Raw genomic sequence first — 72,089 nt, forward strand, 5'->3', positions numbered from 1 at the left:
AAAATCTTTTTTTAAAAAGATTTTAAACCCATAGTGTCATTATAAAAGAGCAAAAGAGAGATTCAATGATACTAATGATGTAGGTAGCTAGAAATTCAATGTGTGATTCAAATTCGCTTAAGCATTTTATTGCTTTTTATGTATAACGAAGTTTGATCAATTTCATATTTTATTTTTTATTTCATTGGTGTATACAACATAGCATTTTAGATAGACCCATTATTTTACATATTTGGGTTTTGGGTTTTTTTTTTTATTAACTGCAATCCTATATTAAGGGTGTTTTTTATTTTTATTTTTAAAAAATAATCCTATACCTTGGTTGACAGTTATAGTTATCTTCTAATTAGTTCTTATGCTTAGTATTGTTGTTACAGTTTCATTCTATGCTCTTAATAAATCTACGACATATTTTGTGATGTGATAACAAAGTAAGCATTATTGATAAATATTGAAAGTTTCAACAAAAATTATTAAGTACGGCTCTGATGGCACTAATAATGCTATAAGATTATTATTTAATAGCTTTAATATATCTATACAAGAGCTGTAAATCATATTCTTATATTGTGTCATCTTCATACATCCGATGTTTTCATTATTATTTTTAATCAAATTTGAAATATTCACGTGGTGATCCGTATTTCTTACCCAATTTTTTCTTCAAACTTTTTAAAATAAAACCTAGGGTACAGACCCCAAACCATATTCCACTCCCTTTTTATTGGGCTTCCCAAAGGTCCTCTCTCTCTCTCTCTCTCTCTCTATCTCTCACCTCCACGAGTTCCCCCTATTACCATCGCTTATATGCCACAAAACGACACTCTCCCTGTCTTTCAATTGATTCAAATCCCATTCTTTTCCATCCATAAGGTCCTCTCTCTCTCTCTCTCAATCAACATTCACTTCACCACCCACTCTATTCACATGCACATGTACACGTGTGGTGGACAACAAAAACTTCTTTAAAATGGATGCACCTCAAAAATCTAGAAAAAGTTTATGCAAGGTTGCCTTAAAATGTATACACCTCAAAAATGCATCTAGGTTGTCTTAGAAATAATGCATTTTGGAATACATTATCTAGACCGTCCATTTTCAAGATTTTCTTATGTTTAGATCGACTTGATCTTAACCATTTTTTAAGTTCTAAAATTTTATAAGTAGATATGAAAACTGATTTTGAGATAATCCTAAGCATTTTTTTTCACTAAAATTACATGTTATGATAAAATTTGGAGGTGCGTCTTAATTGGATTGTTTAAGGTTAAAACCTTATATAAACCACACCCTTTCAAAAAGGGTGCCGTTTCTATAAGGTTGCAACTTTAAACAATCTAATTAAAGCGCACCTCTAAATTGTATTATAATATGTAATTTTGGTAAAAAAAATTCTTAAGATTATCTCAAAATCCATTTTCATATCTAATTATAAAATTTTAAGCTCAAAAAATGGTTAAAATCAAGTAGATCTATAAATATATGAAAATCTTGAAAACGGATGGTCTAGATAATGTATTGCAATATGCATTATTTCTGTGACTCATAATCTTTTTCTTTTCATATTCATACATCTTGACATATCAATTGGAGGTCTTTTCAACGTTTAAAGTACCTTTATCGATGGATTTTTGAGGTGCATCTATAATTCTACATTTTGAGGTTGCAGCCTTATGTAAGCTTTCACCTTTTAAAAAAGGTTTAAAAGTTTTATGTGATTGTTTACAAAGAGATCATTCATCTTTTGTACATAGAGGTCACGATCATTTTTGTCCCTTAAACTTCAAAACAAACGATCGTAAGAGTGTCATTATATATACACAAACTTCCAAAAAAAAAAAGTTCTCAGACTTTGTAACTCACCCAAGCCATCAAATTTTACATCTAATGAGTGAGAATGATTGTGATCTATATGTATAAAAGATAAATAGCCCCTTTGAAGAGAATCTCATATTTTGTTATACTTGTCCTTTACCTATTAGGCTAAGTAGTGTTTAAAAAATCTGATATGTATGAATCATCCACCCACATATCATTGTTGAATTTCTGGATTGGTGATCCGAATCGGTATGGATTAGTCTGCGTCGTAATTATAGAAAATATTAAAATTTCTCAAAATTAAAATAAGAATTTATGCGATGGGATTTAAGGGGAATATTAAAATAAATATAAAAAAAAAAAGAAGAAAGAAGAAGAAAAAAAAAAAAAGCTTAAAATCTAAAATACAATTGGGGGCTTTTTTGGGTGACAGAGATAGACCTATACTTTTTTGGAACTAATTTGCTCCCGACTTATTTATGTGTTAGATCGGTGATTCTTGATCCGAATTGCAATGTTTTAAAACACCGGCTTAACTATGTTGGGAGCCATTCACTATATGCCCATCGGAGTTGGGTCTAACTCTCGTAAGGGCACGGTCCTTCTTTACTTTTATGGGCCGGACCAAGGGCCCCTCCCATATGCCATGTCCACTTACTAGGAGACCTTGTTTCTAATATATGCTTATTAACTCATCAGCGTTGTTAGCGTAGTCCCGCTGGAGCACATTATACAAAACTTAGTCCTGTGGAAGAGCTACTTTGGAGAATTTTTGGATACAGGATTCTGTGATTCTATATGAGTATATGAGTATCCACGGCCCACTATATGAGTATTTGTTAAAGAAATCAATTTAGTTTATTTCCAATTTAAATTTATTATTTATTGGCTGTTCATGATTTCAGTTCAGTTTATAAGAACAACGTCTACATCTTATGTTCTGGCAGGAGCATTCAGTACTCTAACTCAATTTTGTATGAGAGGTATTTTGGCTAAATTTGTTGTCGGAAATTTTGGAATCCACCAACTGAACACTAGATGTATATTCTTTTAAGAAAAATTGAATATTAAGATAAAGGAAATGACCTTGCGAAACCCTCCCACACCCATGTGTGTAGAACCCCAAAGGATCACCATTAAATTTGACAGAGATCTCGAAAAATCGAATCCCATACCATGTGATAGCCTTTATAGAGATCTATGCCAAATTTAATGGTGATCTTTTGGAGTCCTACACACATGGGTATGGGAGGGTTTCATAGAATCATTACTCTTAAGATTAAATTATAAAAAATTTGAACAATCGCTATTTAATATCATGGCAATGTTTTTTTTGGGCACATAAACAATCCATATGATTTCTCTTTTATGTTATCCGATCCAAAAAAAATAAAAAAAATATATTTAAATTTATTTAAATATTATGTTAAATATAAACATGTATTGTTTAAATATAAAACTAAAATTATATAGTTATATTTATTTAAGTATTATTAAAAATATTATACATTAAATATTATTTAAATAAAAATGTCGGACTATTTATCTTTTGTACATAGAGATCATAATCATTCTTGTCCAGTAAATTTTCAAAATTGATAATTGTAAGAGTATCATTGAATAGACACAAAATTAAAAAAATAAATTATCGGACTTCATGACTCACCTCATACCATCCAATTTGACATCTTATGAATGAGAATGATTGTGACCTCTATATATAAAAGATAGATGGTTTATTTATAGACAAACTTTTAAATAAAAATATTATTCGAATCCGGCCCACATGGACCCGGAGTCGACCCCCTAGGTCTCCTTTTTTTATCCATACCCGGACCTAGGTCGGCTCCTATGTTGGGTCGGGGTCCATTGCCACCCATAGTTATATCTCCAAAATTTAGGTTTCCAAATATACTCATCCAGCTATGCTTTACCCGAGAGGGAGCAAATAGACAATATGCTCCACTTGAGGGAGAAATCATTTGGGTTAAAGAAAGGAGCAAGTTATCTGCACACTAAAGATACCATGCTAACTATGTATTTTTTTTTGGAGTTCATATATCATGATCTCAATGGAGCTTGATTGCTTAGGTGAAGAAGCTAATTAGGAGGATCTTTTAATTTGAAAGTTTGGGGATCACTTGACACATGATATGATTATGTCCTCCAAAAATAAAATTAAAAAACAAAAATTTGAATTTTTAAACATCTGGATCTAACGGTCCTCGTTCAATCTTAAAATGTTATTTTTTTGAGATGTTCACTTTTTACTTTTTTTTTTAGTTGCCATTGAATCAGAGAGGTTGCAGCCCCTACTCTAGAAAGCCTAAATATACTCCTTGAGTGGGTTTTGACTTTTAACAAAGGCAGTGAATGGAGGAGCAAAGGGGTACAGAAACTTTTTGGCTCCATTCCTTTCCCTTTGAAGAGATTTTAATGATTCAACCGTTTATTCTTATCTTGTTTATTCCTTGTATATATTCATTATCTTTCTTTATATTATTCGATTCGGAGTGGAGCTCTTCATCGATATTCCATATGCTTTTTCCGTACACAAGCTCTTATTTATTTATTAAATTATCTATTATTTTGAAGGATTATGTTAAAATACTCATACATGTACTCAATATTTTCATAATGTACTCAATATTTTTAGCACTCGATACATTAATTAGTGGTAAAACTGAAATTTTTGATAGAAAGAAAATATATCGTTTATTAACTATAGTAGAGGATGACATCAATAAATATTACTTATTTTTTATAGAAATATATATTGTACCTCTCATAATGATAAAAAATGTCCTTATTCAAAAAAATTTGTAATATAAAACAAAGGCATATGAACGTCCAAAAAAATTGAGTATTTTAAGAGAACACTCATATATATGAGTTCCCTAACATAACCTTGGTTTTAATTGTTTTAAGTTTCTGAAGTGATATTTAGCATTTTTTTTTGCTCCCTCTGGCAAAAGTCATGCTAAGGGTATTTTTTGTTGGATTCGGTGCCATTCAAAATCAACCATAAATATAAATCCATAAATATTATGACTCTTGTATGTCTTGGTTTTAATATATATTTAACATCTATAGGAAGTTTTTTATTTAGTGTAGGTTCCTAACCTAATATATATGGGATAAAAGGACAAACAATTTGTATGCCCTATTTGAATCGGAAAGGTGCTTACTCTAATCCCTCTTAAGATCCCCTTGGTTCTCTTCATTTGAAATTAGTATTTTTTGTTTTTTTTTCTCTTCTCCTTATATCTAAATGGAAGAAACTTCTTAAAGCTAAGGGCTTATCTCTATTCCTACCATTCTTAAATAAGAGCCTACTTTTATCCTTCCTTCTATTCCTATTCTTTAAGACAAAGGGAATCTAGAAGGGGGGGGGGGGGGGGGGGGGGGGCTTCTATGCATGAGATGCAAGGTCTCTCGGGGTGAATGAGATACAAAGTCTTCTGGGGTGAACCATATAAATCTTGATGTTCGTTTTCTTGTTATTTCTTTTCTGTTTTATTTTTCTTATTTGTTACACGTTTTATTTTTCTTGTACTTTATTTGTCAAAAATCAACCCATCGGGTTTAGAGTTTCCGCACACAACATTCTTACAATCTGTAAATTTGGGGATGTAATGTCTAGAACCTAGAGATGAGCTTAACTAAAAGAAAGGGAATGATTTCATGCAACGGTTGTGTAGCTGTATAATGCAACCACACATCTAGAAAACCATGTTTTTAGCATTTGTATGACCACAAATTTTGCACACACATTCTCTTCATCTTCATAATCAATCCTACCAAAAAAATTCAATTTGCGCCCTAAATATAGTCAAAATTAGTACCCTCCAACAATGAATCTCAACCGCCCATTTGGTGAATTTCAAGATATAGGCCTTAACAAATTCAAGATCACTTTTTTCTTTTGTAGCATTGTTAATCTAATGATGCTAACGCTATATAAAAATTTTGGGAATAAAATTTTTTTTTTCTGAGGCTTACATCTAACCATCTCACTAAAATAGATGGCTTATATTAATTGAGCTAAAAAACACTTTCTAAGGAGTTTTTTTTAAAAAAAAAATTTCTTTAAAACAAAAAGAGTATATATTTAAGAATATGTGTAAAAAAATGTCTCTAACATGATTTTTGAAGATGGTTGCATTATACGACTAGACAACCGTCACATGAAATCATTCCTCCTAACAAAAAAAGATGGTTGTTTGACTTGTTTCAAATCACACACTCATGTGGCTGGAAAGCATGAGGTCTCGAGATTAAACATGGACCGTATAATTATTGGAAAAAAAGATCTAAGTGTTATAGAACTCAAAATTCAATTTTTCGTTTTTTATTTTTCACTCTGGTGAGTCTTGGATCTCAAATTTTTGGACCAAAAGTCTTCCTAAGTAGGTATGCTCTTTTGGCCAAAGGAGTTACCGTACAGTCTACTCACTTGGGAGCATACTTTGTGCATTGCTGTTTGTAGTGCGATACTTGTGTCGAGTGGCCAATATGATCGGTGGAAGCGTACGTTCTTTTGCAGATTTGGACGTTTAAGTCCGCAGGCTCTTTTTGCTGAAAGGGGAGCACCTCATGCTCTTGAGTGAGCATGCTGTATAATTATAGCCTCAGGCAAGAGAGCTATTTAGGAAGAACTAATACGAACCTTTAGGGGTGTATTTTTGAATAGGAAAAACAATTTTTTTTGGTTTGGCGAGAAAAATAAAGCAATTTGATGCTTCGGCCGATTTGGAGAAAAATTTCGGACTTTTTTTTTTAAAAAAAAAATTTAATATAAATAAATTAGATATTTATATATAAAATATATAAAAATAATAAAAATTTTAAAATAAAAAAATAAAAATAAAAAATAAAAAATACATTAATATAAGTATTTCTTTGCTAACCGAAACAGCCTGAAACAACTGGAATTTAACCGAAACGGCAGCACCATACTTCTCTTCAATTGGGCGCCTTTCTGATTTTTCTCTTTTCACGTTTCTCATAAAATTGAAGAGGATCATTGAAGTGGTCTATGACGTCAGAATGTCGCCCAGGAAGGGTTATACACAGCGGAAAAACCCCATTGCTGAATAGTGTGAGCATAGGAGATGGTCTCCATCTTCTTCATCACTCTTGCAACATATTAACCAATCCTTCCCTTCTTTTTTCAATTCATGCACAGTTTTATCCAGGCTCAACACCCATAACAAATCTTATGTTTTTTCAAGCATGTATGAGTGTTTCTTTTTATTGTTTTGGTGATGGTGGCTATGTGGAGGAGGCCGCATCCCCATATCTCAAAATTCTAAAAAGAACTTCTAGTCAGGTTTTACACTAGGGAAGGGAGCAAATGAAGGACGTAGCTCAGCATATAAAGAAGCAAAATTATTCCGAAACTACATATTTGAGTTTTTATTTATTTATTTTTGTTTTGGGTAATTCAGTGGAGAAGACAGCTTTATTTATTTTATAGATAAAAATAAAAATTACATCGTGATGATTAAAGTATAAGAGTACTACCACCATGAGCTTTACTTATTTTATAGATAAAAATAAACATGACGATGATTAAAGTATAAGGGTACTACCACCATGACCCATGCCCTCTCCTTTTATATTTGAGTTGTATCTAACTCTTGCTTTAGGGATTCGACGCCCGCCTCTCTCCAACCATCACAACTATATTCTCTTAGGGGTGGCAATGGTTAGGTATGGGTTGGGTCCGTTGGATCTACGATCCGAATGTATTTGGGTTCAACTTTTGGACTCGGACTTAATTGGTCAGGTCCAAAAGTTATACCCATATGTACTCATTGGGTTTTGGATCTAGCCTGTCTCTGGTCAAGTTTATTGCCACCATCATATACCCAAATTATTGACAATAAAGTCACAACCCGTCATTAGATTTTAAGCCGTCTTATTTGTTGTTTAATAATTAAAGATGAATACACCTAAATGAATAGGTCTTGAAGTATTTTATCCCCACCAGTTTATGAGTACGAGTCGGATCCAACATAACCCGAACCTGGACCCGGACCCGGACTCAAATAGTTTTCGTGTCCAGGTTTTGGACCCCGACCCAAATTGTTTTCAGGTCCAGGTTTTGGACCCAGACCCAACTTGCCGGGTCCAAATGTTGGACCCATACCCAGACCCGTTCGGGTATACCCATTTGGTCCGAGTCCATTGCCGCCCCTACTCTCTCCGTCTCCAGAAAATCAAATTTACTTGGGCCTAACTTAATATTTTCTCTCTTGCTTAAAGGATTCAACCACTCACTTTCTCTCTCTAACCAACTTCATGACTCACGCAATATCCTCTTAATCTCTTCAACCAAAACACACATATTGAAATTGAACGTGGACCTCCTAAACTCATGCCTATTTGGAATATCTATGAGACATGAATTATTTAAAATCGATAGTCCAAAAAACTTACTACAATTTACGCTATTACTAGGACTTCGATTTTTTTTCCCCATATCGCTATATATCAATGTTAAGATATGGAGTGTTTTCCAACATCTGAAAACTGAGGATTTCTTAGCCACATGTTACTTAAATAGTATAAAGATGATATTTCATATAAAATTTTCCCGTTTTAAAACCATTATTTATGTTTTTTATAATATTTTAGAATCCAGTCAGAATAGTTCAATTGGTCGTATCGGTTTTGATTGGACAAAACCCTTCACCAATTTAATGGCCAATTTGATCTAATAACATTGATCAAACTTTACAAACTCATTAATATAGAATTCAACTATGACCATGGACAATTTGGACAGCTTGAAATACTTTTGATGGGGTACCCAAGTAAAATTAATACTAGAAGGTAAACTCTCCGATATTAATTAAAAAAATTTGAGCTTTTGGTGAATTTGTATCCATTTTTTACCACTTAAATAATATTTTCCCCTTTTTATTTAAATGTTATATACTTTTCTTTGTTTATCGTTAATACTACATTCATTTTACTTTAAACAAAATTGGTCTTCCATTATGAGTTTGAATGTCCATTTTACAAAATCGAGTCCATGTGTAAGGCTACTTGAGTTGTAGGGCTACTAATGGGACACTTGGCCCAGCTTGACCCTATAAAAGTAGGGTCTGAGCAGCAAAATATGGCCCGAGGCCTGGGCGAGGCCTAACAACTTTGGCCCAAGGCCAGGGCCACGATTGGGGCAGTCCAGCCGGACGTTTATTTTCCTTGTTTTTCTCTTTGTTTATCTTTTATTGTATTTGTCTTGGCCCAGCCCAGTAAATGTGGGGACAGGCTTAGGCTAAGACCACATCGGCCTGCATTAGGCCGAGCTCAGGCCAGCCATATCAGGACTGGGGCTGAGCTAGGGCTAGGACTTGCCTGGCCGGTTATCACCCCCCCTAGTGACTTGGATACAAAATTGAAATAGTCATAATTCTCTAGTCTTTACCATACATGAAAGTGCGCCTCCATATTGGATTCCCTAAGAACATGTCCTTGACTAATGGTAGCAAAGAGGTTAGCCAATATCATCCGGATTTATTATCTTTTTCTTAACGATTATAATGGAGTTAGGACGTCTTGTTGAGATTCATCTAGATTCTTTCGAACAATTTCCCTCGCTTTTATAGATGGGAATTATAACTGAAGCCAATAGTTATATGAGCAAGCTTTTTATGCTTCCTCTACAACATAAAATTTATATGCTTCCCCTCATCCAACCATCCATTCTGAATGGAGGGCTAAGATTATCCCAATCATAATGTCACATCTCTACACTATTATATTTAAATTTTTTTTCTATAAACTATTTTGACACCAAATTCTGGACATCCAATCCCCTATTAAACTCGAACTAGCGAAAAATATAAAAAAATATTTTCAATAAAGTAAAATGACCAAAATACCCCTGAAATATTCAAGGGGAATTTTGGTCTTTATATTTTATCAAAAAATAATTTTTAATAATTTTTATAGGTGCGCCCCAATGAGAATATGGTATGTACCAAATTTTATATTCATACAATTTGTTTAAAAAAATTTAAAAATAAAATACTTTGAGATATCGGATCTAAGATCAAATGGTGAGTGGCTCTCTTGATCAAAATTGGACAGCTGGATGGTAAGGGAAGCATAAATCTTATATGCTGTGGGGGAAGTATAGAAACATTTCCCTATATTATGCGGAGAGTGTGGACAAGTAATTGAACCTAGAGAAATGCATCATACATTAAAAAACAATAATAGGTGTGGTTTACTTAAGGTTGTAAGAACACCATCTATTTTAATTGGATGGTGTAGATTTTAACTTATCCTTTAAAATAATATCAAATGATTGCAACCTTAACTTATTGGGTGCAGTTGGCATACATATGCATCCGTAGTTGTAGAGGTTAGGTGCACCTTCAAATTTTATCATGGTATATAATTTTGATGTAAAATGTTTTTAGGATTATCTCAAAATCTATTTTTATATCTAATTATAAAATTTTAAATTTAAAAAATGGTCAAAATTAAGTAGATCTATAAAACATATGAGAATCTTGAAAATGAATGGTGTAGATAATATGTTGTAAAATGCACTATTTCTAATACTTACAATCTTTTTATTTTTTATGGTCATACATCTGGTGTCGAGATGATCAATCAAAGGGTTTTTCAACATTAAAACTACCTTTTCCGATGGATTTTTGAGGTGTATTCGTAGTTCTACATTATAAGGTTGCATCCTTATATAAACTTTTTCTTAACTTATTATACAAAAAATAACTTGGTCACCTATACAAGGTGTTTAACTATGCATGTTAAATCGTCAATACTATAAGTGATCATAAACTAATTTCAATACAACAATAATCCAAAATGAAGGAGTGCTATCTCATCGACTCATTTGAATTCGTCACAATATTTTATACTATTATTCACAATTTTCAATTATAGAGGATTCATTAATATATATATTTGAAACTTATCTATTCAAGCATATAAAACTATATTATTACTAAAAGCAGATGCGAACCATATTTGAGCATCTTTTGCAAATCTTGGTAGTAGGCACGTCACCAAATGCCGAAAGGTCCAAAAGTAAAAACAACTGGGAGGTCCCAATATTTATTTTGAACAGTACCGTGGTGTTTTCAACGGTGGAGATTTCTCCCATCCGGCAATATTATATCTAGGCCGCCAATACAATAGTGCAATTATATTTTAGGAAAAAGTCTATATAAGGTTGAGGCCAAATTAGAGCGCTCCTAAAAGCTTTACTAGCAGAGGTTGTTTCGATGTCGAAAAACCTTCAAATCGATCATCTCAACCTCGAGATGTAGAGGCGTGGAAAAAAATTGGATTTCAAATCTAAAAAATAGTGCATCTTGTAATGCGTTATTTGGGCCACCGATTTTTATTATTTTCAAGTGTTTGTTCGATCTACACTATTTTTTAAGTTTTAAATTTTATAATTAGATATGAAAATAAATTTTAAAGTCATTATCAAAATTTTAGCTACTGAAAAATCATCTTTTGACACTATTTAAAAATAGGGATTTCTTTGATTGTTTAGAGCCTCAACCTTATCCAAACCAAACCCTAAACTTTGAAGTAGGAGAAGTTCACTAGAGGCCCTTTTTTTGCCCTTCAATATGTTGATAGTGGGAGTGGAAGGTGGGACATTATGTTGCAGCATCCGCCCCCAAACAAATATAAGGCCTAGGTTTTACTATTTATATCTCAGAGTCTTCAAGCGACATAGTGGTTGATGCTTGAATCATCTCAACCTTAATAAATATGGACGCGAAAAAAGGAATAGGAATTTAAGCTCTCAAAATAGTGTAAATTGTGACACATTATATGAACAGTTCAGTGTCAAGTGTTCACAAATTCAATGAGATCCGTACTTTTTTTTTAAGCTTCAAATTTTGTAATCAAAAGACAAAAAATTGTTGTGCCATCAAAAAAAGGTTTCCAACACCTGAATTACATTTTTTGGTGGAATTATATTAAGCTTTTACTTTTTTATCATAAATCTTAGGAAACTCATAGATTAATAAATTATTAAATGGAAAATCGATCAAAAAGGTCTTACAAGATAATCAATTTAACATCTTAGAAATATATCTTTTGATTTAATTTCAAATATTCTAATCAAAATACAGCTGATCATGAGCTGCTGGAATAGTTAAAAAATGTTAAATAATTGATTAAATTAAATGTATTTTGATCCATTTCACACCTTAAATTAATTAATACCTCTTGGAGAGCAAAAGCACCTTTATGTGGAACCCAAGAGAGAGGGATGGTTATTTTTGGAGAACACGGAGTGTATTGAAAGGGCCTCCTTTATCTTTTGTATCAAAGAATAGAATAATAAGATAGAGAATTTTTAGGTATTTTGGGGGTCTCAATCACTCTTCTCCACGTTTGGTCGACCTATCTCTCTCTCTATTTTTTATGAAAAAAGGATTCTATTTTTAAGATATTGAACTTTTTGATAATTTATTTTTTACTTTGGCTCCCCTCCTTTTTGTAGAAACGCAATTGCGCTATTTTACTCCCTTTTTAAAAAGGATGCAGTTTGCATACGGATGCATTCGTAGTTGTAGAGGCAAGATGAACTTTCAAATTTTATCATGGTATATAATTTTGATGTAAAATGTTCTTATGATTATCTCAAAATATATTTTTGTAACTAATTATAAAATTTTAAATTTCAAAAATGATTCAAATCTAGTAGTTCTACAAACATATGAAAATCTTGAAAATGTACGGTGTAGATAATATGTTGTAAAATGCACTATTTCTGAGACTTAAAATCTTTTTTTTTTTCACAGTCATACATCTCGATGTCGAGATGATCAATCAAAGGGTTTTTCAACATTAAAACTACCTTTTATGATAGATTTTTTAGAGGCATCCGTAGTTCTACAATATAAGGTAGCATCCTTATATAAACTTTTTCCTTTTAAAAAACAAATTCTTAGTCTCATTTTTTCTCATCTTGCACAATTTTTTCCTATATTTTCGTCCCACCCAATTGTCCAACACTCTAAAAGCCTAGTTTTTTAAGCTCTTGTCTCTCACAATCTCTTCTAAAAACCCAACTCATTATTCCATCTTCTTACATTCTCTCTATAAGCACCTAACATGTTCTTTTTCAATATCATATTATCTATCTAGAAACCCAACTCAATTATCGTCTCATATCACATTCTCTTTCTGGAAATCTAATCTCATTTTTTCCTCCAATCACATTTTCTCTCTCAACCTCAACCCCGTTCTTGCCTCTTCTGACATTAGAATATGAGAGAATGTGAGAGAGAGGAAGAATGCATTGGATTTTATAGAGGATGTGAGAGGAGAGAAGAAACTATAAAAAAAAGAAAAAAAAAAAAAAAAAGGTGGGAGATGAGAAGCTTTAAGCTATTACTTTTAAAAGAGGGAAAAATCGGTCTATCTACCCCTCTATAAAAAAATCGGGAGGGCTAAAGTCAAAAATAAAATCTCACGAAGTCTCAATATTCTTCTAAAGGGTTTTGTCTTCAAAAGCTCTTATAATTTTGATAGAACTATAGAAGACTTAGAACAAAGAGAAAGTTGAAGAGATATTTATTTGGAAAAATTTTATATACTGGAGTTCTAGGGTTCTTCTTTGAGAATGAAAGAGCTTCTAATTTGTATTTGTATAAATGAATTCAATAGAAGCTCTTTTGTCTTTGGACCTTTGGATGACAAGGAGCCAATAGATGAAGACCTTGTCCATGTGGAAGATAAGTCCAGGCTCTTTATACAATAGATAAAGACCCTGCCCATGTGGAAGATGAGTCCAGGCTCTATATACCTTACATGCATGTCAATTTCAAAAGATAATGGTCGGGCCTATAAAGAACATTGAATCACCAAAAAAGGTATACTATACTTTAGACACCTTCTTCATTCACGGTAGTATTGCTCGATTACAATATTGGAGAATGAATTAACTTTAATATCTATAGAGAAAATTCCTATTTCACAGTATTTTTTGGAACTTTTTTGAGACGGATTTTAAGACTTAATTTTTAAAGACATGTAATCTCAAACATGGAGATTATGAATATAAAAATAATAATAATTTTTAAAGACTAAAGTTAATAATTCTAATAAAAAATATTTAGACCGTTAGTTTCCATTGTTTTTAGATGGAACATCTACTTGCATCCATCTTTAAGATGGATACTTACACTTTATGGACTGCATATGTAGAAATGGGATCTAGCCCGCATGAAACAATTTTCCTTAAAAATATATGTCGTGAAGTTTTACAATTAGACCCTACTGAACTGTTTAGTGCGGCCTTTTAGTCATGCTTATCGGAGAGGCGCATATGCCCTCTGTAGCCACATGGCAAAGTGTTTGAACTTAATGATATTTCAGGAAATCCTTAAAAACAACATTTTGATACATTTCATTCAAATTGCTGAGAATTTACCCAGTTTGGATCCCAATCCGAATTTTGGATCCTATTTGGATCCAGTTATGGGTTTAATATACGTACTATTCCTTCTTTTCTATCAAATCTATCATAACTACTACCTACATTCCACATAATTGTGCACCACAAATAGGAGCGAATGGACAAACCAGCGATACCATAGAAACACATCACAATCCCTTGTGAAAAATAAAGGATTTGTTGAGATGGAAATAAGATATCAGATTCTTGCCAAGATAACTGGAAGTTCCAACTAATAAGAACTCTAGTGAACCTAAAAAAAAGTATATCAGCCCAACATAAATTACTTGTATTTTGATAACCTATTATAAGTTCTAGCCATATACGTTATGATCGCTAGTTCATACTAAATCCAGTTGTATTTTATTTAAATTGAGGAAAATGATGAAAATTTATTTTTCTCTTTTGGCTCCATAAGTAACTCTCATCAACTAGCACTATCATTATGGGAATGTACGCGCAGTAGAAGAATTACTCCAATCAATTGAGATATGACATGCTACAAGTGAATATTTGAGACAATAAATGAATTCAAATTTCAGGATGACTGATCCTTTTAATCCAAATCTATATAATTTCCTTTTCAGGAGCTAGAGGAAATGCATCTCAGGCCCACCGATTAGTAGGTATGAGAGGTTTGAATACGACAGGTCAGATCAATATTCAAAATTTGGATCCAAATAGTAAATCAGATCGTATCTAATTAGTGGATCTAATCTAGATCCGACAGTTTTCCAAATATTATATTTATTTTATATATACATATATATTATATTGTAATTTTGTTATATATGATCTTATAGATATAAAATAATTTTTTGGATCCAATTGGATCCAAATCCAGATCCTATGTATACTTCTTGAATCCAAATCTGAACATTTTGGATCCGAAAGGATCCAAATTCGGATCCCACATATACTTTTTGGATCTGAATCCAGATCCAAATAGATCAGGGCCTGATCGAGCCCATTCTTAACTATACTAACCCCTCATTGTCAAGTTGACTGCGAGCCTTGGTATTCCCATATAGGCCTCGCGGTGAACTTGACTACATCAACATAGACTTCTTTAAATCTATTGAAACTTGAGAAACAATTTCAAAAAGCTATTTTGAATTCACAAAATTTGTACCCAATCTTATGGGGCTATATTTCATCTTTTCAAGTGTAACTCCGAAGTTCTATTCCATTAGGAGATCATCATAATTGGTTTTGAGGTTAAGAATCTCATTGTCATTTCATAATTTGCTGTTTGTAGCACAAAAACACCCCCAAACAAACCGGCTATGTTTTTCTCGCGTTTTACTATGCCAAAGATCAACTTGTTAGGTTTTATAGCTTTTGTGCACAACAAGTGGTATTAAAGCCTAGTTTAGGGGTTGTCATGCTGATAGTAAATATTTCAAATGCAAAGTTAGAAAGGGAGAAATTTAATGACAGAAACAACTTCATAATTTGGCAGATCAATGTTTGGGACTCACTATAGCATCAAGCATGACATAAAGCGTTGAAAGAAAAGACAACAAAACTGGCGTACATATCGAATGAATGCTGTGAAGACTTAGATAAGAAGGCGATGAACACTATTCAATTGTATCTATGAAGCGTTGTATAATGTCATCAATAAGGACTAAGCTTTAGACAACAAGCCTTTGGTCTAAGCTTTTAGAGCATGTATATGATAAAGTCCCTCGTGAATCGGTTGCATTGGAAGCAACAAATGTATACCCTGATGAATAATGGTATAGATATCCATATGTATCAAAATGAATTTAATAAAATCATTTGTCAGTTATTTAACATTGGTGTTAGATGGAAGCTAAGGATAAACTATTATTTTGCTTTCCTCTATCCCTCATTCATTTGAGCATTTTGTCATAATATCGTTTTATGAGAAAGATATCATAGAGATGCAGTGTTTGTAGCTTTTCTCTTGAATGATTCAAGGAAGATGGCATGTAACAATAATCCATGTGCGGAAGGTTTAATAGCGAGAGGGAGCATGGTTAATAGAAAAGAAAGGAAATTCAAATAAAGAAAATGTAGTGTTTGATACTATTATATTAAATAAATAAATAAATAAATAACAACTTCTTGTTAAGAAAGATGGTCAAAGGCTCAAAGAGAAAGAAAATAAATCCTTTGATGCGGCCAATATTATTGATGGAAGCTCGCAATGTGGAATATAGAATATATTGTCAGTCTCAAAGAGTTGTGATTACTCTAAAAACTTATGGATTCTTGATTTAGGATGTTCCTATCATATTTGCTTTCATCGAATCTCGTTTTCCACATACAAGAGCCTTGATAGTAGCTTAATTTTGACGGGGAATGATACGGCTCGTAAGAGAAATAGTTAATATCAAGATATACGATGTAGTTGTGCAAAGCTTAACTGTTGTGAGACACGTTCCAAAATTGAAAAATATCTTTATCTTTGTGAGTGCATTAAATTCTAATGACAGTAAATTTGTTGTAGAAGGTAAAATCCTGAAAGTTATAAAGGATGCCCTAGTTACGATGAAAGGTAAGAAGATTGAACCAAAGAGATGGTATTTTTAATGGTATTTTCAATTTTAGCTATGATGGTATTTTTGATCGGTAATTTCAGCCTTGATAATTGCACAAATAAGTACTTTTGATGGGACTTGTTGATCGTTTTTCGCTATTAGTACTAGTCATGAAGCTCAGATTTCCAGCTATCTGATCAACTTGGGTTTTCTGTTTGCTAAATTTTTATGGAGTATGAGGAGGATTTGTTGCTGATCTCTTTTATTGTGTTGCTGTATAATTTAATTTTTATGGAGTATGAGGAGGATTTGTTGCTGATCTCTTTTATTGTGTTGCTGTATAATTTAATCTTAGAGGATTTAAAATCCTCCTTGCTAAGAGAAAGATTACCTTAAAAAAAGATGAAAGGTTTCTATGCTTTCTCTACCATCCAGCCGTTCAATTTTGATCAAGAGAGTCACTCACAGTTTGATCTTAGATCCGACGTCTCAAAGTATTTTTTTTTTTAGTTTTTTTTAATATGAAATTTGGTATGTGCTTTCTTCTTATTGGGGCGCACCTATAAAATATATTAAATTTTTTTTTGATAAAATATAATTAGAAAAATATCCCTTGAAATTTTAAAGGGTATTTTGGTCATTTTATTTTATTTGAAATATATTTTTATATATTTTTCGTTAGTGCGAGTTTAATAGATGATTGGATGTACAAAATTTGGTGTCAAAATAGTTTATAGAAAAAAAAAGTTAAACATAAAATAGTGTAGAGACGTGACATTATGATTGGGAGCAATCTCAGCCCTTCATTCAGGATGGACGGTTGGATAAGGGAAAGTATATAAGTTTTATATTGTAGAGGAAGCATAGAAAGTTTGCTCTAAAAAAAATGCAATTGCTTGTTCCCTATTTTCTTTCCATAGGAAATGTGAGCTTTTTTCTTCTTTTTTTTTATTTTAAATCAGTTACTATGGAAATCTGAGCTTAAATGGCTGGCATTTTTATTCAGGTTACTTGGGTATTGAATATGCTTTGTTGCTGGATGGAAGACTCCAAATCTGAGGCATTCAGATTGAAGAATCTTGGACTATTTATGGATAGCGGAAGATGGCATGAAAATGCATGTTATGGTAGAGCGGGTTTATTTTGGGGGAGAGTATGCTAATAAATCATGGACTAGAGAAATGGAAAGTCCATTGGTGGTCCACTGCCTCATGAAATGATGGACACTGATGGAGTGTGACCCAAATGTGAAGTTTGGTGGGTCCAAATCTCCACCACCCATCATTTCATCAGACAGTGATGACCCCACTAGTCTATGAGTACATTATAGCCCATTGGATTCTTCTACAGTGGCAGTTATATATTAACTAGTCGATAGCAGCCCATTTTCTACCCTATACATAGATATATAATAAAGGGCAAGTTATATAGGGCCTAGGCTCTAGACAATCAAATTAGAGCCTACATCAAAACATTCACTGTAAGAGGTTGTTTGGTTATCCAAATTTCATCAAATTGATCATCTCGACATCAAGATGCATGGACACATAAGAAAAAAAATGGATTTCAAGTTTTGAAAATAGTGCATTTTGTAACGCATTTTTTGACCTTAAATTTTCAAGTTTTCATAAATTTGCTCAATCTACACTATTTGTTAAGCTTTAAATTTTATAACTAAAGATGAAAATATAATTTAAGGTTAAGACAAAACTTTCTAGTATTGAAACCGTATTTCTCGATACTATTTGAAGGTGGGGTCTAATTAGAATGTTTAGAGCCTTGGCTCTATAAAAACCGCACCTATAAATTCTCTAAAAAAAAAACTCATTGAGCTTTAAAACCATTCTATTATGCATGCCATTCTAAGGTTGGTATAAGTTGCCTAAGCAAAATCATTGGTACTTTTAAAAGTTTAAACTTTAAACCAATAGTTTAAAAAACGGATCAGTGACCCGGATCGGGCTTCCAAAAAATCGATCCGGATCGACGAATCGGCGATCCTGATTGGGAATCGGGTGAATCGGTCAGAATAAAGCTTAAAAAAATTCGAAAAAATTATTAAAATTCATTATAAATATTATTTTTTAGGAATTCAATAAAAAATGAGGGTACTCCATTAAGAATTTTCATGTCTTTGAATGAATATGCGAATATTGATATGTTCTTTCCCTGCATGAACCGCCATTCAGCATTTAATTTACAGTATTTCATGCTCATCCCTACACTGTTGCTGTTGGGACTCGATATGTGAATAATATGGCTGGGATAGGGTGGCTTCAGAATCATCATCTCTCTTGTTTTCTCTTTGAATGATATGGATTAAAAAAAAAAAAAAAACAAATTTTCAAAAAAATCGATCATGGATTAAAAAAAAATCACAAATTTTCAAAAAATTCTATCATGGATTACAAAAAAAAATTCGATCATGGATTAAACAAAAAAAATCACAAATTTTCAAAAAATTCAATCATGGATTACATAAAATTCGATCATGCATTACATAAAATTCGATCATGGATTACAAAAAAAAACAAACAAAAAAAACAAACAAAAAAAAACAAAAAATTCAATTAGAAAAAAATAGTTCGATCATGGATTACAAAAAATTCAATCATGAATTACAAAAAACTCTATCATGGGTTACAAAAAAAGCAAAAAACAAAAAATTCAATCATGGATTACAAAAAAAAAAACAAACATTTCGATCATGGATTACAAAAAAAAAACAAACATTTCGATCATGTATTACAAAACATTCGATCATGGATTACAAAAAATTCTATCATGGGTTACAAAAAAAAAAAAGAAAAACAAAAAAATCGATCATGGATTACAAGAAAAGAAAACAAACATTTCGATCATGGATTACAAAAAATTCTATTATGGGTTACAAAAAACCAAAAAATTCGATCATGGATTACAAAAAAACAAAAACAATTCGATCATGGATTACAAAAAAATCGATCAAGTATTACAAAAAAATCTATCATGGATTACAACAAAAAAAAAAAAAAAAAACCGTACGGGATCGCCGATTCACTGTTCGGACTCGCCGATTCCGTACAGTGAATCGGCGATTCACTGTACAGAATCGTCCGGTTCTCTCTAGAACCGGACGATTTCCGATTTTTTGGACGATCCGGTCCCTTTTCACGATTTCCGAGTCGAACCGGGTGAGTCCGGTTCGACTCGACGTTTTTTAAAATGCTGCTTTAAACACTAAACTCTGAACTTCTTTAGAGAGAGAAAGAGAGAGCAACTAGGGACTCTGAAAGCCATTGCTGTAATGATACTAGAGAGAGAGAGAGGGGGGGGGACCTAGGGCATATGAGAGAGAGAGAGAGGGGGGGGGGACCTAGGGCATATGAGAGAGAGAGAGAGGGGGGGGGGGGGGACCTAGGGCATATGAGAGAGAGGGGGGGGGGGGGGACCTAGGACATATGAGAGAGAGTGGACAGGGCATGATAGAGACTATAAAAGGCATTCAATCATACATCGCGGAATAATTTATGTTAAAAAAGTGGCCCTCCATCGCACTTGCCCCTCTTGTTCCCTACACAAGAAAAAGGTATTGATCTTTCCATCAACGCAAGCCTCAACTCATGTGGCAACCCTATCTATCCACATGCACATCTGGGATAAGCCATCACATGGGACTCTGATTACCCCTGATGATTTATGTTACATGTTTGGGTGAGGTGTTGAGAATCAAGGACCTACAGCCTTAACCCATGATAATTTACACTTTTTTTTTTCTGAATCGTAATTTTGATTTCTTTTTCAGCAATTTGCATCAAATTTACCGGTTTGAACTATCTAGTGTTTCAAAAGCTGGAGTGGATGGCCTTATAGAAATCAGGTTTGGATCAATGGACATGTGATTTGGATCGGCAAACCAAACCATTTCTCCAAAGAATATATTAATAAAAAACTAAAAAATTAAAAAAATAAAATGAGTGAGAGCCAAGCAATTCGGGCAATCCAAATCACTTAGGTCCTTAAGTGACTTGCCCACTTATTCCTAATCCAGATCGGTGAATTTTGAAACAATAAGATATACAAAAAGAAAAAAATAATATCAAAAACACTAAAAGGTTCTTGGTTGTCTTGCACCTGTTCAAAATATCAACAATCTCGTTAACAATGGTGTAAACCTCCGTGGTGCTGGTTTGCTAAATTCGTCCACCATTTGATAACATTCTCCGAATCACCTTATGAAAATTTCTTACCTTCCATAGATCTATATTCAAATTTTCGTACATGATGCAAAGGAGAGAATTGAGAGAGAGCAGGTTAAGTACGTACGATGGACAAAGTTCAAAACGTTGCAAATGATTTGTTTATCACTGAAAAGTTTGGAGTATGAATGTATGGCCAGTTTTGGGGCTAGTAAGGTAGCATTTGAGAATTGCTGTAGTAAATAGCCCACTGCAGAAAATGAAGCATTTACTGTGGTAACCACTGCTCCGGGGACATCATAAAATAGCACACCCAGAGGGCGGGCATTTTCTTGCAAATCAATAAGAAAACATACTATAGTGAGGAAAGCACGATCTCGGGCTTTTCACGCAACGAAACACCCTAAGATTTGAAAGAAGACCCAATTCTCATGACCTTTTTAAACCATTTTCAGCCAGAACACCCCTACCTGTCGAGGTCAAGATATTATGTTGTGATCACCTAAGATATCAACATAACACAAGCAGCATCCCTGAGACCAATTAGAGAGAGAGAGAGAGAGAGAGAGAGAGAGAGAGTTTGCATGGGATTTCTTTAACGCAACAAAATTTCATATTCTCGTGATCTTTAGTATGCATCACAGTGCTTGAACAATGATTCAATAAAAGCAAAAATATTGAGACAATGGGCATCTGAATGGATTCAGAGGGGAGAGGCCCCAAAACATTTAGACCTAACAAAACAATCCCCATCAATCAAAAACCCTCTCCCCAGTAGCGAACACCATGAACACAACCGCACTCATAATACAAAGGTAGCCTGGTATAAAGAACACAGGCTTCCAGCTCTCTGGGCTTGTGAGTTCCCCAGACCCCAACTTTGCATCCTCGAGGATCCGTCCTGTGAGCCCCACTCCCACCACCCCCGCAAGGGTCCCTGCAGTGTTAGAAACCCCCATCACAATGCCCGCATACTTCGGGGCAATGTCCAAATGGTTTACCGCAAACCCGGCTCTCCCTAGAGCTAGAAATCCTAAAGATAGAGAGGACCAAACCACAACACCCCCAGCCGTCCGAACCATAGGTAAATGCATCAAAGTAAATGCCGAGATAAAGAAACCCACAGTATTCAAAACTTTCCTTGTCTTTGTGATTGAGAGGATCCTCCCAGTGATGAGCTTGTCAGCAACCACCCCACCAATGTTAGAGAAAACAAACATGTTTAGATAGGGAAACATTTTCGAGGATCCCATGTCCACAAGGCTCAGCCCAAGGCCTTGCTCGAAATAGGTTGGGAGCCAATTCATGAGCACATAGAGGGCATAGTGGAATGTGAAGTTGTTCACTATTATGGCCCACAGGGGAAGGTTCAAGGCCATCTTCTTCCAGGGGATCCTGACAAGGGGCCTGTGGGCTCCGCCCTTGACCTCTTTGTATGATACAGGCAACATAGTGTCTGTTGGCCCAGCCTTCAGATGGTGGTCGGAGCGAGGTGGATCGCTCGCATACTTGAACCAAAGAAATGACCAAATTGCCCCTAGCACAGCCTCTGACAGAAAAACTGACTGAGGGCCCCAAAGCTGCACCAGTGTCGGGACCACCAACATGCCTGCTGCCGCCCCAAGGTACATGCCTGACATAGTAAGTGAAACCGAGCGTGACTTTTCGTGGGGTGGGACCCATTGGGCTAAAACTGTATGGATGGAGGGAAAGATGAAGCCTTGGGCAATCCCGACAAGCAAGCGGGCCCCCACTAGGATTTTGGGGCTATCAGGGTCAAGTGGGACCAAAGCAGCTGTGAGGGTCCACATAAGAAATGAGAGGAGGAGGACCCGCCTACCCCCTAGTTGCTGGGCCACCCATCCTCCAGGAACTTGAGAGAGGGCATAACCATAAAAAAAGGTGGACAGAATGAGGCCCTTGGTTGATTGGTCCACACCAGCAGCATCAGCGACCTTGGTGTAAGCAACTGAGAAGCCCACCCTTTCAATGTAGCATATGTTTGCACATATGAATGTGAGTAGGACGATACCATACCTCTTCGGGAAGAAGAGTTTCAATCTTGACATACTTCTAAAATTTGTAACATTTGCTAAGCAACTAAAGTCTCTCTTTGCTTAGGGAGCAAGTACTGTAGAGCCCATTGTTGCATTTTCTTAATAAGCCAAGTGCCCAAATTCTCATAAGAGCAATTCCATATGGGCAGAGTCTTCTGTAGATTGGTGACAATAGAAAGGAAGTGTGACACATGGTTGTACTCAAGGCAGCAACATCTCTCATGAAGTGGATGGGGGCCTGAAATTATCAAAAAGAAAGCAAAAATAAATCTAGAACTAACATAATATTCCTGTAAGCTGAGAGTCTCATATAAGAGATTGAGAGGCAAACAAACAAGTGGAACCAAAACAATATCACATGAAATAGTAAAATAGATGCCAGAAAAAAAAGGAGAATATTCATGAAATAAGGATGCACAATTCTAATATAACATAGACCACTAAATTGATAATTTATGTGGAGACAGTTATTTTCACTCTTCAGGAGAATGAGCTTCCAAATAACAAGAAAGACAGAGAGAACTCCCAATAATTTTCCTAATATCAGAATTCGGACTAGTTTATATGAGCAAGGAATCTAGATGACAAAATTCTCCAACTGATTGCAACACATAAACTGTCAAGCTCAGAAGGTTCTGGGAGTTCGTACTTTCAACAGTCACCCTCAAACTCATCATAGAAAAACCAAACTACTAATTCTTCAGTCCTCAAATATCCATGCCTTACAGTACCAAATATTAGGATTGAGTCAGATTCCATTAAATATAAGCTATCTCCAACAAGCTAACCCCAAATAGAAATGGATCAAACAAAATCCTCAAGAAAAGATTTGGTGCATATAATTAACACATGAAATATAATAGAAAAGTGTACAAAAAAAGAAAAAAGATCCAAGAAAAGACCCAAGGATATAAGAAAGTCAAGAGTATTCAACTTCTAATACCTGCCTTACTCTCGACTTTCTTATGGCCTTATTTCTTTTCTTGAGTCCTTAATTTTTTAGCAGGAATTAATTATCATGCATGTGGTAACCATTTACAGCAAATCGTTTATCACTTGAGAATTTTGTTTGATCCAATTCTATTTTGCGGGGAGCTCATTAGAAGATAGTTTATACGAGATGATGTCAGGCTCAATTCCTGGTGTTCTAATGTTTGGTAGTCAGGCATGGATACTTGACGATTGAAGAACTATTTGTTTGGTTCTTCTAAGTTGAGTTTGAGGAGAAGTGTTAAACTCTAGGGAGATCGAGACCATACTGTGATGTCTCCCCCTCTCATAGAATGTCACTTACATGGAGAAATGCTGCCTCACCCGTACGGATCTGATTTCGGCATCATTATAATTGATTATCAACTCATGATTCATAGTACCCACTACTGTAACTTCTTGATTAAGGTGTTCTTCGGTCTAAGATGAACTGCAGCACCCATACCAATAGAAACAGCAGCTGCACTCAAAACTGCAGCATGCATTATTGTCTCTTAACCTTTAGCACACAAGGAAATTTCCCTCCCTCGCTTAAAGCGTACGGAGCGAAGATGAGCATGCGAGCCAAGCGGAGAGACGGAGGGAAGGCAAGCATGCTGCTTCGCCTCCTACGTTAAGTTAAGGGAGTGAAAGCAGTTTGAGAAGTGAAAGGAGGGAGTTAAGTGAGTATACTGAAAGAAAAGGCTTCGCTTCGATGCTGAGCTCATGGCTCGCTTAGTGCTTTAATTACTCACTTCGCTTCCTCCTTTCTGGCGACTATCTTCTACCAAGGAGGCATTCTGTTATAGGAAGCTTGGCTAAGTTTCGAGCTTTGGAACGCAATGCAAGGTACCGTCACTAAGTAGCTAAGCCTGTTGTAGTTGGAGGGTGTACCAGCAGTTTGAGTCGCCTTCATATGTGGATATGACATCAGTTTATTCCTAGAGACCAAGAGTAAAGAAAACAGTCTCTACCAATAGCAGCAATAACAACAAATTGAATTGTAAACCTAACCTCGGGAGTAAAAAAGGCATCCCTAAGCCCATATCCAAGCATGGATAGGCTTGTCATTATGACATCCTTATCACTCATAGTAGGTATGATCTATACTTAGGTAAGCCAATCCTATGCTTGTTTTTGAGTCATGGTATTAGTGCTAGTCATATGATGCACTCTCTGTTATCAACATTCAGCGAGCAATACCATATTGCAAAGCTTAGATACCTTCTATTATGCACATTTACAATGCCTATTTTGGAGGTCGAAGTATTAGACTCCTTTTTATTCCTTGGCAGGGAGTTAAGAAAACTCATATCAAATGCGTAGTTTTCATCATCACTATACGCATTTGATATGAGTCCTCTAACTTTGTGCCAAGGAAAGTCTGACTGAGGGTAAATAGGACTGAGGGTAAATAGGACAAATACGTATAGTATAATCTCCAATATTTCTCTATCCTACTTACTCTTAGTCAAATTTGTGATCTGACAGAAGGTATGGCCCTTGATAGAACAAAATGGCAGAACCAGATTCATGTAGCCAATTCCAAATAGTTGGGATAAGGCTTAGATGATATGATTTACCCCCAAAACAAAAGATATTTCTCTATCCACACTGATAGAAAGAATTTAGAACTTCCAACTCATCAACCTGAGGACCCTATGTAATATTATGAGACTGTGATATTAGAAAGAGACCACGCAATCAAAAGCAATATGCCTCATGCACACAAGTAGTTTGACAGCATGAGTATGCAACCCACCAATGGCAACCATTTTCATTACAACTTACAATGGCAGCAAAACCCAAAACGTAATTTGCTAACAAGTTTAAATGCGCAGCAGATTATACCACTCTAAGCCTTCCGGATTTGAATAGACATTGCATGACTATTCATGAAGAACGCAAAATTAGAGTAGTTCTTTCATGTTCTTCAATCCTTGCACACCGGCACGAAATGTTGGAATAAATTAAGCCTTTAAAACTCAATTCCAAGTCATATAGAAAGAATCCACTTAAAACCAGTGTTCCAACCTATGAAACCAGAAAAACCAAACTCAAAAGACATATAGGGTGACAGTGAGTCTGATCAATAAACCCATTGTTCCAATACATTGACACCGAGAGACCCAAGTACAAGTCATATTTAGGAACCATAAAATTATGCATTAAAACAGAGAAACCCAACTCCAAGACATACATTTAAAAAATCCTGTTGAAAACCCAGAAAAAACATACATACAAAGTACAAACCATGAACCCATTAAAGAAACCCACGCCTAGAAGCCATAAACCCACTCATAACCAAAGATGAGAAGCTACCTAACAACCTGAATTAAAAGCAAGCAGAGACAAATGCTGAAGAAGACGAATAAACCTGAACATAAAGAGTTTAGCCAAGCCTATGGAGTCTGGGCATGCCCGACTGTATTAAGTTCACTATCCCTGTCATTATATATTTTATCCTAAATTGGAGGCTCTGAGGGCGTGTTTGAATGGTGGAACTTTTGAGTAGAGAAAAACCCCAGTTCCACCAACTGTGCATTCCCGCATTTGTTATGCGGGAGTGGAACCACAACATTGGAAGGGGACCCTTGAGTGTTGCTTTGAAAACAGCATCATTTCTATGCTAAATGATGAAAACAGCGGCTTCCACGATTTGTGGAAGAGGGGTCTTTGGCAGCACCCTCTTCCATGTAACAAACACGCCATGAGAACTCCTTTCTCTCTCTCTCTCTGAAACAAGTCCATTAATTCCCATTTATTGTAGATAAAAGCTCCAGCCAACCCAACAAAAAGTGTGGCTTCACTCTTCATTCCACCAAGAGAGCAAAAGAACTTCAAAGGATTTTTAGAGGAGAAAGAGCTTCGACCGCGGCTTTGGCTAATAGAGTAACGACTCTAGTAGCTTTTTGGGCCTCCAATCATAAGCTGTTCAAAAACTTCTCTGCCACTGACTTTCATAGAAATTGGGCAAACCTCCTTCATGTGGTATGTCCCAAAATCCCACGAACAGCTGTATGGAGACCACCAGAGCCAGGTTCCATCAAGCTAAATTTCAATGGTTCTTCCCTTGGTAATCCTCACCCAACAGGTGTGGGTGATTTGTTCCGATCCACTGCAGGTAATGTCTTGTTAGCCTTTTCCTGCCCCATCGGATTAGCTGATTCTACTATGGCTGAAGCTCGTACCTTGCTGAAAGGACTGCAAAGCTTTGATGACACTTGGGGCTCCTGCTTGGTGGTCGAAGGAAATTCTAAGAATGTTATTTCATGGGCTTCTGGCTTATCTCCCTGCCCTTGGCGTCTAGATGATGTCTTTGATGAGATTTCACACCTGTCGCAGGGTATTTCAATCTTTTAGCACCATGTATTCCGAAAAGCCAACTCAGAAGCAGACTTTCTAGCCAAGGAGGGGGCCCAATCTAACAACTTGGGAGTGCCTTAGCCTTTTTGTCATTTTTGGTGGAACCTCTGCCATCTTTTATTCTTGTTTGAACCCTTCAGGGTTGTATTGAGCTCCCCCCTGGGGAGGACTCACTTGTCTGTAAAGCTCTATACCATTAATACTAATATAGTTAAGTCTTCTTAAAAAAAAAAGGAGAGCAAGCAAAAGTAATCAAGCTTCTCGTACGTAAAAATCCAATAGTAAGAAAAGAGAGAGGGAAGAAAGGTAAAGGTGGGGGTATGTTGAGAACCAAATGTCACATAATTCCTAGCCATTACTTGTTTTTGGGTCAACTCAGAGAAGACCAGCCATATAAAAATAGCAATTCTTGTGAATAGATTATGTGCTTTTTTGGGGTACCACACAAAGGTCTCATTTTCCATAAAAAATAGTACACAAAGATGCCTTACTCACTTTTTTCCCTTGGAAATTTTGAAATTTCCCCATTCAGGGCCAAAAAATATTGGCCAGTAATACCTTCTTGAGTACTTGCATGCTACTTTATCTTGTTGTCTCCTAAATGAGTAGCTGCATTTTAAGAACAATGGACAAATTACACACACCCCCCCCCCCCCCCTCCTAAAAAAAAAACAAAAAACCATCATCATCATCATCATATCATCCAAACCTTATCCCAACTATTTCAAATCAGCTAAACAATCTTGATATACCATCTTGCCCTACCGAGGGTCATACCCTCATGTAGACCATAAATCACCATAACTCTTCTCACTACTTCCATCTATACCCTTTTGGAACTTTTACTTTCCCTTTAGTGCCTTTCACTTGAACCAAATCACCTCTCCTAACAGGTGTTGTTCTAGGTCGACTTCCACTGGCCAAACCACCTACTTTCCCTTATCTTATCAGTCATTGGAGCCACCCTAAGTCCCTTGGATGCATTCATTTTGAGCTCTATCATTTCTTGTCTTGCCACTCATCCATCTCAACATCCTCATCTCAGCTTACACTCACTGTATGGATATATTGTTTCTTGATCAACCAACTTTCCGTTCTATAAAGCATGGTTAGTCTACATTAGTTCAGGTTTCATGAAATCGATGTCGCAAAAGTTTTACTCTGACTGCCAACCTAACACAACCTTCCTCCTTTCTTTGGGCTTGGGACTGGCATGACCGGCTTGGGATCCGCACACAAAAAATATTTTGTAAAAATTTTAAAAAAATTTAATACCTTATTTTAACATTTTCTAATACCTTGGAGATAAAATATCTAGCTCTCTACCACATTCTCACTCCATTTAAAATTTCAATAAAAATTTTAATCCAAAGCCCAAACATTTTCAATTCTTTCATGTTCTTCAATCCTCACAATACTGCATTTTCAGTTCATTCATGTTTGTTGAAATCCTTGCAAACAAGCATAATTTCAATCAAATCCTCACAATCCTAACACTTTCAGTTCTTTTAGGGCACAATTGGTAACTGTAAGTTAGGCATTCCCTAAAAGCTAGAAATTCCATTTCCTAGAAGCAAGAGCTATTTTTTGAAGAGAACCTTAGAAGCTAGAAGCCTAGAACTAGTAATATTTTGAAGTTTTAGAGTACTTGTTTGATAACTTGTCTAGAAGTTCAATAGACCTAGGAGCTTGGAAATCTAGCGATTTAGAAATTAGCCACTTTTAATTGTTCATTCAAGTTTTCATGGATGAGAGGATGATCTTTGTTTAATGAAGGAGATTTTAAAAATTATAGCTCATAGATGCTAGGACTAACAAAATGGATAGTAATATCTTGAAAGATCCAGGTGTTTAAATTCCAACATAGACTGAAAAAAAGAGTAAGGAAATACTTACGAATAGAAAACTAACAGTGTAAAAATATTCCAATAAATGCCAACAACAAAGCAACATGAATGACACAAGGCAAAAAGGATTAAAATATCACAAAAAGTAAAGACTCAAGAATTCTCGTGCATTTTACAACTAAAATAACTAAAGAAAAGAAAGGTGAGACATTTGCACCAAAGATGATACTTTTCTACCACTTTTGCAATGCCTAGCCCTTTCCAAAAAGAAAATAGCACCATAACTTCTTCTCTGAAAATATGAAAAATATAACTCACAAAACTTCACGAGACATCACAGAATCCCGTACCAAATTGAAGAACTCATGTTTTTTACCATTGAAATAACTCATCAATTGATTCAAATATTCCCCATTCCCATTTACCACAAAATGTAACCGAAAAAAGGGGAAGATTCAACTAAAAAATAATAACATCAGCACTGATAAACAACTAAGGGGATGACAAAAGAGAATCTGAAGATTCAAATTCTTGAAATTTTGAAAAGAGGAATTCTCATGTTTGGGAAAATGACCTCTACCCCCCTCCCCGAAATTTCCATCCCCACTACCCCTTGGGTTCAACAAAATCCCTTGTACCTCCTCAAGTTTAAAACTTTGGGACCATTAGTCCCCCAATTATATTTTTCTTTATTCTTTTTATAAATTTGATCTTTTTGTTTTACAAAATGCCAAACACATCCATTAGTCAACTCCCTTCTCTTTCTATTCCATTGCCCAAAACTAATCTTACCTCCACAGACCCCACTCTACAAATTTAGACTTGAAAAGAAAATGATTTTTTATTTAATATTATGACCTATTTTACAATTGCATCATCTTTTAAACTTGAAAAATGATTAATCAAGATCTTTATTATTATTGTTAATGGATTATTATTATTTATTCATTTATTAAATAAAATTATCAAAATACTTATAAGAGATGAATTACTTGTTGTTGTTGTTGTTATTATTATCATTATTATTACTATTATCATCATCATCATCATCACCATCATCATCAATAAAATTTGCATATCAAGTCATACAAAAAAAATATAGATGACTAATGTATGGGTTTGGCATTTTGTAAAACAAAAAGCTCAAATTTGTAAAAGGAACAAAGAAAAACAAAGTTGGGGGGCTGACGGTCCTAAAATTTTAAACTTGAGGGGGTACAAGGGATTTTGGTGAACCCAAGGGGCTAATAGGAATAAAAATTTCAGGGAGGGGGGTGGAGGTCATTTTGCCTTGAATATAATATCCTTGTATTTTGGTCCATGTTTGATTGTCTACCTGAATTTCAAGATTGTCATAGATTTTTTACTCTTTGGCTGACAAAATCAGAATTCAGAGAATTCCTCTTATTAGGCACATACTTAATTTGAACCTAACTTCTACTCTCTCTTGCCATTGAAGATAGACAGTACATATCAAAAATAGACATAGATGTCAATAACTTATGGAAGCACAAACCCAATGGAGAAAGAGAGAGACACAGTTTACTCGCACTTCTTTTCATTTCAAGCGGCAGTGGAAGACATATCTTGACACGTAATTTCTTTACGCTCATTATAGATTGTCAAAAGACATATGCAAGCTTTTTGTTCGTCAAACAATGTCAAGCATGAACTTCCCCAATGCAAACTCCTTCCTGTCATTGTTTCCCTCTGGCTTAAGCAGAGCAGTATTCATTGAAAGTAGACAAGCTGATGCTCATGGACACCATTGTTCCATGTTACCTAAACCTTAAGCAACCATCATAGACATACCCAACATAAACTTTCTAGATCGCAACAATAAAAAGATAGAAGGACAAGCATCGAGTTAAAGGTCTGAAACTTTTCTCTTCTTTGTCATAAAGCTTACTATTCAAGCTCCAAACTCTTTAAATTGATATAAAATTACTTGGGCAAATTTCATTTCTTTACTTAGGTTGTTTTCCTAAAACAACAGAACGATGGTGAGTGCAATCAAGCATACCCAAAGTTGATTTCCAAAACAATGATACACAAAAAACATAAACCAATCAATGGATATGAATATCTATCAAAATAAGGTCATAAAAAATCCAGTTCAATTTAAGGGTTGTGGTTGAAATTGTGGATATCAAGTAAGCCTTTAATAAGTCTTTTAAGTTGTGGGTTGTAAATGAGCAATAACTATACTAGTACATATTCATGATAGATACAAAAGAAACTAGTACAATACAAATCACACTACCAGAGACAGTTACCTAGTCATGCACTATTAAACAATGAGCAAATATCAGACTCATAGAATAAAATAATAAGATAAAAAAATTTCATAGAATGTTAAGTATACCCATTAACATACCTGGGGGAATGCAATTGAGCCACTGGTTTGTAGTTTGTACCACGCAATAATAGTAAAAGAACAATGAATAAGATCTAACTGTTTGCGAAAAATACTATTGATTTCCTTTTTCAGTGATTAAATACTGTAAATGCTAAAATTATTATTGAAAAAAAAATGAAAAGATTAATCCATTATATCATTAAAAAATATCGACAACACAAGTACTCTTAGCATGTGTTACAAAGCTATGGGTCACAAGACTCACAACCAACAATGATCAACATAACAATTAATAACCCAATTTTTTTATGGATATACAGTTCAAAAAATCAGTATAAAACATATTTATGCATATTTAAATCACTCAAAAAAAAGAAAAACACATGCACAGTTAGATCTCAATAGGTGAAGACGATTGAACATAATATAAGCAAGGGAATAGACCTGATGAAGTGTACCAAATCTTTACAGCTTTTTTATCAAGATGAAGAAGAAAGAAAGAAGAAATCAAAAACAAGATGAAGAAGAAAGAAGAGCTCTTAATAACATATTTTTAACCACGACGAGGAAGAAACAAAAATCAATACTAAAAAGGAAGAAGAGCAAGAGAACAAACCCCATGATGTGTACATTACATAGAGATTTTCATGTATTTTTAAACCCCTTCCATATATTGATCAAGATGAAGAAGAAATAAGAGCTCTAAAACAAACCAACACAAAATAGCAAAAATACAAATATAAAAATAAAAAGAATCAATGGTACAAAGCCTCAAAGCAATGTCAAGATGGCATCTACGGAGGAAAAAACATAAACCCAATAAGCCAAAGGCAGCCCTACACTTCCTTTTGCAATATCCTCAGTGGCCTATCATAGACCATGCCAAAACGACTCCTCCAAACCATCAAGACGGTTCTATCAGATAGAGTCTCACCGCCCATGAATAAAACCATACAATGAGAAAACATGGTTCCAGTATGGGGGGTGGGAAAAGAGAGAGAGAGAAAGAGAGAGAGAAGAGGAGGTCTCGGCTGAGAGGCCTCTAAGAGTGAGAGAAAGAGAGGCACGTGAGCAAAAACTAAATCCCGTCAAATGTTTTGACGGAGAAATAGAAAGCCGCTTGAAGAAGTTTTTAGTATCCCTAAAACTTCAACTAGAAGTTCAATTCTTGGGGTTCAGGTATTAGGGACTTGATTGAATATTAAAAGATACAATTTGGGCCTATCAAACAGGGTCAATAAACTTATATAATTAAAATAATATTAGATTATATAATATTTTCAATATTAGGATATTAGGGTGCTATCAAACATACCCATATATCAGTAAAGATATTAAAACGCTGCCACACATATTTATCCATGAAAGGAAAACAAAAATAAAAATCACTTTATGATGTATATCTGATGAATGTGGTTATCAAAATCACTTTATCACACTCATTACTAGCAATTCCTACTACTAACTACGAACTTCCACAACAGAAATATGTATTGATGCAAAAATATAATAGAGTCTAATAATGGTAGTGATGATGTCAATTAATTCTAATTTTATCTTCTTCTTCTTCTTCTTCTTCTTCTTCTTCTTCCTTTTTTAAATGGTTCAACATGGAACTAACTAAATAAGAAGGGCTGTGTGCCCCTTATGCCTCGTCTTCTGAATCAATCAAAGCAATTTAGAAATCTCACGTTAATGTTGAATTGATTAGTGATAATAGAATGAATCATTAATGAGAACAATGCAGTTGCATTAGTGATATCCGTCATCATTTACTAGCAAAATGCATGTGCGTTGCACATGTATTGTAGTAGAATATGGTTCATAAAATTTATTTTAATCTGGAGCGTTTATTTTGACTAAATAAAAGGAAGTGATAGTTTATTTTAGTGGTTGATACAATATCCCATGTAAAACATTTGGAAACAGACAGAACAGATATCTGATGTATTTTATCAAAAAGTAAAACTAGGTGCTACCGAAGCAATCCAGGGATAAGTCTGAATTTGAAATTAAAACTATGTTTAAGTAAAAGAAATGAAATTAAATTTCCTTAATTAATAGGGAAAATTCTAATACTTAAAATACAATGGGTGGAGAAAGAGTTAGAGAGAGAGAGAGAGAGAGAGAGAGAGAGAGAGAGAGACTTAATAGCTGCATTTACAAAGTTGCGGTTTAGTGGAGAGGCTCGCAAACTCTTCCATGAGATGCAATTTTCTGATTTGGTTCCTAATGTGGTTTCATGGAACTCCATGATCTTGGGTTTCTTCAAAAAACAGTCAGGTTTCAGAGGCCATGGACATTTCTCTTAGATGGAATCTACAAATATAGAATCCAACTTGATCAATTGGACCACCATGGTCTCTAGTTTAGCTCAGAATGGTTATGGCCGTGATTGCAATAGAGTTCTTTAGGCAATTGGAAGTTAAAGGGATTAAACCCAATAGTGTAACCATAGTGAATGGCAAAAGAGATTCATGGGTGCGTAATTCGACATGATCACAGGTTCATGGTTAAAGTTCCAAAAAAAAATCGACACGATCACAGGTCATCTCATATGGTTCAAACCTCTCTAATAGACATGTATGCAAAATGTAGAGGCACAAGCATGGCCAGGGAGCTATTTGACAGTGGCGCAGCCATGGAGTTGCCTCTGTACAATGTTATGATCAATAGTTACGCATTGCAAGGTGATGGGGTGAATGCTCTCTCTCTCTTTAATAAAATGAAAGTTATAAAAATAAAACCGGATAGCATCACTTCAATTTCTGTACTATCTGCCTGTAACCATGCTGACCTTTATGAAGAGGTCAGAAAGATATTTGAAAACATGTTCGCACTTTATGATTTGATACCTACAATGGAACATTATGGCTGTATGGTTAGCCTTTAAGCTCGAACTGGACTTATCAAAGAAGCTCTAGAGCTTCTCTCTCATATACACATAGAAGAGAATCACAATAATTTAAAATGATCACCCGGCAGACCACAAGCATAGCAACATGGAGAGCAGATTTTTTAGAGAAGATAATTCTAACTGCTAATGATGGCACAAACCACTACATCTTACATATACAGTCCCTTTCTAATGAAGAGAGGTGGAAACTTCGGAAAACTTTACGTTTACTCATGTGAAATGGGGCAACCAAATGAGGTACCAAGAATGGTTTGTTAGGCCAATGCCAAATTGGCTCTATTTAATGATTGTTTCTTCTTTGATGAGCAGTTTGATAATATAATGAACATTAATCCAGCCATGTTACTTATGGTGAACACCATACATATGTATATTGATGTAACTCAGACTCTTCTGGATATTTTATTTCTAGTCATGGACAATTATAATGTTAACAGGAAGGAGATCATAGCCCAAGGCATGTATACATCACTTCATGTGTTGGTTCGAAAAGGAATGATTCTGGATTTTTATTTCTAGTCATGGACATTATGATGTTAACAGGAACCAGATCATAGCCCAAGGCATATATACATCACTTCATGTGTTGGTTAGAAAAGGATTGGAGCATTCCTTGGACCAGATCCATGACACCCTATGCTACACTGCACTGCAACAACCTAAGCTAAAAAAACCATGGTTTACATTCTTGACTCTAATCCTTTCCCCCATATTTATGGAAGTATGCCATACAACAGTTCTATTATTGTTACATGGTGTGTGGTGTATTTTCCCCCATTTATTGGTCGTCCAAACCATCTTATATGTAAACCCTCAATCAAATCTAAACTCAGTAATGTTCATCTGGAATTATTTAATCAGGATCCCGTATGCATTTCAAAAAGCAAGCACAGCTTCTTAATACTTCCCCTTAGATGAAGTAGAAGTTCTCTTGGCTGTTAAGTACAGTTATTTATGATGAGCTAACCATCAGTCTCCAAGAGTACTTTAATGTAGTAAGGCAAAACACCTAGTGCTAGAAATGCAAGGAGCAACATGTTGAAACCTAGCACCATAAACTCCAGTATTTTCCAATTATGCATTGATTTTCCATTCCATCTATATAAAGACCTTCTAGCAGCAATTAAACCAAATTACGATGCATCTACCCGGTACCCTTGTAAATTCCCTTGGACAGTTGGGAAAGATAAAAAAAAAGAAGATAATCTAACATTCTCTTGTAGAATTGGGAAATATCCCAAGGGTTGAGAAACCACCAAAAATAGGTGAACCTAGAGACAAAGCATACATTACCAAGTATGAAGACATATAATTGAGATAAACTTCACTCCAAACACTAAAGCGCTATTAAGAGGTGCAAATGTGGTGGTTGCTCCAAACAGTACAGCTCTTTTAAGAGGTGCAAATATCGTGCTATCATTTATCTCTACATATCGGATCATAGGTGCAGCGAAACAAATGGTCAACACTCTAATGAACTTCCATATAAACAATTGTATAATAAGAGGGTAAGATTGATAATATGTCTTCGTTCATGACATAATCAAAACTATATATATAGAAACTCTCATCCATTTTCTAATCTTCTAGCTTGCCTTGCCTTACAAATGTTTTGTGAGAACCATGTGGTGGATGGACGGTTGGGGAGATACTGGGACCACTGGAACATCATATGGACTAGTGGCAGGTCCCATTGTCTCTCCATCACAGTCAGAGCAGTGCACCAGCAACAGTCTAGATGCTTGCACAACCATGGACTCGCCAAGTTTCTACACATTGGTTAAGAATGCTTGACTCAAAATCCAAGTTCATGTAGAGAAGGCTCCTGATCATGTGGGTGCATTGGAAGTTCTTGAACTATTTGATTACGGTAGTTCTGGTGAGAAATAGATATAACGGATTAAGGATAAGTAGTCCATCCCAAGCCCGGGTGGAGGAGTTGGGTTACGTTAGGTAGCCGACCCCAAATAATTGGGATAAAGCTTGGATGATGATGATGATGATGCCTGTGGAGGAGAATGATGTCATTGACAACATTATTCTATGGCATAGGAGTGCATGTAGTGCTTATGATGGTGTCCCTAGAAAATTGGAGCATATACTGGTGAAATTATGGAGATTATGTCATTTAAATATCTAGAGAAGACAATAAATTACTCACTTACTTTAAGTAACTCACACCGATTTAACATATAATATATTATGCGGCCTTTTCGCCAAATCTGGAAGGTGGAGGAGCATTTGAATACCTAGAGAACACAATAGTAAATTAATCACTTTAAGTAACTCAACAATGTTCTTGTATTATGCGGCCTTTTCCCCAAATCTGGAAGTGGTTGCGTTGAAAGATCTGTAGAAATAGAAAAGTATCCTTTGATCCAAAAGGTCATGATAACGATATGACTTATCACCTACAACCAAATGCTTGGATGGTACTGAAGCAACAAAGGGACATACAGATGAGCCATTGACATTCTTGATGGAATGTGACAACATTGAGGAAATGGTATACAGATAAGCCCCAACTCCTGATGAAATGGCAGGAGGCATACGTGCTATGGCTAATAAATGGTAGGGGAAAACACATCATAATTGCCACAAGAAGAAACCATTTGTAGGAAAACCTAATGAAAGGAAAACGGATTTGCACATATATGAAACCCATCCCAGAAAAATATTCATACTTCTCAGTACTTTCCAGATTTTGTTGCTGCATGTATTCTTCTAGATTTATATGTTTTGGTTCCTTTACCAGGCCCCATGCCTCAACCATATGAGACTGCTGCTTCTCTTCGGATTATATTAACTGGCAAAGGGAAGTACTTCCAGAGCACATTCCAGTTACAGTGCATGGCATCTAGGGGTATCCCCTCTAAGGCTACTTGCCAATGTTACCATACACTCAACCTCATGCTCTAAGTTTGCTTTGGCAGCTTCATGAAAGTTTAGCTTTCCCACCCATTTACACTTTTACATAATGTACATTTTAAAAATACGTTAATACATACGTTTGAGAGACCTCTTGATACATATTTTAGTCAAGGAGGTTGTCATTTTTTAAGCCCTTCCTTGCCTTTTCTGTTTCTCTTTCATGTTAGCATGATAGGGATGGAGTTTATGCTGATTTGGGTAAAATAATCCCCATGGAGTGTTGACATGAAGCACGGCTGTAGTTTCTACTTTTGCATAACCAAGTAAGTTAGCATGCTTTTATATAACAAAATGACAATTACATTTCTGCAGGTGTTTGCACCTGGCAGAATACAACACAAAGCCTGGTTTAATAACTAAATAAGGAGGCCAATTTGGCCACTCTTTTAACAGTCCACCCAACATTATCGGTGGCCCATCCAATGAATTCCATATCGCCAACCATATATTAAGCAATGGAATCAAGAACTGGTAGGACTAATTAAAAAAGTGACTGAAGTTCCCGCATCAGTATAGGCCTAAGGTAATGAAAACTCGGACCGCAAATTTTTTTTTTCTTTAAAATATAACTAGGTCACACCCACTCGCTATAAACACCAGAATCTTCGAGTTATCTGCATACTGTAACACACCACTCTTTCTCCTAAAGTTCAATGATTAGTTCCATTCACCTCATATCCAACCCATCAATGAACTGTGATAATCTTATGCTCTAGATTTTATTATGGCCGAGTGAATGTATGTTTCCAAATACACATACACAATGTCTGTCTGCAAATAGTCATAAAAATGGCCATCCAAGAGGATATCTTGCCAAATAGATCAACAATTGTAAGGATGGAAGCAGAGCCCCATTAAGTGGAATTCCAGTGTGAGCTTTCGTCTAGCATATTCCAATAAAGCTTCATAATAGTGATAACTTGACAATTTACAGTAACATATCACAATTTGAGAATAGCGACAGGCTGAGGATTCACAGTAAACCCATCAAAACATAAGGACATCGATCGACTACCTATTTACAATAAGGTTTTCGATAATTGGAAACAGCAAGACAAATGGAATAAAAGGTTGGAGATTTTCTTCAAGGTCACAGACTAAATTTTTTAACTTGTAAGATCCTTTGTATATAGCAAAGAAGCAAACAATTCATAAATGATAATTATTTTATAGAAAATGTGATATACAGGGTACACCAAATTTCAGTGAAAACACTAGCAAACACAATTTGAATTCCAAAAGAAAATAACACTAACGATCTGTTTAATCATCGACTACAGGGTAAACTAATAAAATTAAAAATAGATAGTCAAAGGCTATCAATGTCCTAGCTAGATGTTGTGCGATGATTAAATAAAAAAGTGATCTAGGGGACTTTAAAAGGAAGAAACAAAAGGAAAAGAGAGATTTCTAATCAATTACGTATTCAAAAGGAATCAAAGAATTCAATACGGCAGGAATAAATTTAGGAGAGAGAAAGGCACCGGTATTGGGGATGAGGGGACAAATGTGGAATCAGGGGCCTAGAAGAACTGAAGCACAAATGGGTGGGCCGAGAGAGAGAGGGAGAGAGAGAGAGAGAGAAAGAGAGAGTGAAAGAGAGAGAGAGAGAGAAGAGAGAGAGTACTACAGCTTAGAACTGTGGGAATCGTAGACCGTGACATTGATTGACTACCTATTTACAGTGAAGTTTTCAATACTTGGAAACAGCAAGACAAATGGAATAAAGGTTGGAGATTTTCTTCGAGGTTACAAACTAATTCTTGAAACTTTTAAGATCCTTTGTATTTGGCCAACATACAAAATGAAATTGGGAGGAGAAAAAAATCAACAGCTAACATACAAAATGAAAATGGGAGGAGAAAAAACTCAACAGCCCAGAACAAAATATTCAATTGCATAAAAGTTTCTGTTGTAATAAACAAAAATTTAAAAAAAATACCCCGATCTCTCAGACATCTCTTCTTGAACTTGATTGTTTCTTCTGGCAGGCTTGAGGATTATTTCTCAGGACCCTTTGTTATCCATCTCTTTGCTCCTCACGTTTCTTTTTTTCTTTTTTTCGCTCTTGTATTCTCTCCCTCTCTCTCCTATGAAACTGTTGGGTTTCTCTCTCTTTAGGTGAAAAGACAAGAAAAAGAGTTGAGAGAATGCAGCAGAGTTTGGATAAGGAAATGTTTGTGCAGCTCATTGTGCAATTTGCATAAGGGGAGTAGATTAATGACAAGAGAAATACATTGGAGGATGACTTCAACATTTGAAAAGAAGGCAAAAAGGAATGCCAAGAGTCAGAAGCAAAGGGAACAAGGAACTTTCTCCTAGGATTTAGTCTACTCTGTATAATATTTGTTTACTCAAGTGCTTATCGTTATCCATCTCTATATTAATAGCACATTGTAGTTAATATGGCATATAGGAACTATTCTGAATGAAACTCCACATGCTTATCGTGGTTAGGAGGCTAAGTAGAAAGCTTGGCTATAGCTTGTTGAGAAGCTGGGGCTCCGGCCTTTTCCCATCACTCTTCTGTTGCTGCTACTTTCGAGCAGTGATGATGAGAAGTGAAGGATCATCATTATCATCATCTCCATGGAGACATCATCTCCATGGAGATCAAAAGGGTTTGTGGTTGCCACTTTCAGGGAAAAGTTGAAGCTTTTTTCTTTGAGATTGGGCACAAATGGTCCAAACCCTAAGCTAGTTGTCTGTTTCTTCATCTTGTTTTAAAAAACTATTAGTCTGATTTTGGTAAAAATTGCAAGAAATCCGCAACAAAAACTGAACAGAGAGCAATTACAGCGAACCATAATCAGAATTTATAAAAGAAAGACTCAAACTTTTATTCCGATTTGAAACAAAATAAACATAAACAGTAACCAAACCAACACAAACTATCCAAATTCAACATTTGTGATCAAAAAAGTTAAAAAACAGAACTACCTGGTTCTATACTAACAGTCAATATTGTCAAGAAGCACACATTCTTGAAATAAAGACACCGATGAAAGAAAAAACAGAAAAATCAACTAAATATCCAATTAAAATGAACAAAAATCCAATGAAAATCCACCTAAAAAAATAAATACTAGGATACAAAATTTCGACATACCTAAGATCAAGATTGAGTGATGAACTTCTGCAATCAATTGCGCTAGATCTCAAATCTCCAAATCGTTCATTTGGGCAAAAAATTATAGGATTCAGGGCAAAAGCACTTCTGCGATTTTTTGTACGGATGTAGAGGGAGGGGGTAGGAATAAGCAGAGAGAGAGAGAAAGGAATGACGGGGTGACGCTTTCGCCCCCCGTTTTAGAGAGAGAGAAAGAGAGAGAGAGCTGGTTTCACAGTTGGCCCCCTCTCGTGAACAAATTTCTTGGACATAAATTTGCAAGTACACAGGCAGCTGTAAACGCATTGACCTATTAAACCCTCCCTAGAGTGTGATTAAGATACTTCAACAAAATACTACTCTAAAATACTTTAAAATGTAAGCGCCAAATCTGAACCTCTTTTGACTTTTGAGAGAGAGAGAAGCCTGGGACCATGAAAGCCATTCATGATTCACCTATGCATTGCTTAACATGTTGGAAATTACAGTGTTTCAAAAACTGCAGATTCTCGCCCCGTAATTGATGGGACCTGAGATAGTTCTCGATCAGAACAGAAATCAGGTTGGTTCCCTTTGCTCAATCGCCTGATTTTATCCGGCTTCCAAAATTTTTGTTTTCCATTTTTTCTCTTTTTTTATTCAATTTTTTTTTTTTTTTTATTATTGACTAACCTACAATAAATAGTTAGATATCCAACGTAGATCGGGGATTTTTTAGATCAGTGGTTGGAATCGTATTTCTTGGAATGATTGAGATAATAGTGGACGGCACCAAGGGCAGGGAAGCACTCATCCATTCAATTATGTATGGCCTATGTTAGACTATATTATTTTAGAGATTGTATATTACGAGGTCGTTTACTTTTATTATAAGAAAAAATTATATACATATTCGTTATAGTTTTTGTTATTATAGCTCTGTCGAATAGTTTCCGTTATACTATCAACGTGTTTAGTTTTTTCATGTGAAAACATAAATTTAAAAAAATATGACTTTATTCTTTTTTGATTGTTCAATAATCAAATTCAAAGTATTTTTTGTTGTTCAACAACTCAAAACGGAGCCAATTTCAGCTTTTGAATAATTGAAATTTTTAAATTTTTGGTTCTTCAAAAACCAAAAATTGTTTTCTCTAATGTCGGTCTGTGTATCCTCTCTCTACATTATATGGGTAAAAATAGTTTTTTTTTTAAAACTCTCTCTCCCCTTCACCTGTCTTTTTTTGGATAAGTTCATAATCCTAAATTTCTCCAAAATTTAGGGGCTTAAAGTAGTTGTTCCTGATTTTATCGGATAACTATGACTTCAAAGAAGTAGAGAGAGAATACGCCACAATATTTCTCTTAATCTTCTAATCTCATAATCCTTAATATTTCTCCTAAATTTAGGTGCTCAAACTAGTTGTTCCCTTTTGATTTTTATCGGATAACTATGACTTCAAAGAGGTAGAAAAAATACGCCATAAAAAAGAGAAAACATTTTTTGGTTGGTTATTTCAATAATCGAAATTGGTGTATTTTCCAATTACTTTGAATTCAATTGTTCGCAATTTTTAAATTTTTGTGTTTTGGCATGAAAAAAATTGATACGATGGTAATATCAAATTCGATAGAGTCGTAATAATATAACACAATTGCTATTAGCCATTAGATGTCAAATTGGATTGTTTGGGGTGTATCACAAAGTTCGAAAAAAAAAATTGAACTTTAAATCTAGTCAATAACACATTCGCAAGCATCCAATTTGACCTCTTTGTACTAAAAGTAAGAGAAATGATTCTATAGGACTATGTCTCACCCATATGTGTAAGACCCCTAAATGATCACCATTAAAATTGACACAAATCTCTACAAAAGTAAAATCTCACAAATCCTACCTATACATATTTTTAGAGATCCATGCCAATTTTAATGGTGATCTTTCAGGGTTCTACCCACATGAGTGAAAGAGGGTCCTCTAGGATCATTACTCTAAAAGTAAATAGCCTATTTGTATATTTTTCTATTATTTGATGGGTAAGGTTACCACATTTTCCCTTTTTTGTTTTTGTTATGGTGTTTTGAAAATCAAATCAGCCAGTTGAAAGTTGAAACAACTATTGGTTTATGATTGTGCTGGTTCAAATCGGGTGAATCAGCAAGCAAAATAGGTGGGGATCAGGTAAAATAGTAATAAAAAAAAAAAATAGTAAAAATTGATAAATTGGTGATTTAGGGGATATAGCTCGAGATCACCGCACCAAAACCCATTCTGTCCTAATCCGGATTTTAAAACAATATTTTGCTCGTTATATGGACAGAAAATGGAGCAGATGGGGCTTTACTGTAGTGAATATATGTTATGCTCCCGCAGGAGCATAGGACTTTTTCACATGAGAAAATATTCGACATAGACAGCCTCAATTCACCTGGCAACCATGATGTGCACAAGAGACATAAACTCCCGAAAACGTCATAGGGGGGAAATGGACATTGATCTCGTGCGTAAGGGCTCTCGTTGTGGTTTAGCATGAAAAGTCGCCATGTCTCTAATAGAGCTATTGCGATTTCACGCGATTTTTGTGTAAAAAATCAACGACATCATAATGGACATAGAATGTCCGGTGCAATCGATTTATCCATGCCTTCTGAAAAATTAAACATCGCTGAGCCTATGGGCGAAAACACTGTTCATTTTTTCCCATAGACATTGCGTAGTAGTTTTCTATTTCAATTTTTATATTTTTATCTAGATTGGATCCAACCTACTGTTAGATTCGGATCCAACCAAACCCACCTCGTTGTGACGGGCCTGCGATAAGCAACTAGGATCAAGTCTTGACCCAACCCGTATACCACCTAACCAGTGTACACCTGCACGACTCACATGGCGCGTCCGACTAGTGAAATTGTCGGATTGTTAAAGACCGCGAAAATGGGAGTCAATTTTACAAAGAATAAAGAAGAGAGAGTCACATGTTCCATTCGAAATAAAGCGCTATCAAAGGGAGCAGCCTTAAGAACAAGGGAGGCTTATTAAAGAATGTACTGCCATCACATGCCCTCTCTCTCTCTATGTTCCATTATTTGGCTAAAATTCACCACTCTCTCTCTCCATGTTCCATTATCGGGCTAAAATTCACTGAAAATAATAATTGGCTAAAATTCACCACTCTTGCCCTCGCTCTCTTTTCCATTATCGGGCTAAAATTAACTGAAAATAATAAAATTATTGGGAAGTGTATTTAAAATCGAGACATGGTTTAAAACAAGGGTATAGCTTGTATAAGGCTGAGGTCCTAAAAAAATCAAAATAAGACGCACCGTGTCAAAAGATGTTATTTTACTACTGAAATCTTAGTGGGAGGTGGTCCGCTTTAAGTTGAGGCCCTAAACAATCAAAATAAAGCCTTAAACAATCAAAGTAAGGCAGTTTGTATAAGGGTGAGGCCCTAAACATATTGTTTCAAAATAAGAAATCTTTGTGATGGCCTAAAAATTTATTTTTATCTTCTAATTATAAAATTTAAAGATTAAAAACAATCAAAATAAGATGCATATTCAAATATTGCGGAAACATCTTGTTTCAAAATAAAAAATCTTTGTGATGGCCTAAAAAATTATTTTCATCTTCTAATTACAAAATTTAAAGAATAAAAAATAGTGTATATCGAACAGATGATGATCAGTTGAAAATCTTGAAAATTGATGGTCTAGATAATTCATTACAAGATGCGATATTTCCCGGACTTCAAATCTATTTTTACTCATGTTCATATATTTTGAGGTCGAGATAATTGAATTGAGGACTTTTTAACATTGAAAGAACCTCTTCTAGTGAGCTATAAGAGGTGTGCCTTAATTTGCACCTTATATTCATTTCTAATTATAAACTTTAAAGATTAAAAAATAGTGTGGATCAAACCCATCCACGAACACTTATGTACGGTCCAAAAAATGCATTACAAGATGCACTATTTCCAATACTTAAAATTATTTTATCTCGTGTCCATACATCTTGAGGTTGAGATGATCCATTTGAGATTTTTTGGGAAGTGAACTTTTGAATTGCACTTTAATTTGATTGTTTAGGGCCTATATACTTTTCCCTTAAAACATTGCTAACACTGAGTTAAGGAACATAATTGTGTAAATCGAGTATCGGTACAGCTAAATTGTAAACAATGCGATGCGCCATACATTGAAATCTATGGCATTAGAGCTGTGTAGATTTTGCATTGTTTTCCACCGGGAAGTTTAGAAACATCACAATGAAGGCACCAATGTAAACCCTTCTTTTGCCCATTTGGGGGGAGAGACCTCAAAAGCAGCAGCAATTCCAATTATTACCCTAGATTCATAACAATAGGCATTTACAACGTGAAAGAGAGGGATAAAGTCCACAAAACAGCATCAATTCCATTTACCCCCTAAATTCATAGCAATAAAGGCATTTACATTGTCAGAGAGAGAGAATCCACAACAGATTATCCCCTAATATTCATAGCAATGAAGGTATGTACATTGCTTATTCAAGTGTTCAGCAGTAGCCACACACACCACCATAAAAAAGAAAAGTGACTTTGAGGTTCTTTCCAAATTATTGGTTCTCATATCTTTTCTTCTTCTCAAACCTTGGGATTATTGGAGTTGGTGTAATCGGCTGTGTGGACTTCGCCATAATCCCCTTTGGGATCTTCCTCCTCATAATCAGCCCTAGAATTAAGAGTGAGCATTTGGCAAATCAACCAAAAGAGAGCTGAATCAAGAGCCAAGAAAGCAGCACCTCCAAACAAACCAGTCTTTGCAGTTGGACAAGCGTAGGTAACATCGTTGTGCACTTTGTTAACATGGTGGAGGCCTTCGGTGATGGTGCCCCACATGAGAAGCACAAAAGACACTGTTGAAACGAGACTGAACAGCAAAAGCAACAAGTTAGAGCTGGTCAATAATATGCATATATAAAGAGAGAGAGAGTGTGTGTTTGAGAAAGAGATCTACCACACCTACATTCTAATGATGCAAGGTTCTCCATGATGTCCTTGAGAGTGTTCTCACTCCCTATTCATTCTCTCAAATCCTAACTAGCCACCTACAAGACAGATCTCCCGCACCTTCATTCTTACCCCCCCCCTTCATTCTATCCTTCTCAAAAGCTTAGCTAAATATTTTTTTATGTGACGGCCCCACCAATATTTCTCTCCCTCTCGCAAGCTTAACTAAATATCTTTTTACATACACTTGTGATGGTCCCAATCTCTCTCTCTCTCTCACTCACACACACACACACACAACCTCACCACTACCATCTTCTTTTGCCTTGTGGGGTTGGTGGCAAGTGAATTTACCCCAACATATGACCCACTAGTTATTTCCATATTCATTTCTTGACTCTCCAATATTTCATAGCCTACTAGAAATGTAACACATTCTTGCCATACGAGAGAGAGAGAACACTCACGTGGCAATGCCAAAGAACACGCATAGGGAGGTGCTCCTGAAGAGAATAGCAGCAGGGACCGTCTTTTTCTGGTAGGGAAAGTACACAGAGACCAAACCGAGAATGCTTGAGAAGACAAGGCACACCAATGACAAAGCGCCCAATGGGACAGTTTGGTCATATGGGAACTTGCATACCACGAAGTCCTTTCCAACAATTGGGCTTCCGGAGGCAGGCTGGAAGGTCATTCCACCAAGACGGAGATTAAGATTTAAGAGTTAGTTCCACAAAAAAATACACAGGCTTCTCTCCAACATCAAACGTTTATTGGGGGTTGTAAAGGTTTAAAACAAGTGAAACTTCAGTGATGTCATGGGCATGGAAGGATCCATAACAAACCATTAAGAAGTCAGAAGTTTGGGTACGAATTCCACCATGTCACAGTGAAATTGTTCCAGAAGAAAACATACCCACTATTTCTAGAACATAAGATACATGATATATATCCAATGGCATTCTCTGAAGCATTTGAAAACAACTAAGGCAAACTTTATTGCACCAATTGCATTTTATATCAGCACACCAAAGCAAGGAATCGTCATCCGTTTTTTTTTCCCTCTTTTTTGATCAATTAGAAAACCCTCATCTCAATTATCAGAAATTTGGGTGGTACTCATAAATTTACGCGATGAACATTTGACTTTTGACTTCAAGTTTTATGGCATCTTCTTCATTGTGTAAAATACGATACAGATGGCAACCACATTTTTATTATGTTCCTACAATATTCAGGTTAAGTTAGACATGCGACATGATATCCAAAGGCAACACAGCAACATTCACAAACAATTCCCAACAGAAGTGACATGGTAGCACTGATTGGTCTGTCGTACCATGTTATGCATTGCGGTCCCAAATATCTTACAAACGCTCCTAAGATATTTAGAAGACCCCTTTTAAGAGTGATGAAGTAACATAACTCTGCTTGAATATATACATAATGGGTCAGAGAATGGTAACTGATAACTTCACCATGGGATTAGAAAAACAGCAAGAAAATTAGCACAAGAAAAACAATCAACAGAATTAAAGTATATGGATCAAACAACGAGTTGTATTTTCTCAACCATTTATTCACTTCTCCTTGTTTTCAAATAAAACAGTGGCCACAAGTCTTACCAAACTCCCCCTCAGCTTATCAGTATGTAGAACGCAGGCGAGTTTTATTGACCACAAAACAAGTAAATCCACGGAATGTTTCCCTTTTGAAAAACACAATAAATTCATACGATGTTTCCCTTTTGGAGAAAACTAAACATCATGCTATAAATATACAAAGGGGTGATTTACTGTAAAAAACACTAACACCCTTCCCAAACCCCCAACATTTCAGGCTTGTATACTTTTACACAAGTGTAGACTATAGAATAACTATTATAAAGGGGAAAAAATAAGTGAAAGGAAAAAAAATCGTAAAGGATAGAAACAGAAGTGCAAGGAAACCAAGCTTTTGATGCAGCCATTGCCATGTTACATAAAGAAATTCAGGTCATTAAACCACCAAAATCATTCCAAATCTAGAAAAAAGCAGAGAAGAAAGAAAATCAAATGCGAACCAAGAGGAGGCATATACATTTCCCATGAGGGTTACAGACCTTTTTATTTTCCGCAACCACTCCAAATATAAATGAAAGAGCACCAAGTGTCCCAATCGCAATAGCAATCTGGGCAGTTTGACTCAAAGCCATTGTCCCTGCAAATTAGCACCAAGGTCTCAATCATATACATTCAACCCCATAAAAACTAGAGTAAAAAGATGAATGTGAAAAATGCAAAGAAAGCAAATAAACAAACATATTCAATAAAACCATACAAGACTAGCTTAAGCCCAAAACACATATTATATTGAAACGAATACAAGTCCGGCTCAACAGCGATAACAAAGTAAAAAGAAATATTCAAAGGTTTGGATATATTAAAAACTCAAAGAAAGGACCATGCCAAAATCATGCCACTGATAATGTTGAATACTATGAAAAAAATGAGATCATGCAAATACCATGACATTAAAAAATAAACAGATTAGTCAAGAGTATGCCATTAACAACTTTCAACTTATTAAACATGAAGTTCAGAACCAAAGACCGGAAAAAGCTTCCATCAAATTAGGATCAGGTAAGAACTGAGGAAAAGCATATCAAAATGAAAATGATCATCTCTCTCTCTCTCTCTCTCTCTCTCTCTCTCTCTCTCTCTCTCTCTCTCTCTCAGCTATGTTTTCTTAATTAAACAAAGAAAAAACTGCATAGGAAATTCCAGTTCACAAAAAAATCTAGTGAAAGGGGAAATCCCCCTGAATCTGATCATGGTGGCAAAAAAAAAGTTAATAAAATAAAAAACTTGGGGGAGAGAGATCGGTTAGGGGGAAAAAAAAACTAGTCGCCATAATCATCATAAATGATATATGATTAATGTAAACAATGAAAAAGAAGGAAAAAAAAAGCCTGATGAGAAAACAGGACGCATAGCTTAAAATCCAGCACCCCTACGATAGTTGGGGAATAATAAACCCAATCAAAATACAAAGTAATAAACCAAGCCAAAAGAAAATCTAGTACTCGTACCATAATCGCAGAGCAATAAACTCAACCAAAAGAGTTGATGGCCAAATTGTGTGGATTAATGAAAACTAGCAAATAAAGAAAAACATAAAACTAGCAAATAAAGAAAAACATAATGTAACAAATCGAAGCCATCATATAAACAGAACCAGGGCGCACGCGAGAGAGAGAGAGCAAATCTGCATTACTCTGTCACTCTCGGATTAATGGAAAAAAAAAAAAGAAGAAGAATCCCACAAGGAAATCTGTACATTTATCAGTAAGGGATGGAACTTGTATAGGAAAAATCCTAAATTAAACTAAAATAAGCACAAAACAAAATAAACACAAATAAATTAAGAAAAACAAAATCTTTCTTTTCAGGAGAATAAACAATCAATGGAAAATGGAAATCAATCCACATATCAATTATAATCCAATTTCTAAAAAGGAAAAAAAATTAAACGTCTGGACCAGGGGCTCATATTATAGAGAAAAACAATCAATCCTACCATGACTGTGAAGAATAAAAAAAAAAAAAAAAAAACTAATTAAGTAAAACACGACCAAATCAACCTCATCAAACCATACAAGAATCCCATCACCACATAAAAAAAATCTAAATCCAACACAAACCGAAGACATTCGCAATCCACTGGAAAAAAAATAAAAATAAAGAAACCCATTACATATTCATCAATAAGATTGAAAAAGTCAAAAAACCCAATGCTCAGAACGAAAAAAAAAAGCAAAGGATCTCACCCCTGATGCAGTACGATGTGGTCTCCTCAACCAAAAGGGGGAATGACTAAATAAGAGAAAGAGAACTAATACTTATTGCGCAACTTGTGAAAATTCAGTAAGTAATAGTTCAACTAAAGGCTGGCCAAAATGAATCTTTCCCCAATACCGTCTGGAAGGGGGCGTATATTCCAGACTGGAGAATTAGGGTTTCCAATACCAGGACAACCAATTTCCTATTTATTTATTTATTTTCTATTTTAGGAACATTATTTTCTAATAATTATTTTTTATTAATAATAATGATTTTTTATTTTTTATATTGTGGATCAATATCAAGGTCAAGAGGAAAAAGGTTGAAATTAAAATTATCGTTATCGGGTGTTATTTTTCAGACGGTTTTGCCCTCGAAGAACCAAAGTTACGAAAATGCCCATGCGTAAGGGAGTTGATATGCTTTGGCTTAAAAGACATATGAGGGTAGTTTCGCCCTTTTCAGGAAATAGAACCATTGAATAGATCGATGAGGGCAAGTGGGTGTAGAGATTATTGGAATCATGGGAGGTCAATGGTATCGTAGAGGAAATGACTAAAATACCTTCGCCTTTTTTAAGAAGGTCAAGAGAGCCCACAAGAGGACAATATTAAATTTGAAACTAAAAACAAAGGATGCAGTTTTTATAAGGCATCCGGCTTGGGCGATGGCGGTAGTATTGGTTGAGCTTCATGATGAGATCTATAACTTCATTTTGAACCAAAAAAAAAAAAGTAGGGTTTAAATTCTCACATGATTTTCGTCATTCCCATTGAATTATTCAAAAAAAATTGGGAATTTTTATAAAACATAAAAATCAAAGAAAAAGAAAACAAAAAGGTAAAGCCTCTCATCAAAGTAAAAGTATAAAATGAGACATTTTATCTTTAGTGCAAATTAATTACAATTAATCTTTACTTTTGGATGTGAAATTAAGGGGTTGTATTTATTCGATTGACCAAGCTTTAATTTCAAAATAATTTTTTTTTAACTTTGTGACATATCCAAGCTATCAAATTTTACATCCGATGGTTGTAAGTAATTGTGACATCCTTGTATTAAAAATAAAATGGTTTCATTGTATACAATCCTCTCATCAAAACTTCGTGTAGAAAACATTTTGGAAATAAGAAACTTGACGACTCCAAAATCTATTTGTATCACAAATTGTGAAATTTGTAGATCAAAAAATGGCATGGATCTCGAATATGAATAATTTGAGAATGGACAGTCTAAATAACATTTTACTATATAAATTATTTGTAGACTTTGGAATCCTAATATTTTTTATATCCATAATAGTTAAGATCCAGATGAACGATTTGAGGCTTATTTGACTCTCAAGCTACAATTTTCTTGCAAAGGGCTAGGTTTAGTCTCTCATAAAACTTCCTTGGTTCAGGCTAGGGCTGCACAAGACCTATCTCGGACTATACAGGTGCTAGGCAACCCTGTATGGGGTTTTAATGGTTTTGGTTGGGAAAGGCCAAGCCTATTATTAATTGTTTTCTTAAATACAACAAAATCAAAAGAAAGAAGAGCTTGCCCAAGCTCCTAACCCCAATTGGAAGATAATTCAGGCCTAAGCTCAATACCGTATTTATTGAAAACATTCTTCTAATGAATTCTTTAGTTTATTGAGTCAAACTAGTAATCCGGACTACTCCGAACTGCTAGGGGCATTGACACCAGGAGACGCAATCCAACATTTCACTTGACATATGCACCGTTCATTTGAAATGGACGATAAATATCGCTTCCAAAACTCAATGGTCAAGCTTGAAGTACATTCTCCATTGTAAATAGATGGTGTAGGTGTGAGGGGACTCAGTCCAATAGCTTTACGGTTGTACCCCCAAGCAAGATTCGAAACAAACTGAAGAAAGTTTTAATGGACATGGCGTGCTTCTTGGTAATGCAGTCAAGAGAAATGGCCCACCACTTCATGCGTTTAGTCTAGACTCTAGAGTCTAGAGGAAAAGTCACTATTTCAAAACTCAAATTATATATATATATATAATTCATTGAGATCTTTTATATCCCCGTATTTGGCGATCTTCATGACATTTTTAAAATATATTTTTATTTTTATTTATAAAATTTAAATTTTAGAAAATAAGGTAGATTGAGCAGATTTATGAAAACTTAAAAATCTTAAAAATTAACAGTCCAAAAATATGTTACAAGATGCACTATTTCCAAAACTTCAAATCCATTTTTTTCTCAGGTCCATACATTTTGAGATCGAGATGATCAATTTGATGATATTTAGACATTAAAACAACTTATTCTGGTAAAAACTTTTAGATAGGCTCTAATTTGATTGTTTAGATCTGCTCTATACAAACTTTTTCCTTAAATAAAACACATCTCTATCACTACAAGATTGAGACTCTCTTTCATTTACAACTAGAGAGAAATATTTGCAATAGCAAATAAGCTAGCTAAGGGGATTATATACAATGACACAATTTATCTTTAGTACAAGGAAGTTACAATTACTTATAACCATCCGATGTGAAATTTGATAGATTGGGTGTGTCACAAAGTTTGAAAAAATTTATTTTGAACTTTGAGTTTGATTAATGAAATAAATGCAACCACCCAATTTCATATCCAATTGTTAAGATTAATTGTGACTACCTTGTACTAAAGGTAAGTGGTCTCTTTACATAATTTCCTATTTGTAAATTCTTCATGGTAATAATGTTTAGCCTAATACACTTATACATCAAATTCGTTATTTAATAAAAGTACACTTCAACATACAAAAGAATATCTTAAATTATATATAAAACAAATCAATGGCATGGAAAAAACAAGAACATTCTTTCGGTAGAAATTGTGCACGATTCAACCGTACAGGTCCATCCAAACATAACTTAATGCTTGAGAGAGAGTGATGGAAAGGGGGATTATGAATTGAACAAATGGTTCGACTGATCAAGCCACTAACTGGTGCCTTGGCCGGTCTAGTCCAAGGTAAAAATGAGTTTTAGTAAAAACTCCGACAAAGCTAATATTTGGTCGATTTTGGTTGATCTGATCAATCAGTTTTAACCGGTTCGACCAGCTAAATGAAGTCGCGCAAAGTTTATAGTACATTTTTTTTTTTTTGTTTAACTAGTGTATCTATTGTTCTTTTCTTTTCCTAAAATTTTATTGGACCGGTTCGACTAACAATTGGAGAGGTTTTGACTACACCAAACCTCTCACTAAAAAGGCTATAGGGTACAAATTTAGTTTCATCATGTACCTATTACAAAGCAAACAATATGTGTCTTAAACAAGCAGACAACCTCATATCATCCAAGCCTCTTTTAAGCATTTGTGTTACATTGAGGCGTTCACAAGTAAATATCTTATTCTCACTAAAAGAGCACATCTTAAACCTAACCCTTAACAATCCATATAATCCCCCGGCTACAAACCCTAAACCAATCCTTCAATCCAAATAATCCCCAGCTACATTTCACATGAATTTCTACCATGTCAAATGATCACAAGAACATTGTGACTTCTCAAAGCACTTCGAGCGCCATTAACTCCTTTCTCTCTTTAACCACGAAAGAATTCAATCAGGATTCCTCTCTCAAAGGGTAGTGGTCTATACAGTCAATCCATGGTCCATATGGTGATCTCCGAACCCTCTTCAGAGCCCTCCACACCACACTGTTGCACTTGAACCCGGACCCGAATGCGACTTGCCAAATCCGGTCATCCCGCTTGATCTTTCCCTTCGTCTCGAGGTATGAGAGCTCGTACCAGATGCTGCTGCTTGATGTGTTGCCGAACCGGTGTAGGGTTGATCTCGAGGCCTCCATGTAGTCAGGAGTGAGCTCGAGGTTCTTCTGTAACTCATCGAGCACCGCCTTACCCGTGGCTAGGATGCATATGTGATCAAAGGCTCTCTTGTAATCCGGAATATAGGGTTTGTTTTCTTGCTTATTCACAAAGTTGCCTGAGAGGAGGGTGGCAAAGAAGAGGACCTGTTCTCACAGTTTATCATTAAGGAGATTTCCATAAGGTAAACAAAAGATTGTGATTGAGAAGAATAAGGGGGGGAAAGAAATCCAAGAGAAATAGTTTTTTTTTTGTTTAATCCAATACATATAAGTCGAAATACTTTTAAAAACACATACACAAAAGCTACGAGTGATTGAGAGAGAAGAGAGAAAGAGAATGCAACCTGCTCGGACAATGGCAACACGAGTGGCCCTAGCGTTGTGATGTTCACCTTGAGTGCATGTCCGCCCACCTCCGTGACCTCCCTCCCCACATGCAACCCCCTCCGCCCACTGTTGTCCTCCCTTTGATACACCGCCTCGAAGCTCCTCTGCTCCGCCCCACGATGCGTCCTCACAACCTGCCTCAGCTCATACTTTGCCCTCCACCGGTCCCTCCGTTGCCCCGACAGCAGCAATGCTGAGCACCCCATTCGAAAAAAGCAGTTTGACAACAACATTGTTTGGTCATTCCCTGTGTACCAAGAGCCTGTGATCACCTCGGTGCTCACCACTAGTGCCAAGGTTCGAGCGTGGGCTTGTAGAAGATCACGGGCGAGGTCTATGGCTACTACGCCTGCATCCATGGTTCAAACAGAAAGGTTATAATATATGAGATTGTATACTATGAGACCATTTATCTTGGTACAAGGAGATCATAATCATTTTTAAACATTGGATGTGAAATCAATAAATGAAAGTGTGTTACAATATTCGGGAAATTTGGCTTTGGACTTGTGCCCTAACAATGACACAACCTCAACCACCACCTGATTTTAAATCTAATAGTCAATAATGATTGTGACCTCCTTGCATCAAAGGCAAATGGTCTCCGTCAAAAGGACCTGGGTAACCCACCCACCGAATTTGATATAGATCAGTGATTTCCAATCCGTATCGTCAGGTTTAAAAACCTGGCTATGAAGTTAAAATTTCTTGATACAGTAAAAAATGCTAGGTTTTTTTTTGGGGAGAAAAATTAATAGTTATACATTGGCATTACAGATGATATATCGCTTTCTTGTATTTGAAAATAATGAACAATATTAGCCTATTGGCATCTAAATCTTTTCTTTCTTAAAAAAAATACTACTAGTCACACACGCGCACACACACACATAATGGTTTTTGGCAACTTGCCTGCAGCACAACCCATGCCTCCCAAACTATAGTTTTGTATGTCAGAGCGGAGCTTATAGCGATTTATGAGCATCGCAGAGAGTGAAGGAGTAGGGTTGAAGATTCCACAATTCACCACCAGCACACCAATGTCTTTGTGGCGAACTCGGCATTTTGCAAAGAGCTCGTCGACCGCCCCGAACATGACCAGCTGCGCCTCCTCACGACCTTGCCCTAGAGTGATGGCTTTTGCAGGTGATGCTATGACCTCTGGAAGGTAGGCCTCCTCTCCAATGCCTGAGTTCTTGAGCATGCGTTGCATGAAATCCAGGCTCTCCTGGTTGAAGTTGCCTGACTTCTTGGCCATCTCCATGAATTGGTGCTTTGAGATCTGCATGGTGAGGGTTTTGGTTGCGTCTTTACATGTTCAATGGTAGTTCTTTCTTTACAAATAATATTTTTTATGAATCTTTATGGTCTATGGTAAACATAATTAGAAGAAATAATTCCATGTGAAAGCACACTCCCAATTGTGTTTTGTTCTTGCTAGTTTGAGGGGAACTAAAGAGATGTGTACCCAGTTTTCAATTGAGCGGATCATCCAATATGAAAGCTCTCTCTATGAGAACTTCTACACGGACCAAATAAAACATCAGACCTTTATCCATATGGTACTTTTCTCTCCCAAAGTTGCATTTGTCAAACAATTATAAATGCTCCAATTAGGGTTCGGGACTCACCTACGACAGACTAGATCGAGAACTCTGCTATTCCGGTCTGGAAAACACTGGAATCATCCTCGCCTCGAGTTTTTCATAGGTTTTTTCTTTTTTTTTCTTATTGATACTTCCCTAATCCAACCCTGACTTGCCCGAGTTGTACAGCGGGACTGAGGATCGAGACCCTAGCGAATCAATCCCAAGTCTGCCTTTTTAATCACTAGTAATATAAAAGTTTTCATGTGGGGATCGTCGCATTTACGAGTCCCCCAAGAAATCTAGCACATTTTAAGAGCACGTTTGTATTACGTGAAAATATTTCCCATGAAATACTTTCACGTGAAAAAATTCTTTCATGTGATTAAGTGTGGAAATATTTTTACATCAACTAGCTCCCAATTGGTGTGAAAAGATATATTTAAAGATCAATTGATGTGAAAAAATTCCCTTATCTAACCACATGAAGGAATTATTTCATGTGAAAATATTTTTTGGGAAATATTTTTATGCAAAACAAACATGTTGTAAGATACAAAGACATTGGTGGTTTGCATAAACTTCTAGGAGAATGCATATTATGCTCCTACGAGAGCATATTGTACACCTATTTCCTTGGGCAGAAGATTGGAGAATTTTTTATCTGAAATTTTGGGAAACATCAAAGAATCACTGGATGAATATTTCTAAAAGATAAATTTTGAAGTCAAAGTTTCTAACACTTAGCTCTCACCGTAAAAACAATTGGAGGGTCTTTATCCAATCTTGAGATATATATACTTTTTCAAGTACATAGGAAGTGCTATTTGATTTTCTCCTTTTTATTTTTTCTTTTATTTTGTGTGCTTTCTTTGAGGTCAGCGTATAGGTTGAAGATGTTACAGCCCCAAAATTTGGGATCTTAGAATTACTCCTAGATTAAGTTTTACTCAAGGAAATAAATAGACAGTTTACTCCCACAGGACCATACTGCTGGTAACTTTTACAAATGGTCACTACTTTGCCCTAAAAAAAATTGCTTTGAATGTTGACACGAGTGTTAGCTGTTTGGTTGAGGGGAGTTTAGGTTGCTTTGACCCTAGGTTGTAAAATGGTGCTTTCACAATTAAATGCAAGTTTTGGAACAATGTAAGAACCAATTCAGTTTGTTTTCTTCTACAGTAACCCCAACTATTGACACAATCAAGTAATACACATATTAACCAACTCATCAATTAAAGTTAAAACCAATGGTATTATAACCACATCATCACCATTAAACTACTAAGAGGTTAGGTTCAGTTAAAACCGGTACGATCGCCAATCGAATTGGTTAAGCAAAATTTTGAAAAGATAAATAAAATATAATAAAAATAAATTTAAAAAAAATAAAAAAAATTGTCCAACATTATTGCAGTAAAAATTTGGTTTTGATCAATTTTAGACCAAACACAATGTTTGCTTTGACTAGATTACCAAAAGCATCTTAGTCCAACCAATTAGATTGATTGGTCCAATTTGGTCTTGAAAACAATGGTTAAAACATTTCATATACCCTAAAACAGAGCATACCTAAGAAATTCATATACCTTAAGCTCATCCGGAGGTCGATAACACGCAAAATCGATTAGATATGTGGATCGAGGAACCACTGCAAGGTAGGTAACACCAATCAGGACCAAAGTTACCAAAACAAACAGCAGGGTAGTGAGCTCATATGGTGCCCAAAGCTCTTCTCTCCCCATTTTTCCAGCCTTGATCCCAAAAACCAGGACTAAAAATGGTGCTCCAGTGATGAGATAGACTCCATGGTTTATGAGGTAGCCATAGCCAAGCTTCACATATTTTAGGTTCACGGACTGTAGGAAATCCGGCAGGCGCCTCCGGACCCTCACTGAGAAGCTAGGCAACCCGGCATCAGGGCCCGAGCTCTTGACACCCCGGTCCACGATCTCAGTCGAGAGCAATTCTTGCTGAATTGCCATGAACAATTATCAGCATAGAACAATTATTGTCTTCTAAATTTGTGATGAGTATCCTTCTATGATATGAAGGACAACTATAACCAAGAACTTGGAGAAAAATTAAGTAAATTGGGTAATGGGGGAGAAGCCATAGGATAGAAAGAGGCTACTTCTATCATGTCCTAAATAAGTGAATTGTGGGTGTTAGTGACAATATTTGAAACTAAATTCAGTTGGAGAGGGGGAAGATAAATATGGGTTTAATTGTTTTTTTTTTTTGGGGGGTGGGGGGGTTTCGGGGGTGTTAATATGAGATTAGGATAAGGAATTGAGATGGATTAAGTATGAGAGCATTAATGATATGAAGGGGGGTGCGGAGTGGGGGGCTCAGGTGAGAGAAGTTTAAGGGGATAGTACTAGGAACCCGGTAACTAATGGTGGTTGTTTTTTGCATGACTTGGGACAACGGTTTTGAGCATGAGAGTTTCATGAGTGTGGAGACGAAAGGTCTTAGAGATTGAGAGGGTTCATTTGGTTGGGCTCCAACCAAATAATGATGATAGGGAGTCATTGGATGAGCCGTGTAGAAGAGAGGCTTAATGGTAAATTTCTTGAAGCTTAAAAGGAATTTTTAGATACTTTTAAAGCCAGGGTTGGCATGAGCATCCCATGACCTTCGAGTGTTGGGGTGTTTGGGTGAGCTTTGATTCGGTGTTATCAAAATCGGATTGCCCACTGAATCAATGAGCTATTTGGTCTAGTCAAAATCAGTTCAACTACAGATTGAATCAGCATGGTTAGATTTAAAAAAATATAAAAAATAAAAATATAATATAAAATGAGAATGATAGTTTAAAAACATAAAATGTATTAGAAGTAAATTTTGCCCATATTTATTTAAGAGTGTGGTTTACGTAAGGTTGCAACTTTAAACAATCCAATTAAGGCGCACCTCTAAATTTTATTATAAATGTAATTTTGACATAAAACTTTCTTAAGATGACTTGGGAATCTATTTTCATCTTTAATTGTAAAATTTTAAACTGTAAAAATGGTTCAAATCAAGTAGATCTAAAAAATATGAAAATCTTTAGAATTAATGGTCCAGATAATGTATTGCAAGATATTCTATTTTTAGGACTCGAAATATTTTTTTTTTTTTTCATATTCTTACATCTCAATATCGATATGATCAATTAGAGGGTTTCCTAACACGCACACAACCTTTTGTGATAGATTTTTTAAGTGCATCTTTAATTATATATTTTAAGGTTGTAGCTTTATATAAACTTTTGGGAAAAGATGGGATTAGCCCACTAGCTCATATGAACATATGAGCCCAACGGTGCAGATTGAATCTGGGTCAATCTGATGATCACGGATGTCCAGTAGTGTTTGATTTTTTTTTTTTAACAGATCCAAATCACTTGAAATTTTAGGTGTGTGTTCTTCTCATCAAGTCGCACTTAATAAAAATATATAAAAAAAATATTCCTGAGAAACAAAATGACCAAATACCCCCAAGACTTTTTTGGGGTATTTTGGTCAATTTATTTATTGTAAAATAGTTTTTTGATATTTTTCAAAGATTCACCTATTTTTGATGAACACACGCCTAAAATTTCAAGTGATTTGGATTTGTAAAAAAAAAACTAAAATTTAAATACTACCAGACGTCCGTGTTCGTCAGATTGGCCCAGAATCAATCTGGGACGTTGGGCTCATATATTCATATGAGCTAGTGGGCTAATCCCATCATTTCCCTAAAATTTTACCTTTATTTAGTCGAACTCATCAAAATCAGTCAGTTCGACTGGTCAAAACTGGTCAAACATTAGATCCGCGTTCAAGTATTTTCATAAAATAATTTAGATATTGAGTTCGACATTTAAAAATGACCATCCAAAAATGGTGGTGTTTGTGCAATGTTATGTGGTTAATATTGTTCAATCTTGCAATGTTATACTATTTTAAATGTTCTTAGTTCCGTTAGTGTAACACAATATTGCATGTGACTAAATAAAGATGGAAAACGTTCATGTGAGGTTGCAACCTTACGATATAAAAGAAGCGTAGAAGAAAGATGCATCTCGAAATCCTCTATAAATGAGTGTTCTGAGATAAACCTTCTAATTGATCATCACGACTTCGAGATACATGGTGTAAAGGAAAAAAGAATTTCAGGTCTTTAAAATAGTGTATCTTCTAACAAATTATATAGACCGTCATTTTCTAAATCTTCAAGTTTCTATAGATGTGCTCGATCTGTATTTTTTTTTTAATTTTAAATTTCAAAACTAGAATTGAAAATGAATTTTCAAGCCATTATAAGATTTTCGACACCAAACTAGACCTTCCAACAAAATCTAGAGGTGTGCCTTGCCTGTATAGCACAAGTAGGCGTCCCATACAAACCTCACTCAATAAAAGATGGGACATAAGAAACCGAAGGTTGAGAGATGAAATTTGGTGCGATATTTGACATTTACTAAGAATGTGATTTTTGTGCACATTCCTATGAGCGGGTGCTCTTGCCAAAGAAGGGGCTTTTGGAGAATCACTCTTATGTCTACACAATTTCAATAATGGAATGTGAGATATTGTCATGATGCTTGACATCTTTTTACCCATGTTTTCCCTTTTCAATTCCTTGTACTTTAATTTTGGTAATGAGATTTTTTATTAATGATGACGACAAAAAGCATGTGTTTTACACATTTTTTTTAGAAAAAAGTTTATATAAAAGATTTCGAATCTGCAAAAAAATCCATCATAAAAGGTTTATTAGAATCATGTGTTTTACCATTTTTCTTAGAATCACATATGCACCTAAAAATCCATCATAAAAAGTTGTTTGGATGTTGGAAAACGCTCTAATTGATCATCTCGACATCGATATATATATATATATATACATATATAAAGGTTTCGAGTCCGCGAAATAGTTTTTCTTACAACACATTATCTGGATTGTCTATTTTCAAGATTTTTATATGTTTTTAGATCTACTTGATTTGAATCATTTTTAGAGTTTAAAAGTTTATAATTAGAGATGAAAATAGATTTTCAAACCATCCTAAAAAACTTCTATATCAAAATTACATTTATGATAAAATTTAGAAATACACCTTAATTGGATTGTTTAAGGTTGCAACCTTATAAAAACCACATCCTTTTTCTTAAAAAGCAAGAAAATGTAATCTAAAGTTTTAACCTTGGTGGCATTCAATTCTACACCCACTCATAGTCCACGTTTGGGTGTCTTTTATACAATTTCTCCCTAATTTGTTGAGAATCCAGACATGAAACAAAGCAACAATTGGTGTGAAATTCTACTGTAAATTCACAATCTAAATCCCCATCTCTCTCTCTCTCTCACTCACTCAAAGCCCATAAATTAACCTCAATAAAAGAAGTGTTCCAAGATGTGCTTGAAAAATAATGTTTCTAGATTGAACAGAAACTGCCTAATTTTTGGAGGGTGAGATACAAGTCTTTAAAAAACTAAAATCTTAAATATTTTATTCCGAAAATAATCATCCGGTTATTTTTAGGCGGTTCTCAAAATATTGAAAAAATCCTTCCAAACAGGTCTTCCAACTGAGGAAGTAGGTTCACACTGTATGCTCCCTCGGGAGCACGGTAAATGCTCATATTTAATTTCCTTTTCCTATCGGCCTGCTAAAAGGCAATAATTTGACATGATGAAAACACATTCATTTGCTTTCTTTTTGCTTTTTTTCTCAACCACCCCATCTCCCATGTCTTCCTACATATACACTCACAAGCATCTCAACCCACACCATCCCTCTCTTGCTTCTTCTTCTTTTTCCTTCCATGGAGGTAACTCTTCACTGACTCTTAAAGGCTTCTTATTATATTTATAGGAAATTGTAATTTATTAATTTATGAGTAAAATTAATATATATATATATATATATATATATATATATATATATATATTTCTCTTTTATGTCCTATTCATATTAGTTTTATTTTCTTTTTCTCCCTATTTTAGTGGCAAATAATCTTAAGCTATTGAACTAAATTTCCCTATTATAGATTTATAGACAGACTTTTATTTGCAGTTTGGCCATGTAATAGTGGATATGTGAGCAAAAAGTTTTTTTTCATATACGTATTCAATGGTGATAAATCTTTCTTAGTAATGCATTCCATTTTTTTTTCGTGATGCTGATTTCTTTTTATTTGAGGAGGGAGAGGGGTGGTTGTTTAGATATGCATTCGTTTGTTTCTCAGTGAAAAATTGTTATTTTCTCAGGCTGTGGAGTTAAAGGTACGCTTGCACTGCAAGGCCTGCGAGAAGGGGGTTCGAAAAGCTTTAACCAAGCTTAAAGGTTCTCTCTCTCTCTATATATATATTGTGCTTATTCTTTCTCTATATATATTGTGCTTATTCTTTCTCTGTATTGTGCTTATTTATTGATGCTATGGTGGACTATATGAAACATGAGATGTCAATATAACCAAGAAAAGAGCTTGGGTTTAATTGGTTAGCGCTTGACGATTTGTAAGGTTACGTCTTAAGCTCAATTTTTTACAAAAAAAGCGGCCTCTCCCCACTAACGTACAAAAAAAAAAAAAAGACAAAGCTCAATTTTCTACAAAAAGCGGCCTCTCCCCACTAACGTACAAAAAAAAAGACAGAAAGTATAATACTATAATACTCTTGTAGCATCCTCAATACTATAATACTCTTTGTAGTATCCTCATGTCTTGAAGTGGCATCAATTGAGCAATAATTAACTAAAAGAAACCATGATTTTATTAAAAAAAAAAAATCAATTAAACATGCATAAGGGTCCATTATATATGGATATCCCATTTAATTTAGTTTAAACTTTCTCTCTTCTTCTTTTTTCTCTCGCTCTATGTTTTTTTCTTTATTTATTTATTTATTATTTTTTTGCAGGTGTTACTTGTGTGGAGATGGATTTGACAAGGAACAAGATAACGGTTTTAGGTTACATTGATCAGAAATCAGTGGTTAAAACCATTCGAAAAACAGGCAGAAGGGCTGAACCTTGCACCCCCACCATTAGAAATTTTAAAAATTTTGGACGTTTTATGTGATATATGTTGCAGCATGGCCATGTAAGCATGTTATGTTAAGTATAAATTGTCATAGCTTGGGTGTTTTTTAGTTAGTATTTCATGTTGTGGTGGCTGAGATATCATATGTATCTTGATATCATTTCAGAAAAATCAATGTATAATTTATTTTAAATTTAAGTTTTAAAAAAAAGGAAATGGAAAAAAAATTCAAATAAGACAAATAAGATAGGAAAGTGTATTGTTCTTTTTTTTTTTTAGAGGAGATTGAAAGGATATAAAAAAGTGTATATTGTGCGTAGCAAAATAGGAAAGTGTAGATTATACAATTATATAACCATTATATATACGATAAAAGAACCACCACAAATTAATATGGGGCACAATTATTTTATTAAAGAGTACCTCTCTCTAAAACTCTTTCTGGTATAGAGCTATCGATTCTCTTAGTTTCATCTTGAAGTAGTTACTCAATCCAAAGTGGGCAGCAACTTCATCTTGACTCACGGTACTTCAATTTTTTTTTTATCCATCTTTTATTTTTATCGAGTCATCATCGTTTATTTTATTTTTTTCTTCCAAGCTTTTCTCTCTCACTTTTTTTTTTTGCTTCCAGCCATTCAAAACAAACTCTTGATATCCTTCAAAAATTTATTCCAAACATCTTTTACATGTCATCTCTCCCTATAATTCTTTGGGCTTTACCTCAAAGTTTTTGATTCACCATTTTTATCTTCACCTCATTGTTTTCACCTCTTGTGGCTTGAAACCTAATATCCTCCAATAACCTCAAGTCCTTCACTAACCCACTCCCTCAATCAAGCCATATTGTTTTTTACCCTTATAACCAAATCATCAAAAATCACACACAACCTATATCATAACCAAATCTCATACCCTGTCCATATCACATTCTCTTACATACCTAATTTCTCTTTAAAAAAAAAAACCTACTTTCTTACCTTCCCCCTTCAAATACCTATTCGCTCCAATTGATACTTCATTCTCGTCAAACAAATATCCATATCCTTCTACCCGTAATATAGGAAACTTTGTGTCTATTAAGTTAGACACTAAAAAACTCTCTTATGGGAAACCTGAATGCTTCTTCTCATTGAGAGTCAATAACTTGTTGGATTCATTAATGGTGATTTTCCTACACCAAGTCAAAAGATTTCATTTCCTGATGGTAAGAGTGAAATCAAAACCCAGATTCTAAATCATGGTTAAAATCTGATCGACTTCTTAAAGCATGGATCACAGGGATATACCTGAAGAATGCCTATGCAGGTAATTATCAAGCTAGGGAGTTTCAACTTACATAGCAACTCCAACTCTGCAATAAAATAAATTTAATCCTATCAAAATATATAAGCAATTTCAAGAGTATTTGTGATGCTTTGACGGCGATTGGAAAATCAGTATTAGATGAAAATAAGATATTTTAGCTTCTTAATGGACTTGGTCTTAAATATGAAAGTTTTGCTGTAAGCCTTCGATTCCTTTATATTATAAAATTATACATCTTTTCCAAAGCCATGAGATTAGAAATCAGCTCCGTTCAAATTGAAATATGGTATTAGTTGGACAACAATTTTTTTTTTTTTTTTGACACAACACAGGTAACCGGAATTACAGAGGTAGATAGAGAAACAACTTTGGCAGTAAGCAGTTATTCAACTCTCGTGTCTCACGTTTCTTAATAGGATCATTCATAAGGTATTGTTTAAACAAACAAAGGAAGGTGCATCTCTAAACAAAGTAAGGTGCACCTCTAAACGTTGCTCACATATGCAATCCTAGAGTCCATAATATTTTAAAATATATTTTTGCCTTAAATTATGAAATTTAAAGCTCTAAAAATAACGTAGATCGAAAAAATCTATAACACTTAAAAATTTTGAAAATAGACGGGCCATATAATATTTTACAAGATGCAACAAATTCAGGACTTGACATCCCTTTTCCTTTTTCATATCTATATATCCTGATCTCCAGAAATCAATATAAAGGTTTTCTAGTATTGAAACAACCTTTTTCAGTGTATTTTTTAGGTGTGTGTTACTTTAATTATAGTATAGGATAGACACCTTATATAAACATTCGTTATTTAATTTCCAAAAATTTCTGCATCCGGCTTTGATGATTTTCCTTTTTAAAAAACTCCTAGTATATATTACCCTTGAACTTGAGAGTATTGCTTAAATGCAACTAACGCAAATGGCATCAGCGTATTGTTTTAAATACATTTGAATTTTAATTTTGTAAAGGATAAAAATCAATGTTTGGGTAAAAATAAAAAGAAAGAAAAATAATGCAGCAAATTAAAGAGTAATATACAAAGTTTTACGTGGTTTGACAATTAGTTGCAAGGTAGCAAATTTCTCTTGCAATGATCACAAAAACACCATGCAACGATGAGAATACAAGGGTTTTCATGCTTGGTCACCCAAGCCTTAAGACAAGGTTTTTCCTCCTGTAGTAGAACACCCACCCAAAGGAATACAAGAAGTTGGAATGAAAGAAGTTGTTTGATTTAATTTCAAGATATTTATGAAAACACACATGATCATGAGTTGGAATAGTTGCAAATGTGTTAATTTTGAATAGTATACGTCTCATGGGTATTTTTATCATTTTTCCGCATCAAAATGGGTGTGGGACTTTGGGAATGTTTTATAAAAAATGCACGTCTTAAACAATTCAATTAAGGCGCACCTCTAAATTTTATCATAACATATAATTTTGTTGTAAAAGTTCTTAGGGTTATCTGAAAATCTATTTTTATCTCTAATTATGAAATTTTAAACTCCAAAAATGGTTAAAGTCAAGTTGATCTATAAACACACGAAAATGTTGTAAATGAATAGTCTAGATAATGTGTTACGAGATGTACTATTTTTTTGGACTCGAACTCTTTTTATATTTTATTTTTTCATATTCATACATCTCGATGTTGATATGATCAATTAGAGGGTTTTTCAATATTAAAACAACATTTTCCGATGACATTAAAACACCTCTAGCCACCCAATTATACATTTAATGGTCAATAATGATTGTGACTTCCCTATACAGAAGTATACATTTTTTTTGGACAGTTTACCCTTTTTCCATTATTCTAAATCAATATTATGGGTATTATGATGGACATTTTGAAATTAAACAAAAACATATAAGTCAAATGTTAAAGGGTGCAATTGGCATATGGATGCATCCGTAGCTATAGAGGTAAAGTGCACCTTCAAATTTTATCATGGTATATAATTTTGATGTAAAATGTTCTTAGGATTATCTAAAAATCTATTTTTATATCTAATTATAAAAGTTTAAATTTAAAAAATGGTTAAAATCAAGTAGATATACAAATATATGAAAATCTTGAAAATGGACGGTGTAGATAATATTTTGTAAAATGTACTATTTTTGAGACTTAAAATCGTTTTGTTTTTCATGGTCATACATCTCGATGTTGAGATGATCAATCAAAGGGTTTTTCAACATTAAAGCTACCTTTTTCGATGGATTTTTTAGGTGCATCCGTAGTTATACATTATACGGTTGCATCCTTATACAAACTTTTTCCAATATTAAATAATTAATATTTTAGGTGTGTTTTGATAAATTTCCTAAAAAAATTGTTTGGCAACCAAAAATTTGGTTGTCAGACATTAAATTTATTAATATGAGGCATTTCCTAATATGGCAAATGGAAATTTTATAGTGTAAAGAATACTATTTCAAATAATAATAGGGAATTAAGACTTGCACCACAAACACACCAAAGGGTAAAATGCTCAAAAAGTAAGAAATGCGTGTATTTCCATTTTTTGGATTATTTGATATTCTTTAAAATACCTATAAATTTCAATTCTTTTTACTTTTTTATGAAATCGTATCGAGATGAATGGATGTGAGCCTAAATGGGATGTTCTTATAAAAAATAATTTAAAATAATTATATGAAATAAAATGACCTAACTATGCCTTGGAATTTCAAGGGCAAATTTGCCATTTTATTTTTAGAAAATATGTTTAATATTTTATAGGTGCGAGTTATTTAGATCTATCTACATACGCCCAAAATTTCAATCCATCCAACATATACCAAAAAATGAAAAATAAAATATTTTGGATATAGATGTTGAAATTGGCTAATTCCTATAAATCTCCTAATTTACAAAATTTTAGCTTAAACCAACTATAGTTTTTCAAAATCTCACGATTTTGGTTTGATTAACTAAACCCAGCATTTCCCATTACTAAGCACTCAATTTTTCTTCCTCCTAGATTTTTAAGCTGAAAATCTCCAAATCTAATTCCAAGTTCTAGTTGCTAAACACCCTTGAAATTTTATGCTTTGATCAAAACATTACTTAGAATAAAATATAAAAATTAACCTGCATAAAATACGGCATTGCTAGCATTGCATCCTTAGTGGATGCAAACTACCTAGAGTGTCATGAAGAAATGGCCGGTTCTCGATATATGTTGAGAATTGAATTAGTTTTAATAATTTTCAATCGAGACCAAACGATATTAATCTGAATTGATTTTTTTAAAGAAAAAAATTTAGACAAAATACCTCCATAAACCTCATTTTCAATTTTCGTTTCTCTATTAATCTAAGATTGTAAAACCTATCTTACTATATAAAAATTCATCTTATTATATCTCTTAACTCCCAAAACATATTTTATTTATTTTTTAATAAATTATTTATCTAAACAAATTTAAAAAAAACATTGTTTTTAAACCCTTCCCTCTTGACACATTTCTCCTTCTTCTCTCTACCGGGATCACCCTCTCAAAACCCTCTCTCAGAGCTTAGTCTCACCCTCTCTCTCTCTCTAGAATCAAATCTCTCCTTGTCTCTCTCTCTCTCTCTAAACTCAGTCGCTCTCTCTCTCTCTCTCAACTCTATCACTCTCGCCACATATCTCTCTGTAACTGCCTTCTCTCTCCTCCCAAGTTAGGTGTCTGTACCCCTCTCTCCAAACAAGAAAAAGTAAGATAAATCACCAACCGTCGGTGGCGCCTCCATTGTCAATCCCTTTCCCTCTCGCCCGCTCACCCCTCTCTCTCTCTCTCTCTCTCTCTCTCTCTAAAAGAGAAAGAGAAAAAAAAGTATAGAGAGAGACTCCCCACCTTTCTCTCTCTGCATCTGCACTAAAAAACGGAGGTGAAATCAATCACTCAAAAACAATCAAAACTTCAAATTCTTCCGCAAAACATCAAAAAGAAAGCACCCAAAAAAACAATCAAGATTCTGCGCGAACCAATCTCGTATTTTTGTGAAATCACTAAAATATAGGATATTATTCTGATTTCCTCCTTGCCTGAATCCATTTCCTGATCTTGCTGAAGCGCTCTTCATCTAGTTTTACATAGAGTTTCAACAATTCTGTGCATGCTTTCTCCGCATATGTATCAATGTGATCTTCATACTTTTCGTACAATGCTGTGACAGTGAGAACCAAGACGAGGCTTGTGTATACTAGAGTGAGGAATCAGTCCAGCTCCCTATGACTGAGATTAGCCATAGATAAGCAGCGATCTTGAAAAAGAGCTTCGAGTCCTTTCCAAGGGCGATATCCTGTGAAACCTTCAGAAAATAATTTGTCTGTGAACGTATGAAAACAGCAGACTCCTCCACCAGTTATTCTGAGAGTTGCAAATCTCGCAAAGGTGGAGGTGAGCTTGTAAGTTTCTATATTTCCACTCATTCTCTACAATCTCCCGTCTTCCACCATTGTTGAGCTGGAAAGAAATAAGGGGCAGAAACAGAGAGGAAGAACAGTCTAGAGAGAGAAACACGTGAGTGAGGGGAGGAGAGAGTTAAAAAAAAATATGTCGTTTTGAATTTGTTTGGGTTAAACGTTGGAATAAAAATAAACAAAGTTATCTAAAGAGTTAGATCAATGGTTTAAAAAACGGATCGATGACCCTGATAGGCTTCCAAAAAACCTATCCGGATCGGCTATCCGGATCGAAAATCGGGTGAATCGGTCAGAATAAAGTTTAAAAAAATTCGAAAAAATTATTAAAATTCATTATAAATATTTTTTTTTAGGAATTCAATAAAAAATGAGGGTACTCCATTAACAATTTTCATGTTTTTGAATGAATGTGCGAATATTGATATGTTCTTTCCCTGCATGAACCGCCATTCAGCATTTAATTTACAGTATTTCGTGCTTATCCCTACACTTTTACTGTTGGGACTCGATATGTGAATAATATGGCTGGGATAGGGTGGCCTCAGAATCATCATCTCTCTCATTTTCTCTTTGAATAATATGGATTAAAAAAAAAAAAAAAACAAATTTTCAAAAAAATCGATCATGGATTAAAAAAAAAATCACAAATTTTCCAAAAAATCTATCATGGATTACAAAAAAAAATTCAATCATGGATTAAAAAAAAAAATCACAAATTTTCAAAAAATTCAATCATGGATTACATAAAATTCGATCATGGATTACATAAAATTCGATCATGGATTACAAAAAAAAACAAACAAAAAAAAACAAAAAATTTATTCGTGGATTACAAAAAAAGAAAAAAACAGTTCGATCATGGATTACAAAAAATTCAATCATGGATTACAAAAAACTCTATCATGGGTTACAAAAAAAGCAAAAAACAAAAAATTCAATCATGGATTACAAAAAAAAAAACAAGCATTTCGATCATAGATTACAAAAAAAAAACAAACATTTCGATCATGTATTACAAAACATTCGATCATGGATTACAAAAAATTCTATCATGGGTTACAAAAACAAAAAAATCGATCATAGATTACAAGAAAAGAAAACAAACATTTCGATCATGGATTACAAAAAATTCTATTATGGGTTACAAAAAACCAAAAAATTCGATCATGGATTACAAAAAAACAAAAACAATTCGATCATGGATTACAAAAAAATCGATCAAGTATTACAAAAAAATCTATCATGGATTACAAAACAAAACAAAATAAATAAAAAAATAAAAAATTCCGTACGGACTCGCCGATTCACTGTTCGGACTCGCCGATTCCGTACAGTGAATCGGCTATTCACTGTACAGAATCGTCCGGTTCTCTCTAGAACCGGACGATTTCCGATTTTTTAGGCCATCCGGTCCCATTTCACGATTTTCGAGTCGAACCGGGCGAGTCCGGTTCGACTCGGCGTTTTTTAAAACGCTGAGTTAGATGATAAGTTTTGAAATTTTGAATTTAAAAAAAAATAAAAGTTCGTAAACAGGGTCTACAGAAATATATTTTCAAGAGTTTATATAAGACTGCACCTAGCCTTACAGATACACCTAAAAAATCTAAGTTGTTTTAATGTTGAAAAACCTTTTAATTAATCATCTCTACAATGAGATGTATGAATAAGAAAAAAAAGAAAAAGTTATTGAGTTTAAAAAATAATATATCTTGCAACACATTATCTAGACCGTTTGTTTTCAAAATTTTTATAGGTTTATATATCTAATTGATTTTAACTATTTTTTAAATTTAAAACTTTTTAATTAGATATAAAAATAAATTTTAATATATTTTTAAAAATATTTTAAAACAAAATTATATGTTGTTATAAAATTTGGAGGTGCCACCTTAATTGGATTGTCTAAGGTTGCAACCTATTAGAAACCACACCCTCCAAAATTTCGCGCGGCGGGCTGCGGTCGCCCCATGGGCGAACCAAATGCTTACCGCGTGGTGTCATATAAACCCTACACGCCCTAGGGTTTGTGTTTGGGCATGTTCACGAGCCTCACCTCTTCCGTTGCAAAGCTCTATGTGAAGCTTCCAAAGCGGTAATCATCTCTTCTCTCTATAATATTGCGCGCTCTCTCTCCCATTTTTCGTCCCTTTCATTAATGATCCGTTTCACTGGTATTTTTTTTAAGTTAAAAGGTGTCTTCTTTTTGCAAATGGCGGTTATGCCTTTTTCAGTTCTTTAAATAATCGGATTTTGTCATTTTTGATGAAAAAATTGGAAGAAATGTTCATCAATATACCAGACAGATAAAATTAGTCAACTGAAAATATGAGTAACTCTTTGGAATCAAGGAGATTATAATTCCTTACCTTTTCCTAGTTGGGTTAAGGCTCGGATGATGATGGTGATGATAAGTCCTTGGTTTTTCCCCGTTTTATTTAAACTACAGAAGGAAGTGTTACACTAATCAGATAAAAAGAATGGATATATGATAAATTCAGTGGAAACTTTGTATTTTGGTATTGTTTGTTATGTTGTATTATGGGTTGTTTGATAAATTTTTAAAGTGTTGTATTTAATTTGTCTGTCTTTGTCCGTTATTCTTTTTCGTTTTAAAGAACCCCCAACCTTTTTGTATTATTGTTTCTTTATTTTCAATTATGGATATCTCATTTTGTGTAATTTTTGGGAATCCTTTAAACGGGTAGCCTTTTGACGAACTTCTTATCTGCCCACTAACACATTTGCTTCAAACTATTCAATTTTTTTTAATGTATGGAGATCTTGTTTCCTATAATTGTGAAATGTGCATTTCATCGAATAGCGCCAATGCAATTTTTTTTATTCTCATATCATCTATGTCATAATTAAACACCTATTATTTGCTGGCTTTTCTGTTCCATTTTTTATTTTTTTTCAAGGAATGATTTGCTGGCTTCTTTGGTCAAGAATCCAGTGAAAATTTAGACTTTGTTTGTGGGCAATGCCATGAAAATGTAAGATTAGATTTGATGTCCAGGAAAGTCTGTTCTTGGTACAGTTCTCATGTCTTTGAGGTTGGTGTTGTTTATTCCTGTTACTGTGAGACAGTTGCCTACTATTTCACTGAAACCCACTATTATATTCATTTTCGAGCTTTTGATTAGTCAGTCTGTGATTCTTGTAATTTCTTGTCAGCCCTTTGATGTTTTGCTTTCTTTCTTCACTTGGTGATTCCATGCATTTCAAAGTGGGATTGGGTTCTTGGGATTTAGAAGCATTTAATCTGAGGCGGTCCTTTAGCTTCTATACATTACGGGAGGTGCCTATTCACAGAATGCGACGGTGATTTATTCCTTTTGATGGAAATTGAGGGTTTGTTTGCCATAACTTCCCTTCTGCCATGAAAATGTACATGGAGTGATGGCTCTTATGTCTTTTCATATTTAAGTAAATGTATTAATAATTCGAAATGATAAAGTAGGAAATGTGTTTTTACTTTTTAATGTGGTCCTCATGTCTCGGTGGTCTGCATTGTTTATGAAGGAAATTATGTGACAATTTTCTAGTATATCACCGATGCGCCAGATACTGTTTTAGTCGTCTTCAAGGTGTTTGATGCAGTAGCCTGTAAATTTGTGAATTTTTGTCAATTCTTATATTTATCCTTTTTTTTTGTAATTGACTTGTTGGTCTATTGCATGTTGAAATGAGTTTGGGTTGTGGTAAGCTTTATGAAGCATTCCATCTGAGGTAGTCCCTTAGCTTCTATGCATTATTAGGGAGTTGCCTATTCACAGAATGCAACAGTGATATATTCCTTTTCTGGAAATTGGGAGGTGGTTTGCCTACCTCTCTTTCTTCCGTGAGAAGAATACAAATATTGATGGACCCGATGTCTTATTTATTTAAATGAACGAACAATTAAATAAAAAAGATTAAGTTGGGCCATACTGGTTGTTATTTTACCATGATTCACTTTATCTCTTCTCTTTCTTTCATTTTTTTCCCCTGAAGAATAAGGTTCAGTTTTTGTTTTTAAGTGAGAGATTTTTGTTTTTTTGACTTTTCTTTTGTGATCACTATGATGGCAATTTCCTTAGATAAAAAGACAAAACGTGAGACAGTGTTGGCAATCTTTTATGAGCATGTTGTGGGATTTCTCTCAAGACCAAGCGTATTGTGCAAACTGTGTGATTCTTTGGGTGA

General features: G+C 34.7%; 5 protein-coding genes across 19 annotated transcripts in view; 2 read left to right on the top strand and 3 right to left on the bottom strand.

Moving 5' to 3' along the window:
* Window positions 1-21,568: 21,568 nt before the first annotated feature.
* PHT4;6 (phosphate transporter 4;6) lies at window positions 21,569-40,706 on the bottom strand. Of its 14 annotated transcripts, none has more exons than XM_088847251.1 (5): window positions 40,534-40,706; window positions 34,374-34,431; window positions 24,698-24,914; window positions 24,330-24,485; window positions 21,569-23,273 (listed from the first exon to the last, which is right to left on the bottom strand). In XM_088847251.1, exon 5 carries the CDS (start codon window positions 23,045-23,047, stop codon window positions 21,731-21,733), a length of 1,317 nt encoding a protein of 438 aa, XP_088703377.1. In that variant the 5' UTR covers window positions 23,048-23,273; window positions 24,330-24,485; window positions 24,698-24,914; window positions 34,374-34,431; window positions 40,534-40,706; the 3' UTR covers window positions 21,569-21,730. The 14 variants fall into 14 exon arrangements, with proteins under 14 accessions (XP_088703377.1, XP_088703335.1, XP_088703393.1 ...); XM_088847209.1 differs by having other exon boundaries at window positions 24,330-24,497; XM_088847267.1 differs by lacking the exon at window positions 34,374-34,431 and having other exon boundaries at window positions 24,858-24,914.
* Window positions 40,707-44,929: 4,223 nt separating this feature from the next.
* Window positions 44,930-47,705, bottom strand: LOC18440809 (keratin-associated protein (DUF1218)). Its single transcript, XM_006850947.4, has 3 exons — window positions 47,608-47,705; window positions 45,974-46,188; window positions 44,930-45,426 (listed from the first exon to the last, which is right to left on the bottom strand). The coding sequence occupies exons 1-3, from the start codon at window positions 47,698-47,700 to the stop codon at window positions 45,141-45,143; spliced, it is 594 nt and encodes a 197-aa protein (XP_006851010.1). The 5' UTR covers window positions 47,701-47,705; the 3' UTR covers window positions 44,930-45,140.
* A 4,968-nt stretch (window positions 47,706-52,673) lies between these two features.
* LOC18440808 (3-ketoacyl-CoA synthase 10) lies at window positions 52,674-57,417 on the bottom strand. Its single transcript, XM_011627486.3, has 4 exons — window positions 56,735-57,417; window positions 54,472-54,841; window positions 53,517-53,908; window positions 52,674-53,316 (listed from the first exon to the last, which is right to left on the bottom strand). The coding sequence occupies exons 1-4, from the start codon at window positions 57,128-57,130 to the stop codon at window positions 52,906-52,908; spliced, it is 1,569 nt and encodes a 522-aa protein (XP_011625788.2). The 5' UTR covers window positions 57,131-57,417; the 3' UTR covers window positions 52,674-52,905.
* Window positions 57,418-60,792: 3,375 nt separating this feature from the next.
* LOC105421140 (heavy metal-associated isoprenylated plant protein 28-like) lies at window positions 60,793-62,280 on the top strand. The gene is made up of 3 exons (XM_011627485.3): window positions 60,793-60,952; window positions 61,392-61,467; window positions 62,043-62,280. Exons 1-3 carry the CDS (start codon window positions 60,947-60,949, stop codon window positions 62,201-62,203), a joined length of 243 nt encoding a protein of 80 aa, XP_011625787.1. The 5' UTR covers window positions 60,793-60,946; the 3' UTR covers window positions 62,204-62,280.
* Window positions 62,281-69,790: 7,510 nt separating this feature from the next.
* Window positions 69,791-72,089, top strand: part of LOC105421167 (PPR superfamily protein) — a 5,757-nt gene continuing 3,458 nt past the window's right edge. The window contains exon 1 of one of the 2 annotated variants that reach the window (XM_088847309.1): window positions 69,791-69,996. In XM_088847309.1, coding sequence (XP_088703435.1) covers window positions 69,941-69,996 — 56 coding nt within the window. In that variant the 5' untranslated portion in view covers window positions 69,791-69,940. Of the gene's footprint in view, window positions 69,997-71,136; window positions 71,256-72,089 lie in introns of those variants that run through there. The other variant, XM_020671448.2, reaches the window with a different exon arrangement.

This window comes from Amborella trichopoda, chromosome 1 (genome assembly GCF_054954075.1).
Source record: "Amborella trichopoda isolate Santa Cruz 75 chromosome 1, AtrichopodaSantaCruz75HAP2 v2.0, whole genome shotgun sequence".
NCBI lineage: Eukaryota > Viridiplantae > Streptophyta > Magnoliopsida > Amborellales > Amborellaceae > Amborella > Amborella trichopoda.

Excerpts from the sequence above, each read along its gene's own strand:
- LOC18440809 (XM_006850947.4), bottom strand. The coding sequence starts at position 47,700 with ATGGCTTTGAGTCAAACTGCCCAGATTGCTATTGCGATTGGGACACTT. Across the intron at positions 46,189-47,607 it reads TGGTTGCGGAAAATAAAAAG|CCTGCCTCCGGAAGCCCAAT; the intron begins GTCTGTAACCCT and ends ATGACCTTCCAG. Across the intron at positions 45,427-45,973 it reads GTGTTCTTTGGCATTGCCAC|TCTCGTTTCAACAGTGTCTT; the intron begins GTGAGTGTTCTC and ends TTTGCTGTTCAG.
- LOC105421140 (XM_011627485.3), top strand. Across the intron at positions 61,468-62,042 it reads AGCTTTAACCAAGCTTAAAG|GTGTTACTTGTGTGGAGATG; the intron begins GTTCTCTCTCTC and ends ATTTTTTTGCAG.
- LOC18440808 (XM_011627486.3), bottom strand. The coding sequence starts at position 57,130 with ATGGCAATTCAGCAAGAATTGCTCTCGACTGAGATCGTGGACCGGGGT. Across the intron at positions 54,842-56,734 it reads GACCTCCGGATGAGCTTAAG|ATCTCAAAGCACCAATTCAT; the intron begins GTATATGAATTT and ends CTCACCATGCAG. Across the intron at positions 53,909-54,471 it reads AGGCATGGGTTGTGCTGCAG|GCGTAGTAGCCATAGACCTC; the intron begins GCAAGTTGCCAA and ends CCATGGATGCAG.